Source organism: Mustela lutreola, chromosome 6, assembly GCF_030435805.1.
Source record: "Mustela lutreola isolate mMusLut2 chromosome 6, mMusLut2.pri, whole genome shotgun sequence".
NCBI lineage: Eukaryota > Metazoa > Chordata > Mammalia > Carnivora > Mustelidae > Mustela > Mustela lutreola.
The window spans coordinates 135,786,496-135,858,584 of NC_081295.1; the positions used below are offsets into that span (position 1 = coordinate 135,786,496).

The 72,089-nt window shown below is 42.9% G+C and overlaps 2 protein-coding genes and 1 long non-coding RNA gene across 4 annotated transcripts; all 3 read left to right on the forward strand.

Moving 5' to 3' along the window:
- The first annotated feature begins 18,533 nt into the window (after nucleotides 1-18,533).
- Nucleotides 18,534-25,398, forward strand: LOC131834471 (uncharacterized). Its single transcript, XR_009354893.1, has 2 exons — nucleotides 18,534-18,608; nucleotides 22,213-25,398. It is a non-coding gene; the product is annotated as an uncharacterized LOC131834471 (long non-coding RNA).
- Nucleotides 25,399-32,951: 7,553 nt separating this feature from the next.
- FAM50B (family with sequence similarity 50 member B) lies at nucleotides 32,952-51,842 on the forward strand. Of its 2 annotated transcripts, XM_059179146.1 has the most exons (3): nucleotides 32,966-33,036; nucleotides 41,491-41,548; nucleotides 50,531-51,842. In XM_059179146.1, the coding sequence occupies exon 3, from the start codon at nucleotides 50,614-50,616 to the stop codon at nucleotides 51,619-51,621; it is 1,008 nt and encodes a 335-aa protein (XP_059035129.1). In that variant the 5' UTR covers nucleotides 32,966-33,036; nucleotides 41,491-41,548; nucleotides 50,531-50,613; the 3' UTR covers nucleotides 51,622-51,842. The 2 variants fall into 2 exon arrangements, with proteins under 2 accessions (XP_059035128.1, XP_059035129.1); XM_059179145.1 differs by lacking the exon at nucleotides 41,491-41,548 and having other exon boundaries at nucleotides 32,952-33,036.
- On the forward strand, nucleotides 32,959-37,629 carry LOC131834472 (elongation factor 1-alpha 1-like). Its single transcript, XM_059179144.1, has 2 exons — nucleotides 32,959-33,036; nucleotides 35,909-37,629. Exon 2 carries the CDS (start codon nucleotides 35,962-35,964, stop codon nucleotides 37,333-37,335), a length of 1,374 nt encoding a protein of 457 aa, XP_059035127.1. The 5' UTR covers nucleotides 32,959-33,036; nucleotides 35,909-35,961; the 3' UTR covers nucleotides 37,336-37,629.
- Nucleotides 51,843-72,089: the final 20,247 nt, after the last annotated feature.

Consider the following 72,089-nt stretch of genomic DNA (forward strand, 5'->3'; position numbering starts at 1 on the left):
TAGCCCTTGCAAAAAAATTCTAAGAAAAAGTGACCCAGGAAGCTGAGGAAGAGTGGTTGATTCTAGCTGGGGTACCAGAGAGGAGAGCCTCCCTCCGAGACCGGGAGACTGAGTCAGATTTCTACAGACAAAGGAGAGGGAACAGCAGGACAGGCAGTAGGTACTGAGCATGCAAAAATACAGCGGGCTATGGATGTATGGGAAGCGGGGGCTGTCCGGGGCTGGGGGTGTTTCCTGCAGGCGTGGGACCTGGAGAGAAGATGAGGAGAAGGAGAAACAACTCAAGGGCAGGGTGAGGCCAGTGTATCCGTGATGGGCTTTGAAGGCTCAAATGAGATGAGTTCCTAAAATCCAGGGTAAGGAGTGTCATGCTTTTAGCCTGTCCTTAGGTAGAAATGAACTCTCAAGCACGTGGCAATCTGTAGGCCAGTATTAGAGAGCTGGGTGCCACGTTTGGCTGGTTTATTCCCTCATTACAGACCTCCCGTTTCTTGGCCCCTCTGTAATCAGGGCTTTCTTACCTGTCTGTGCCTGATTGCCAGCGTCAATGACAAGCTGCTTGGGAGAAATAAGGCATTTAGCATGCACTCTACTCTGAAATATGGTATTTTGGTTGGGCTTGAATTTGCCTGTGGTGCTGTTAACGATTAAAAAGAAATATATAGCAGGGGTCTGGTTTTAGGAATCTAGAAGTTAACTTGCAAAGTACAGTTGTGTGCTGCTCACAAATGAACGTAGTCCGTCGCTAAATGTGAAGAGTTGCCGGCTTTTCGCAGGAGTTGGTTGTCTTTGTTGAAGCAGGAGATCTTAAGTAAAAAGTAGTGCATAATTCTTGAAGGTGCCAGCCAAGTCTCAGAGTCCTACAAACGACTGCAACAAAAAAAATGAAAATAGGGAGCAAATGCAGGACCTCTTTGTACTATGTTTGCAACCTCCTGGGAGACTATGATCATTTCAAAAATAAATGTTTGTTTGTTTATTTTATTTTTAATTTAAATTCAATTAGCCAACATATAGTACATAATTAGTTTCAGACGTAGAGTTCAAGAATTCATCAGTTGGGTCTAATAGCCAGTGCTCGTCCCATTCCAATACCCCCTCCCCTCACCCTCCACTCCAGCAACCTTCAGTTTGTTTCCTAGAGTTAAGAGTCTTAGGGTTTTTCTCCCTCTCTGATGACTTCATAAGAAATAGCACAGAAGATCATAAGGCAAGAGAGGGAAAACTGAATGGGAAGTCATCAAAATAAATGTTTTTTAAATGCAGCAGGACCTGTGGCTAAATACATTGGGGAAATGCTAAGCCTTGTATCTGTCTGTTGATTTTTAAAAAGCACATGGTTTTCCAAAGGTTCTGAGAAGTCCTGCGAAATAACAATATTTGCTTGGGGACTGACCTAAGACCTGATTTCACATATAAAAGATACACACACGTGACATGGTTTGAATTGTCTGATCTCTTAAGGGTGTCCAGACCAAAAACAAAGTTCGGAGAGGCCAGGGGTAGACATTAGAATTCACAAGGGCTCTGAGCCACCTCTGCTGAGAAGCATTTTTGAGCCAGCCTCTCCTGCCAGGTAAAGACCATGCACAGACTCAGACACCTAGCATCTTACTCATTACCAGCCCACTGCCTGGCCTGGAAACCCGGGGGGCTGCTCTAGCCTGTGAGACATGAGTGGAGTGGGCATGGCACATGTATAGGACAGGGAGGGGACCAGAATGGCTAGAGCAGAGAGGGCAACACTCTGGAAAAGCAATGGGAACACAAGGAAGACTGGCAAATAATTATGTGCATACAGTGAGGTGTTGTAGGGGAAGATGACAGTGCTCGGCTTCAAGAAGCCTCATATCTCGTTGACTGGGTGTATTAGGGTGGATTAGACCAGGATGCAATTGATTATACTACAAAGAAGAATCTGAATGCCTTATTGGAGCCATAATATACCACAAGGATTCAAAAAATCATGATTGTGTGGGAGCAGAGCTATTGTGAAAGGCACCTTGGAGGAAAATATTTTGAGGATCTCGAACAATGAGCAGAGTTTCAAAAGTGATGTCCCTTATTATATCAGTTAAGAGTGCTACCAAATTGCAAGGAATGGAAAAATCTAGCTGATAGCAGCTTAAGGGTTAAAGATGTTTCATTATCTTATGTGGAATATGGAGACTAATGCATGAATCTTAAAAACATGCTAAGAGAGAGAAAAAAAACACATTCCAAAGACCACATTCTATATAATTCAATTTATGTGACATTCTAGAAAAGGCAAAATTACAACAGAAAATGGAGCAGTGGTTGCCAGGGGCTGGGTAGGGGTAAGAGGTTGACTACAAAGAAGCATAAGGGAAATTCTGGGGTGACAGAAACATTCTAGATCTTGATGGTTACACTACTGTCTACATCCATCAAAACTCATAAAACTGCACACTTACAATGGGTTAATTTTTTGTGTGTATACCTCAGTAAACCTTATTTTAATTACAACAGAATATATATTCACTGCAGAAAACTTGGAAAATACAAAACACCATAGAAAAACAGAGTCACTCAGAGTACTGAGGCATATCCTTTTGATATTTGTTATAATAGAACTGGGATTACACTCTTAGTGTTTTATAGTGTTTTTCTAAAATTTAAATTTTGATACCTGAGGAGTGTTTCATCATATAGATGCATCAGAAGTCTCAATCAACAGTTTGCATTCATTTTTTTTTTTTTTTTAAAGTAGGCTCCATGCCCCATTTGGAGCCCAAAGTCGGGTCAGAACTCACAACCCTGAGCTCAAGACCTGAGCTGAGATCAAGAGTCAGAATTCCAACAAACTGAATCATCCCGGTGCCCTTCATTCTCTCTGATCATAAATAATCCTCTGTGATTAATCCTGATACAAACCCATAATTTTCCCTTTGGTATAGCTGGTGAAAAGGTATGAAGTTTTAGCACTCTTTTTTTTTTAAGGTTTTTTAAAGATTTTCATTTTGAGAGAGAGAGAGCATGAGCAGGGAGAGATAGAGAAAGAATCCTTTGGTTTTTCTGGTGAAAAGGTATGAACAGTTTTAGTACTCTCTCTCTCTCTTTTTTAAAGATTTTCATTTTGAGAGAGAGAGAGAAAGTAAGCATGAGCAGGGAGAGGGAGAGAGAATCTGAAGCAGACTCTGCACCAAGCCTGGAGCCCGATGCTAGGCTCGATCTCACGTCCAGGAGATCACGACCTGAGCTGAAACCAAGAGTCAGATGCTTAACGACTGAGCCTCCCAGGCACCCCCATTTTTAGCACTCCAGACATGCACATAGTGGCATATTCTTTTGATTATCCTCAAGGATGACAGATCATCAGTAGATGTTATTTTTAAATAATTGAAACCCACATGGCGCTATGTCTTAGGAATGGGGAGACAGGGAAGCTAAAGAATATCATGTATTATGACCAAACTTTCTGAAAGCTCCATAAATTGCTTCTAAAAACATTTTCAGAAGGAGGGGGCTGCAGCGATCAACAGCCTACATGCACAGCCTCACTAGACAACCTTTTAAAGGACACTTCTCCCATAGATAGAGAAATTCCACACATTTTCTCCTTTGCTAATATATCGGTATTATGGCTTCATACTTACATTTTGGATATGTGTCTCTATATCCTATATAGGCTGATTTCTTGGTATGTATAGGGAATGCTTATTGACATAACTCCTACAACTACTTGGCATGGTGGGGAAGGAAGTGCGGAGTTTTCTGGATTCACTACCACACCGTCACTACAACTCAGTGCCGGGGCGTAGAACCCAGGCCTGCAGGAACTGTTCGTCTCGGCCATGAATCATTGAGCCTCTCAGGCTTTGTGCTGTCACTACCTGGGATGAGTCACCTGGGAGTTTTACACTGCTGAGTGTCAGCCCTCAGGTGAGCTGTTGCAGCGCAGGGCTGTCTCCTCCCAGGTGTGCGTATTCATTTGGAAGGGCAGCAGTCATATTCGACGAGAGGCTCTTCTCTACTTCAGGATGACTTCATCTTAATGATACCTGCCAAGATCCTATTTCCAAAAGAGTTCACACTCATAGGTACCCAGATTAGGACTTATTTTTGAGGGGGGACACAATTGAACCCATGATGACTTTGCTTTCTTTGTCCTAGTTAAGCCGACTTTTCACAATTTCTGCGAAAATTTTATTATAAGCACACATCAAGTATCAATCTCCTGACTGATTATCTCATCATTAGTTCTCAACTGGAGGCAATATTTCTCCTTAGGGGCAGTTAGCACATCTGGAGACATTTTGGGTTGTCATGAGTGGGGAAGGATCTAGTGGGTGGCATCTAGGGGGTGGGGGTCAGGAAGGTTGCCAAATGTCCTAGCAAGCATAGGACAGCCTCCAACAACCATGCGTGTAGGCCAGAAGGCCTAGTGACAAAGCCAAAAAGCCCTGGTCTAAAACATCTTCCCATATTGGTTAGGACTTCAACATACCTTATAGGGACACACGATTCAGTGCATAACATCTCCCACATATCATTTTGGCTTTAACCCCAAGGCTGACATCTGAGTCATTACCACGATGATGGATGGTTGTTCAAACACAAGTCAGGTTTTCCTTTGGAAACAGGTAAGAACCAGATGTAACAGGAAATGAGAAAGATGTATTTTAACTCGTGGCTGTTAATCACAGATATATGTCAACACCTGCGCCAAACAATAGCCAACAACACTGAGGGCAGATGCAAGAGAAATGTACCGTATCAGGTCATATAATATTAGAAATGCCACTTCGTTTGGAATAATGCCACATTCTGTGAAATTGGAGACAATGTCTATCTGTCCACCACAGTTTCACCAGCACTCTGAATGGTGACTGGTACATAGTAGGTGTTCAGTAAGTACTTGTGTGGTGACATGTAATGTCTCAGGGAGGAGTTTTGAGGAAAATCCTTATCTAAGGAGCCTCACACTTTTTTATTCAAAACACCTTGAAATGACTCCAACTCCACTTCCTGAATATCCGAGGAATCATGTTGTAAGTATGAATTGCTGTGTGTGCAGATTTATAGAGCAGAAGTGTGTGTGTGTGTGCGCGCGCGCGTGTGTGTGAAAAGTATAAAGTTAGTCAGAACCCATCTAAATACATACACATAGTCACGTTGTCATCAAGTTTGTAAACCTCCAAGGTAACAGTGAAGAGAGAATTAACTACCAATGTGAAGTCTACACTGACACCTAAGGTAGTGCCCAGAGGAAAACTGTGAAGTAAGAAAGAACAAGCTGTAAAGACAGGACCTGGGTGCAGAGACGGTGGTTGAAGAGGCCCTATAATTGTATGAGGGGATCCCACCTGACTGACCGGGAGTTGGGCCAAACAGACAGAGTCAGGGGGCCATGCTCCCGGCCAACACCTTCTGCCTTCCAAGCACCCTGCTGGCGTGGGGCCCCTCCTCACCCACACCCCCTCTGGGTTCTGGTTCTGGGGGCCATTCCCTCTGCTGGCTGGGAGCTCCACAGAGGGTCCTCTGCCCCCCTGAGGAAGCTAGCTGGCAATCTGTCTCTTTCCTTGCCTGTCTTCTTAATGCTCTTTAACTCAAAAGGCAACACAGGGAGAAGGCAAGGGCAATACCAGAGACTCAGAGAACCCAAGAGCCTTTGCCTTTGTTTCCGGTAGTTCTGAACTGGCCTTGGGGAAATCGGTCTGTAGCAAAGTCCACTCATAGAGAGAACTTTGCCACTGATGTGTGGCACAAGAGCTCTAACCTAAAATCAATATTTTAACAGTGCAGTTTTATAAAGCAGGGATTGGACTCCCCTTGGCAAAATGTGTGGGAAACAGTCCTTGCCCATCACGTCCCATTTCGGGGGCCCCTGCTTACCCTCACTTAGCCCAGAATCACCCTTTGCTCACACCAAGCCAACAGCAGTTCTCACACTGCCCCGTTCCCTTCTGCCATGGAGTGCCTTGCTCAGGAGTTTATCCCAATCCCCTGAGGTGCTGGTGGGGTCCTCCCTGGGGACGAGGCTGACCAATGGCTGTGTGTGGGGTCTCCTTCCGTCCGTCCTGCTACAGCCTCTTCCCCAACCATGAGTTCCAGCCCTCAGCCCTCAACCCTCCAGGGAAATTCCACGGCACTGTGGCTTCCGAGCCCTTCCTTAGACTCAGGAGGGCTCCAGGGACAGAGGAACTGAGGCAAAGAGTTTTGCTACAAATAATAGTAACAATAAATGTAATTCTAATTATGCGCCAGTCACTGTTCTAAGTATGTTACCTATAGAAGTCCATAGAAGTCCATAATCCTCTCAATTACCCTATGAGACAGAGGTCCCCATTTCATAGGTGATGAAACTGAGGCAGATAGTAACTAATACCCCATGTAGCACAGCCGGTAAGGTTCAGATAGATTACGAGTGCATTTGTGGACTTGCTTGAAAGGGTTAATCCCTCACGAGTGAGACCACTCTCTCCAAACAATTACTTCCTCACAAACCTTTAAGCATGATCGAGCTCAGGACATCCTACCCACATTTTACTATTGAGGTTTTGGGCTCTGTAGGGCCTTGTAGGGAAGACCCTTTCCACCCTCCAAATCCCACCCCACAGGTGCTGCTTCCTCCCTTACCTCCTCTGTTCTCTCCCCCACACCAGGACACACTTTCATAAGAAAGAAAATATTTGAGGGACGCCTTGGTGGCTCAGTCAGTTAAGCGTCCATCTTCAGCTCAGTTCATGATCCCAGGGTCCTGGGATCGAGTCCTACATCAGGCTCCCTGCTCCTCGGGAAGCCTGCTTCTCCCTCTGCCTGCTGCTCCCCCCCTGCTTGTGTGCACTCTCTTTTTCTCTCGGACAAATAAATAAATAAAATCGTAAAATTTTTTTAAGAAGAAAATGCTTGAATGTCTTTCCCATGCAGATTCATTTTTGTGAGAGCAGATCTTTCTTAAAGGAAGAAATTACCATAAAGAATACCCTTAGTCTGCCAAAATTCTGATGAAGTTGGAGTTACTCAATGGTTTGACAACAAAAGGAGTCTGGAAATGGCAGCCCTGATGAGGTCGTGATCAGTAAAAGAGCAGCAGGCAGAATCCTATGTGGGCACGGGGGGGAGAGATGGAAGAAAATAGATTGTGGACCGTAGCAAGAGGGGCCGAGAGGAGGGTGTCCAGAGTCTAGGAATTCCGGAAACAGAGAGGTGTTTCACACAGGTGAGTGTAGATTGGCTCAATCAGGTTTTATTAACATGGTCTTTCTGTGTCAAAAAGTAGGATCCCCTGTTTTGAAGGAATGAATAAAATGGCACTTGGCAACTAGGGGACCTAGTTTTCTTTATGGTAAAAGGAGTATCCTGGGGCCTTTCAGTCCTAAATTCTGTGGGTCAGAGGACTTTATCAGTGAGCAGAAACATCAGGATCGAGCCACATGCTTAATGCATTTTAACAGTCTTTCGAGAAGGTGCTGATTGCGTATCACACCTGCAAAGTCAAAACACTGTTCCCAAGGAGAGAGAATTTCATACAGTCACGAGAAGGAAGCAGAACCCTTTGCAGGATTGGCGGTGCATATGAGGCGACCTGTCCAGGACGCTCTGGCCAGAAAGTGTATATGAAATGTTGGGGTGTGTGTGTGTGTGTGTGTGTGTGTGTGTGTACGTGTGCTCATGCTTGCCCCAGGTGCTCACTATAGCGCTTGTTTGTTTTTACCAAATCTGTGGCCCATGGGTTACTTTCCTGAGGAGACCGAGTGTTCTGCAGATGATTTTCCGCATCAGGTCCTGGGGGCTCCAGACATGCCAAGCGGCGGCGCAGGCACTGGTGACTAAGCAGGGAAGCATGTGTGGAGCTGGGCGTGCCTTCCTGGGCAGGGGGCGCTAGAAGGAGTCCAGTGCTCTGTCTGCAACACGAGACTGTTCCAGCCTCCAGAAAAGTGGCTTCCCCTCAGGTCTGCTGAGCTGGGAACCTCTGGCATGGGGGAGAGCTGGGGAGGAATGTTCTGGAGCATCATAGAGAGTGCCTTCAGGCTCTCCAAGTTGCACAGCATGGCCACGGGGACACAGGTGTCACCATCACCCAGACCATCTAGCTGGCTTCTGTCACTGCTGAGTAGCTGTTACGAACCAGATTCCAGAGCACTGCACTGAACCATGTAGACCTCCCTAAGGCTGAGCATCCCGCCTGCATGTAGCCACAGAGAAGGGGAAAGCGGGGCCTCCTTTGCCTGATTCTGCAGCCCCTCATGTCTCTCAGCACCCCCACACTCACAGTTCCTAGGTCCTGTTGGTTCTGAGGCTGAGCTCCTGACCTCAGGCTGCGGATTTCAGGAGTCATAGGGTGGGAGCTCAGGGACTCAGGCCCAGGGTTGTCTGCTTCTGCTTTTATTCAGAACCCAGGCCCTGAGTTGAGTGGCCTGATCTTGCCTTGTCTCTTATACCAAAGTTCCCAGTTATACGAACTGAGCCCCGATGAAATTTGCCCCTCCCTAAGATCCCAGCCTGGGAATTTGTTGTCCTGCTTTCTGGGACCAGCTCTGCCACTGCCAGGGTTTCCTATGTCACTTGCCATCCCCCTGGTGCCTCCATCTATTCCCTGGGTCCTGCCCGGCCCAGTGCGGACATTACCCACTCACCGTCCCTGGCTGTTCTCTTGAATCCTGCCCCAGCTCCCTTCATCATCTGCCCTTCTGGCTTCTGCCATGCTCCTGGGGGGGGGGGGGCAGACTTGTCACGGACCTTGCTGGTCTGCCAACCCCACCCCCCTCATGGCCCTGGACAGGGCTGTCTACACTGCAGCCTTCACAGCAGATCATGCTGTCTACACCATGTGTGCAAGTCCTCAACTCAAATCCTTTCTGGGTTCCCCATCAAGCCAAGCAGGGACCTGAGGATATCTTGCATCTGACACAAGAGATGAAGGGGACAGATGGGCCACTAACCATCCAGGACACGGGGTCCTCTTGTGAAATGGATCATAGGTGGGGCAGGCTCCTCTGGACCACAGGCTGGGGATAGTTGAGCTGAAGGCCCCCTGCCCAGTCCTGCCCTCAACCAGTACATCTGCCCCACTAACAGAAGGTCTGCCCGCTCTCCTGCTTCTGCCCCCGTCCCTCCCCACAGGTGCAGACAGGGCTCTGCCTCACATGGCACTGTGCACATGACAGGCTAAGCTAAGGGCACAGGCTCTGCAGCCCAATGTCCTAGGGCCACAATCCCACATCTGCTACGTACCTGCAGCCTGAGCTAGCCCTCTGCTTAACTCCTCTCTTCCGCGGGTGGTGGTTGGTTTGGTTTCTTTGTCTTCAAAATAAGGGTAAGAGCAGCACTTACTTCACAGGGTTATAATGGGAATTAAATGTGTTAATACTTGTTCATCCCTGAGATTCATATGGGTACAAAGTCACCAACAGGATAATCCCCCTTCCAAAAATGCTTTATGAAAACACTTTGTTGCAAGGAAGCTTAGTTTTCAAGACTTTGCCTTGCTGGTCACAATATCCTACTATGCCCGCAGCACACAGAGGGTAACATGTCCTTTCACGTCATTCCCTTGCCTTACCAGCCTGACACCCACCCCCTGGACCCCTCAACAGCTCCACATACCCCGGCAATCCCCACTTTGGGGACTGCAGCTATCTGGAAAACAAAATTCTATTCAAGTATTTCAGAAATACTTGCCCCATTGGATGCAAACTTCCACAGCATGGCTTTAGGCCATTATGAAGACAGAGCAGCAGTTCCCTTTTGAACAGTACTGCCAACCTTCGGGCTTTGGGTTCTTGATGGAAATCCTCCTTGGTGTTTCCATATGGCTTTTGCTCTTCACTTTTCTTCCTTGCCCAGTGAATGCCTCTCCTTAAATCCATCTGCAGAGTGGTTATTGAAGCCACAGAGTTTCATTTCTGTTTCCAGAGTTTGGAATCTAAATGGCAGTTTTTCCTGTCTCTTAATCAGGACATCTTAGGCAGAAAGCAAGACACAATTCCAGGGAAGGAATTTCAGAAGACCCGAAAGAGAGAAGGAGCACAGAAGGGCCGGGGTTGTGCTTTGTCCTTGACTGTGGCTGCTACCTGCAAGGTTGGAGAACCCTGAGATGTCTCCTACCGCAGGAGATTTGGGATTTCAAAACGAGCATCAGAGTGGAGTTCAGAGCATGCAGGAATCTCCCCTCACCACCACTTCTTGATTTCTCTCATTACTGTCATAGATCTTTTACTTGGCTTCGCAGAGGAATGGTCCAGAATTTAAGGTGGCCACAAGGCAGATTTCCCACAATGGCCAGAGGATCTCTGGGGTGATGCAGATCTCATGGGTTAGGAGACAGACCAGGATGGAGAACCAGGCTTTACTCTGCCCAGCTGTATCGTGTTAGTCAACTTACTAAGCCCCCAGGAGCCTCCATTTCCCCATCCGGAAAATGGAGGAAATGATGTTGCATTAGTCTTCTCAGACTGAGTGTTTAAACAACAGAAATTTATTGTCTTACAATTCCCAAGGCTGGAAGTGTAAGGTCAAGGTGTGAGCATGGTTGGATTCTGAAGTGAGCTCTTTTCTTGGCTTGCAGACTGCCACCTTCTCACCATGTCCTCGTATCGCTTTCTTCAAGAGAAAGCGAGAAAGAAAATGCTCTCGCTTTCCTCAAGAGAAAGAGAGAGAAAATTCTTCCTCTTCTTATAAGAACAGTAATCTCATCATGAGTAGTCCACTACTCATCTGTGCTTTGGATTTCCATGACTTCCATGGCTTCACTTACCCACCATTCACCACAGTCCAGAAGCAGATAATCCTTTTTCTGACTTGTCATCTGAAGGTCAGTAGTAGCCTAATGCTATGTCACAACACCTGTGTCATTCCCCTCATTTCATCTCCTCATGGAGCTACTTTATCATCTCACGTCACCACAAGAAGGGTGAGTACAGAAGGTATTGTGAGAGAGAGGCCACATTCACATAACTTTTATCACAGTATATTGTTATAATTATTCTATTTTTTTAAAGATTTTATTTATTTATTTGACAGAGAGAGATCACAAGAAGGCAGAGAGGCAGGCAGAGAGAGAGAGAAGAAAGCAGGCTCCCTGCTGAGCAGAGAGCCTGATGGGGGGCTCGATCCCAGGACCCTGGAATCATGACCTGAGCCGAAGGCAGAGGCTTTAACCCACTGAGCCACCCAGGCACCCATATAATTATTCTATTTTTTAAACATATTTATTTCAGAGAGAGAGAGAAAGAGAGAACATGAGTAGGGGGAGGGGCAGAGGAAAAGGGAGAAAGAGAATCCCCAAGCAGACTCCGCACTGAACGCTGAGGCTGATGCAGGACTCAATCCCAGGACCCTGAGATCATGACCCAAGCCAAAATCAAGAATCGGATGATTAACTGACTGAGCCACCCAGGCACCCCAAATTGTTCTATGTTTTATTAGTTATTGCTGTTAATCTCTTATTGTGCTTACTTTGTAAGTTAAACTTTTTCATAAGTATGTACATATAGAAAAAAACATGGTATATATAGGGTATGGTAGAATCTGCAGTTTCAGGCATCTACTGGAGGTCTTGGTATGGATCCCCTGCAGATAGGGGGAACTACTGTCCCTCCCAAAGTCCCCATCTCCAAATACTGTCACACTGGGGCTTAGGACCTCAACATATGCCATTAAGTTTAAAGAGAGAATTCCTGGCCAACAGGAGACATTCCAGTGCTAGCTCCCTTGTTCCATTCATCAGTAAGTGAATAGTGAACATTCAAACTGGGACTACTGGGTGGCTCAGTCAGTTAAGCATCTGCCTTCAGTTCAGGTCATGATCCCAGGGTCTTGGGATGGAGTCCCACATAGGGTTCCTTGCTCAGCTGGGAACCTGCTTCTCCCTCTCCCTCTCCCTCTGCATGCCACTCTCCTTGCTTGCGCTCTCTATCTCTGGCAAATCCATACATAGAATCTCTAAAAACATTAAAACTTAGCTCTGTTAGAAACAACACAAGTGTCCCTCAGGAGGGGACCAGTTAAATAAATAAGCATAAACGCAGTGGATACCACGCAACCATAAAAAGGAATATACACTTCTGGTGTGCACTGACCATGAGCAGTCTTCAGCAGACATCAAGTCAGCAGGCAAAGGTATAGAATGGCGCACATGGCGTGTGTGAGACAAGACAAAGAAGGACCTACTTGTGTTTAGATGGAAGGATAGATCAGTGTCCATCTTACATCTCGTGACAACTTCCAGAACCCAGATGTGTAGGATCGGGAAGACTTGTTGAGCAGATCAGACCCCAGGGTTGTGTGACAGCCCTCCCCCTGTGCAGAGTGGGTGAGACCAGTGCTCTCCGTCTGTCTTTCCCACTTCCCCAGGAGTTACCTGCCCTCCACTGCCTTACAGGACCCCACAGGACGCAGGAGCTTCTGCCCCTGGCTTATTTCTTCTGGCAACACCGCAGCAGGGAAAGCTCCTGAAATGGCAGCCCCTGGAGTGAAGAAGCCCTGGGGCGCCCCTGGCTGTCAGAGAAATCACCCTCTGTTGGCGCCTCATAGAGAGAGCTCCCAAAATGCGTTTTCAGCTTCCCACTAGTTGGGCACGCTAAAAATTTCCATTGGAAAATGCCTGAGAAGCCCTTGAGATCAGGGTTTCTCAATTTCAAAGAGCACTCGAATGCCCTGGGGACCCTTCTAAAATGCAGATTCCGCTAAGGTAGGTGAGGGATGGGGCCTGAGTGTCAGCAGGCTCCCAGTGACGCCCATGCTGCTGGCCTGTCCTTCCCAGCTTAGGGGTGGAGGCAAGAAGCCCCATGGGACATAGGCTTCACCACATATTTCACATCCCATCTCTGGTCTCTCTGCTGAGGGGGCACTTTTCCTACTGAGTCAGCATGTCCTGAATTATAACAGACCCCTTTTAAAGGAAAAAAACCCTGCACTTATGGTCTCAAAAATATGCCTTATTCTCTATTCTTTATAGACTATACACTTTTAGCCTATTCTAAAGTCTTCTTCTGAAAAAATGCCTTTCAACTGGTAATTATTATCCTAAGGGAAATTTCTCTTTTTAAAACTGGTAAGAAGTTTTTTATTGTCAGTGAAACAAAGCACAACATTAAAAATTCTCATAGAAGAGTAATGTCAATTTCTATACAAACACAGAAAACTCTCCAAGATATCTTTTTAAGAGATTAAGTCAATACAGAAAAAATACAGCATACACCATTTATGTTTTTAAAAACTCAAACTTGGGATGCCTGGGTGGCTCAGTAGGTCAAGTACCTACCTTTGGCTCAGGTCATAATTCTAGGTTCTTGGGATCAAGCCCCACGTCAGGCTCTTTGCTCAGAGGAGAGTCTGTTTCTCCCTCTCCCTTTGCCTCTCCCCCTACTTATGCTCTCTTTCTCTCTCTTCCTGATAAATAAATAAATAAATAAATGAATGAATAAATAAATAAATAAAATCTTTCCAAAAAACCCCAAAACTCAAACTCATCTGTATATATCTGGGAGTATACAGGAAGACATGTGTGCGTGTGTGTGTGTGTGTGTGTGTGTGTGTGTACCATAAAGAAAAAACCTAGGACAAGGCACACAAGTTCTTAAAAGTGGTTACCTTTTTGGGAGCAAAATGGGATTAACCAACAATTAAAAGAGACTTTGGCTTTATCTGTAATATTTTTATTTTTTTTACAATGAGAATGTATTTGCTAATTATTTATATAATTAAAATAAATGAAAATACTTAAAACAGCAAAAAAAAAAAAAAATCTCATAGAACTTGTATTCCCCTTGTATAAATTTGCAGACTCCAGTTCAAGAGAACACAACTTTCCCCCACTGTGATTTCACACTGGCTCAGCTCTCTTCTCTCCCTCCCCATCACCCCATTACACAGTGTGGTATAAGAGAAAAAACAGGGGCTCTGGAGCCACACGAATCTGGCTTTAATTCAATGGAAGTCAATTTACCACCTACAGTCTAGGTGACCATGGATAAGGTACTTAACCTCTCTGAGTTTAAAGTCTTCACTGATCAAATGATGATGATAGCTCAAGTGTCACTCCCTTTCTGACCATCCATCTTCTCTCATCCCACTCTAGTCTGGGACAGGATTATCTACTGTGGATTCTCCTGAAAGTATTTCTTCCCTTTAGAGCAATCTCTTAGATTATAATTTCACATGCATTGATTGAACAAAGTCCTCTTCCTCAACAGGACTAGAAGCTCCTTGCAGCAGGTTCTACGTAGCTCCTTGCTAACCAATGCTTTCCCCACAGCTAGCATAATGATGGGCACATAGTAGAGGTTCAATAGACAGTTAATACATGGATGAATAAATAACCTACTTTGCCAGGTTATTAGGAAAGGTAATTGTGGTAGATTAAAGATAGCTGCAAATTTCTTGCCATTCTACTCCCCTTGAATCTGGACCAGTCCCATTATTCACACTGGCCAGTGTGATGAATAGGACATGACACTGTAATTTCTGAGTTTGGATCTCAATAGATTTGCAGTATCCACTTTTGTATACTTGTATTCTTCTTGTAAACCAACACACCTGCTGTGAAAACCCTGCATGTGTAAAAAGGCCATGTGGAGGAGCGCTGAGAACCCAGGGGCTACAACTCTGACTGAGCTCCCAACCAATAGCCATTGTCAACTCTGGTCACGTGAGTGAGCCATCATGGACCCCCAGCACCAAGGGAGCCTCCAGATGTCTGTAGTCACCACCAGCAACACATACAGCAGGAGATTCAGTCATCTGAGCCCAGGCAACCCACAAAATAGTGAGAGATAATAAATAAGATTGTTCTAAGTCATTAAGTTACATAACAACAGACAACTAAAACAGATGTAAAGAAATTGGCTCAGAGTGGAAGATCCACCAATTAATAGCAGTCTTCTTTCCTCTCTGGCTACATATTTTAATCTGAAAAACCTCTTCCATGGTCTCACTTTCTGCTACCTCTTCTCCCCATCGTTCTCTTATCTGGCACCCTCAATTAAGTCTTTTCCATCACTCATGGCCCAGTTGTAATCCCACCAATGACACCATGAAGCTTTCTCACCATCTCTCTGTACATCTGGCTTTCTTTGGAGGAGCTACCCTTATAATGGTAAAGACTCATTACCCCAAGGAGCATTGCCTACAGATCCCTTTTCTTGTTAAGTATTATATTATATTAAATTATATGCACTTAACATGGGAACACCCAAATACATAAAATAGTTAATAACAAAACCAATAATAATACAGTAATAATAAAAGACTTTAACACACCACTTAAAATCACTAGTCAGATCATCCAAAGAGAAGATCAAGAAGGAAAGAATGGCTTTGAATGACACATTGGGCCAAATGGATTTAACAGATATATTCAGAACATTCCATCCTAAAAGATCAGAATACTCATTTTTTTAAAGTGCACATGAAATATTCCCTAGAATTCCCTAGAATAGATCACATATTAGGCCACAAAACAAGTCTTGACAAATTCAAAAAGATTGAAGTTATACCATGAATCCTTTCTGACCACAATGCTATGAAACTAGAAATCAAACACAAGAAAAAAGTCTGTGAAGAGAACAAATACGTGGAGATTAAAAAGCATGCTATTAAACAATATTAAACAATGAATGGGTCATCCAAGAAGTTGAAGAGGAAATCAAAAAATACATGGAGACAAGTGAAAATGAAAACACGATTGTCCAAAATCTTGGGGATGTGGTAAAATTGTTCTAAGAGGTAAGTTTATAGTAAAACAGATCTATCTCAAGAAACAAGAAAAATCTCAAATAAACAACCTAACTATACACCTAAGGGAGCTAGAAAATGAACAAACAAAATTCCAAAACAGCAGAAGGAAAGAAATAATAATGATTAGAACAGAAATAAATGACATAGAAAATAAAAAAGACAAACTAAACAAAAAACAACAGAACATATCAATGAAACAAGGAGCTGTTTTTTTTTTTAAAGATAAACAAAATTGAATAACTTTTAGCCAGACTCATCAAAAACAGCAACAAAACAAAACAAAACAACAAAACAACAAAAACAACAACCACAAAAGAAAACACACACACACACACAGACGGGGAGAGAGAGAGAGAAATGATTCAAACAAAATCAGAAATGAAAGAGGAGAACTGACAACCAACACCACAGAAATACAAAGTATTGTATATGAATATTATGAAAGATTATATGCCAAGAAATTGGACAACCTAGAAAAAAATGTATCAATTTCTAGAATCATACAACTTCCCAAGATGAACTGGGAAGAAATAGAAAATGTGAACAGACTGATTACCAGGAATGAAATTGAATCAGTAATCGAAAAAATCCCAACAAAGAAAAGCGCAGGGCCAGATGGCTTCACAGGTGAATTCTACCGAATAAAAGCCGAATAGATTTTTCTCCAAAGAAGAAATATAGATGGTCACCAGACACATGAAAAGATGCTCAGCATTACTCATCATCAGAGAAATACAAATTAAAACCACAATGAGATATCACCTCACAACTGTCAGAATGGCTAAAATCAAAAACACAAGAAACAAGTGTTGCCAAGGATGTGGAGAAAAGGGAACACTTGTGCACCATTGGTAGGAATGCAAACTGGTGCAGACGCTCTGAAAAGCAGTGTGAAGGTTCCTTAAAAAATTAAGAATAGAACTACTCTGTGATCCAGTAATTGCACTACTGGGTTATTGTTTACCCAAACAATATGAAAACTAATTTGAAAGCATACATGAATCTCTATGTTTATTGCAGCATTATTTATAATACCCAAATTATGGAAGTAACCCCAGCATCCATCAACAGATGGATGGATTAAGAAGTGGTGTGTGTGTGTTAAGGTACAATGGAATATTATTCACCCATAGCAAAGAATGAAATCTTGCCTTTACAATAATATGGATGGATCTAGAGGGTATAATGTTAAGCAAAAGAAGTTAGAGACAGGCAAGTACCATATGATTTCACTCACATGTGGAATCTAAGAAATAAATCAACAAAGAAAGAGACAGCCAAAAAATCAGACCTAACTCTAGAGAACAAACAGAAGTCTATCAGACAGGACTTGGGGGGATGGGTGAAATAGGTGAAGAGGATTAAGAGCACAGTTATCGTGATGAGCACTGAGTTATCTACAAATAGTTGGATCACGATATCATACACCTGAAGCTCATGTAACCACTGTATATCAACCACGCTGGAATTAAATTTTTTTAAAAATGTGATAAACGTGACTGCTTATTCCCAAATGTACATACATCCTTGAGGGAAGTGACCAGAGCACTCAACATCTTCAATTGCCCACAAGTACTTGCACTTGGCAGCCTTTACCAGCAAAGGGTTATCTGGCAACCTGAGGATGGTGGATAGTAGCACTGAACTAAGTGGGCTTCGTTTCCCATCAGAAACCTGAGGTCAGTGAGTCACTGACTAGTTTGCTTCTTGGACCTTAATCTCTCACACTTCCCACATTTATGCCATGTGGGGAAGGATGAAGGAAGCCTGAGCTCACATATCAGAAACACTCAAGGTCTGGATAAATCCATAAACGGATTAAACTAGAGTAACCAGAATGGTCTGCATCATCCAGCGTTCTCCTCACGCTCCTCTGGAACAGTAAGGAAGGTCATGCTCACTCCTGCCCTGTGTCTAGAGCTGAAGGTTGACGTCAACAGCCACAATTTTTTCTGAATAGGTGACATACACCTTTATTAGAATTTCCTGGTATTCTCTTTTGAACTTTGTGTAAATTTGACATCAATGAATATCTTCATGAAAGTTCCTGTTGGACAGTGGCCATGGTTGATGATGTCTCAGGGAATCCAGGACTCTGCCTTGTCTTGACAGGGCTGTGACCTCTGTCCCTTCTTCCAGAGGGCTCCAGGCCAGGCTGGAGGGCTCGGGTGGGTTCTAACATGCCCACAGATTTCCCTGGTAGTCCTTTCTATCTCAAACTAATTGTTCTTTTGCCATATGTCAGACGTGCTGGATATTGTGGATACAGAGGTGAAAGAACATAGTTCCCATCACTGAGGAGCTTTAGTCTGGTGGGAAGCCACACATGTTCCCAAACAGTATGAAACAGGAGCAGTTGTCACCTCACACTGCCAGGGCTGTATGTCCAAGTGGAGCTCATAGGATCATGGGGTCCAGACGGAGTCTCCCTTCTTTTACTCCTAACTCAGTCCAAGCTAGCCTGGTGTCCTCTTAGGCAGATACTGAGAAGGCTATGGCCAGGGTAGGGGTCGGTGGGGGGTGGGTGGGTCATGAGGCAAGAAGCATCAGAGCTGGGGAGCAGAGGGATTGCAGTGACCGTCAGGAGTCTTCCTGTAAACAGGGCCCCTCACAGGAGCTGGTGGGATGCAGAGTGTGGCAGCTCACCTGTATGCAGTCACAGTGCAGAGCACGGGGTAGTGAGGATGGGCTGAAGGACTCAGCCTCTCCCACGCCTGCAGGAGTGGGGCAGGCCAGCATCCTGATTCCCAGCAGCGAGCGCTCTCTCCTCCTCTCTGGTCCCACACTTGGGTGTGGCAAGGATTCGACAAAGCCCCGCCCACCAGGGGGCGGGACCTCATTTCCTGTCCTAATGGAAAGCTCCGCGCCTGGCACTGAAAATTAAGAATCTTTGATTTTCTACTTTTGTGAGTTTCAGTTTCCTCTCTTATGGTTTCTGACTCCTTTACTTTTTGCCGTTATTTTATTATACATTTTTATGGTTATTTGTCTCAGGCAGGAAATAAACAGGTAAACAGAGAGGAAGGGAGGGAGCTACAACAGATACATAGGCAGGTATTGATGTGAATGGATGGATGCTTAGATGATAGCTGCTAGCTGCCACGCGAGGTAAGGGAAGAGCAGACAAAAACAAGAGTCTCAGCGTGACAACTCTATGACCTTGTGTTCACCCCCAGCTCTGCCCACCCGGGAACTTTCCTGAGCATTGAGCTCTTGGAGGCAGCTTGAAGCCGCCCACGGCTGCATGCCAGGGCTCAGCCTTCCCATGGCCTGGCGTGCAGGCAGCCCAAAGCTACGCTTACAATGAAAGCAAACAAGGAACCAGCCAAGGATCAGCTCCGGGGAGTCAGACAAATCCTGGCCTCGGGACCAGCTCCTGACTGGTGGAGTTGGAGAGCTGGCAGATGTTATCACTAAATCACCAAAGCTGAAACCAAAACCTGAAGGTCCGTTCTCCAAAATCACAGAATCTCACAGCTGCATAGTGACCAGTCCCAGGGAGGTGGTGTGATTTTGCCTGGGTCACGATATATGTTGTTATTTCACTATGCTGGTCACCGCACACATACACAAATCTGGGTAGTTTCCTGATGATGTCCTGAATTCCCAAGTACATTGTACAAGCTTGAGCCCTGGTTTGGGGTCTTGAGCTAATGTTTTATTTTGTGTTTAACAAATGCCTGTTGGGTTAAAGAGTACCTGCATAAACCAATAATATACACACCTCTGTATTCCCAAATTCTGAACAAATCAGACTTTTGATCTTATAAAGTCACAATAGAGTTAGTTTTAGTATTTCAAAATCTGGGTTTTGATATTTTAGGACTTTCTGTATTGTTGTCCTGGCCTCTCTCCCACCGCACCCCTTCCTCTCCTGAGGGGTCTCCCATCCCCACTCCTAAGTAGTCTGTAGTCGTAAGATTTATTACCAAACACTTGCTTAAAGTTATTAACTCTTGTGAACTTCATGATTTGAAAGTTTGTCTTGGGTGGCAAATTATGTGTATTAAGAAATAATTTCTTTTCCAAGATGTGTCAGTTAAAAATGGTGTTCAAATTCTTTCTCCATTCCTTGGATTGATACATTGATTGGACGAACAGGATAGAGTGAAGGTGACTTGTGAAATTTCCAGATAAGACCTCAAAATCCTTGTAGCTTCCTTTTGTACTGTCTTGGAATATTGTTGTCCCTATAAGCCCAGACTCTTCTGCTGGAGAACCCATGAGTAGCCCCAGCTAACTAACAGACAAGGGAGTGAGGCCATCTTTGACCAGCCTGAGTAAACCCTCCAGATGGCTACAGCCACACGAGTGACCCCAGATAAGACTAGTAGAAACCCCCAACTAAGTCTGGTCCAAATGGCAAAATCTTGAGCCAAGATGCACTGGTTGCTTTATGATACTAGATGTTGGGATGGTGTGTTATGCTGCCATACTAGATAACAGGTAAAGAAATTGTCACCGGAAGTGAGGTACCATGGTCATTAAAATTGCAAGAATATTGTCTTTGGGACCAGGCAGGCTGAGTCTGGAAAAGCAACCAGGAGGCTGTCAGCAAGTTTTGGGGAAAAGGCAGAGGCTGGGAAACCACTGAGGAGATTCTTCTTTGAGGTCAGAAAACAGGTGACCACCTGTTACATCGCAGAGGAACAACAGGGGATGATGTCACACATGGCAACTAGGAAAATAGAGACTGATTTAATACAGTTGTGGCTCTGGGCAACAACATTCCATGTGGAATGCTGAGGGTCAGTGGAATGTTTTTGCTCAATAGAAAAAGATGAGGGAGAGAGGTGAGCCAGAAGAAACCATGGGTTTGCAAGCAGAATTCAGGGTGAATATAGAAAGCCTGGGACTTATGAGGTTAGAAAATAAAATCCAGCCAAAGAAGAGGGTACTGACCCAGAGCAACCTGACAAGGCCAAGAGCAGGAAAGGCCAAGAGCAAGAGGTCAGCCTCAGAACGAGTGTATAGGTGCTATTTGGGAATGTGGGATTCCTGGGAAGCCCACAGAGTCTATAAGAGAGTTGTCTTGGCAAAAGCACCACCAGCTTCGACTAGCAGTGTCTGAGTTGGGTCGAGAGATCCTTACATCCCCAAATTTCTATGGGCAGGAAGCAGACTGGGAGAGGGGCTGAACTACCACCATGGTCCCTTTTTATGGAAAAAGAAGGACTTTTCGGCATGTTATGAGTCCTCAAATCTGAGCCAAGAGCCTGGAGAACAGTGAGAGCCAGTCCTGGGGTGCAGAACCAGGCCCTAGTCATGGAACCTCCCTGGCTTCCAAGCCCAGCTGGACCCCAGAATTGCTATGTGCACCTGACACCCAGGGGCCCCAACACTCCCCCTTTTAAGGTGAGGGCCCTGTTTACACCATTACATGCTGGGAAATAAGGAGCAGCCTGTTAGCTTTTTTTTTTTTTTTTTTTTAATAAAGATTTTTATTTTATTTATTTGACAGAGATCACAAGTAGACAGAGAGGCAGGCAGAGAAAGAGGGGGAAGCAGGCTCCCCGCTGAGCAGAGAGCCCAATGTGGGGCTCAATCCCATGACCCTGAGGTCATGACCTGATCCGGAGGCAGAGGCTTTAACCCACTGAGCCACCCAGGTGCCCCAGCCTGTTCGCTTTTGAGCTCCTCAGTCTGCAGATCAAGAGAACTACATCTGAGGAGGGGCTTCCTAGGAGGCTCACAGGTATCTGGCCCTGCTCCAGGGCACGAGTCCGGTGCCCTGTTGGGGGAGCCTTCCGGGATCCTCCGACTGGGTGAGGGCTGTTCAAGTGTGTGGACGATGTAAGTAATTATGACCAAAGAGCCACAAGGGGTGGATTAAAAATAGCCACAAATTCCTTGCAGTTCCTCCCATGGAGAGAAGCTTGTGTCCCCACCCCTCGAATCTGGCCCAGCCACGCGGCCTGCTGTAATTAGCAGAAAGTGCTAGAGATGACACTGCACAAAACTTCTAGGAGAGGCTGTAAAAGACTTTGCACCTTGCACTCCTGCTCCCGTGGAAGCTGCTGCTGGTGCTGCCACATAGGAATCCCAGGCTCACCGGGCCACGTGGGGCAGAGTCAAGGCTGACTGCCAGACCCAAGGCCCCTGGAGACCACCTGGCAGATGGCCACAGCTGCGTGAGCGACCCCGGGCGAAAGCATCAGAAGAACCTCACAGCTGATCTCTGCCCAGATTGCTGAACGATGGGGCTCCAATAAATGTGGAATTTGAGCAAATACTTTGTTGTGCTTTAAAAATAGTTGTTATTTGAAAAATCAAATAGTTATTATTTGAAGCTGCTAAATTATAGACTGGTTTGTTAAACAACAAAAGATCATGAAGACACAAGAAAACAACCCTTGTTGTCACAATGGAAATCATAGAACGCAAAGAGTGAGGATGCTGCTGTCAGCACTTATAGGATTTTTCTCCTTGGTCCCTGGTTCCTCTCCCTGTGGATGCCGGAGACTCCGCAGAGCCCGGGAGGGAATCACCACCCTCATTCTCTTCCCTCAGATCCCAAGGTGCTGCTGATGGGGGCTGAAGGCACCACTGGTCTCCGGGTCTGGAAGCCTGGGTGAGCTGGGAGTTTCAAACTGAGAAGAAGTTGCCGTTTGAAGCTGTGCTTCTGGAACCTGATCATCCGAGTGAGTCACCCAGTGACCTCATTAAAATGCAGATTCCCCGGGAAAGTCTGTTTTTCTAAGAGGCCCCGGCGGGGGGGGGGGGGGGGGGGGATGCCAGGGTCGCGGGTCCACAGCAAAGAGCAACAATCTCAGCCCCATGGTGTTTTAGAGTTGCCCGCAGAACTTCGCAAAATGCTGATGTCTTGATCTCCTTCCCCGGCAATTCCGACTTAATTGGTCTGGGGTGTGGACTGGGACAGGATTTCTGAAACTTTCTTGGTCATTCTAACGGGCAGCCTGGGTGGAGGACCCATCCGTGTGAACGGAGTGGTCCTGGCACTTCGGAAAGGGGGTGCCAGGCTTGCAGCCAGCTGTGGCCACATCTGTAAGGACTGCGCCTGACCCCTCCCCTGCAAAAGAGCTGCATTCACCCTTTCAGGGCAGTTGGAACCAGCCAGAAGCATGCCGGAAGCGGCTGGCTGTGTGGCCAAACCACTTGTCCTGAGGGAGGTGGAACTTGGGGCCCAGAGCACAGATGCACGTTGCATAGCTGTGTGACAGCAGCCCCGGCTCTGAGCTTCTCTGTCTCACCTGGAAGCATCTTCAGGCCACCTTGTGGGGCTGCAGGCTGCTGAGAGGCAATGTCTGCCACATACGGGGCTCCATGACGGACTCGGTAAAAGGGAGCTCTTGCTCATAAACACAGAAGCAAGAAGCCTGGACAACCAGCGACAGAGCAATGGAGAGGGGCTGAGAGCTGGGGTCAGTGTTTGCCAACGTGAAATAGCCAGATGGGAAGAGATCCCTTTTGGTAAATTCCCGGTCCTTCCATCCTCTGTGATCACTTCAGTATTATTATCCAGTTCTGCTCTGCAAGAGACCCAGGACCTGCACGGCTGACTTCCTCTGAGAGGCTCCAAATGTGAAAAATGAAATAATTCAGAATGTGAAACCCCCTTTGGAATGTCCTTATTCTCTGTTTTGGGGTGAAAGAAAGTCGTTTAAAAAAGAAAAAAAACAACCTTCATTATATCAAGGAGAAGAAGAAATAAACCACATCAACAGGAAGCTCAGAGAAGAGATTTATTTGTTCATGTTAAAAAGGCAACTTAGTTAGCAATTCTTGTGAGGTTTGGCTTCGCTCCACTGCTCGCAACATATTAAGGTCTGTCTCTTGAGGAAGACAAACAATTCCAGCACCGGGGGCCTTCCAAACACTGGGCTGTTTTCAGTTTTGCAGGGAGTGTCTCATAGGGATGTTTGCTTGGTGGTGGTGACCATACTGGGGGTAGGGGTGGGGAGAGAGAGAGAGAGAGAGAGAATGGCAAGGGAAAGTAAATTAAAGAAGACAAGGAGATGACTTTTAATGGGCCTATCCAGAGTCTGGGAGGTGGGGTTCCTGTACCTCAGCACCCTCTTCCTCACCATAATGTCCTTTTCCTGCTCTTCCTCCGTTCCTGTCTTCCTCCATACCTCTATGTTCTGAATTATAAAAGTCTCTAATATTGCGTATGTCTAAGAGTAGAAGGTGAACACCCCTCTTCCTATCTCAGTATGCATAAGGACCACCTAGGTTAAAAACAGGGTAAAAAGCACATATTCCTGGGACCCACCCCCAGAGGGTCTGATTTACCAGATCTGGAGCAGGTCCGAGAAGCTTCACTTACAGCAAGCCCCATCCCCACCCCCCGCCCCCGCCACCGTCCACCCTAGTGATTCTGATGTGAGTGGCCATTGAACCAGGCTTAAAGATGAGCTGCTTCGCGCTGACGGCTTGGCATGTGTCTTTCACACAAGTGTGCAGAAATGTACACATGCTGCATGACACGGAAAATACGCACACAACACAGACTCGTAGACACAGGGCTACGGTACATAGGGTATACACTTCTCCCTACCAGCCCACACAGCCATGAGCCCAGGGCTCCCATGAGTCAGAACAACAGCATTTTACTAGACAAAAATGAAGAGAAGTTTTAGAATATGCTTATAGACTCCTTTCTGCACTTTCAGACTTCGTGTCCTTTCTGTCTTGCAAAACCTGCCCACACAGAGTCAAATAAAGCCACACCTCATTGCCAGTGACATTCTAGACGTTCTGTCTGGTCTTTGTCTGCAGCTGGTGATAGATAAGGCTTTCTGATCCCCTACAAATAGCCTTTAACCTATTCCCCGGGGTCATGACTATTTTGTGGTGAGCAAATACCCTAATGCGTGTTCTCTGTGCCATGCCGGTCAGAGTACCATGACTGGTTCTCTGACAGAACAGACTCCCTTGGCACTCCTCCCCCTCACTGAGCACTCTGGAAAGAGCAAAGGTCTTGATGTCAAACAGGCTTAAGTTCAACTTGATTCTCTCTTTCACCAGATGTGTATGTTTGGGCAAGTTGATTAACCTCTGAACCTCAATTTTCTCACCTGTTAAATGGGCATAACATTATTCATAGTAACGCCATGAGGGTTAAATGTCACAGAGAGAATTTTTACCACAATAATCTTTCAGCAAATCCATCCATTCAGCAAGTATTTAACTGTGTGCCTGTTAATTGCACCATGATGCATTGCTTAACCAGATGCCACTTTCCTCTGCCTCAAGCAGTGCTGGACGTGACCCTAAGGGCTGGGACAGAGGCAGTGAGTGAGCAGAGCTGACATACATCCCCATCTTGATGGAGCTCACATTCTGGTGGTGGCTGCCATGGTCATCATTATTTCATGGTCATCTACCACAACAGCGCTGTAAATTAATTTTATCTTTGTGATAGAAGTAAGGGATGAGTCAGATGACTGGGAGAGATATCCAGGCCACTTCTCTCGGCACCAGGCTATAGCCGTGTCTCCACCTTATTGGGATCCATCACATACAATTCAGGTTTACGTGTATGAACCTTTATTTACATATTTACCTTTATTTTTAAGTAGGCTCGCACTGGGGCTTGAACTCACAACCCTGAGATCAAGACCTGAGCCGAGATCAAGAGTCGGAGGGCTTAATGGACTGCACCACCCTCGGGCCCCCACTTGTATGACCCTTTAGATAAATGGCTATAAATAAATTGGTCCTACACCCATCAAAGTGGTCGGTTCCTTCAAGGGGAAAGTGAGACATGCTTGTCTTCCTTAGTTAAGTGACTGCTAACCGTGTTCCCAATGCTCTCTCGGCACCAGATTTCAGACCAGCCAGCTGAAATTGCCCACATGGTGGACTGAAGTCCTGAAGCCAAACCATGCCCACTAGGGGGAATATTTCCTGGGATGGAGTGGTTTGTTTTCCTGCATAAATTCAGACTCTTGAGTGTGCATTCAGGAAGTTGTTGGGTCCCGAAATTTTCAGAAGAAAACCCAAGAGATACTCTGGACTCCAGCAAAATGGGGAATATTTTTGGGGGGTAATGAAAGCCAAGAAAAAGAATTTTTAAAACTGTTTTGAAGACTCTGTTATTTCAATTCTTTGTGTGTGGGAATGACTAATTGTAATCTACTCACAAGTGACAGAGAAACTCAGATAATTCCAAACACAATAAGTTTAGAAGCTATGTTATATGCAATGCATCTAAGAAACCCCTTGATGGAAAGAAAGATATATGCAATTTTTACCCAAAGGAAATCAGTTCCTTACCACTAAATAAATGTAGGATAAATACTAAGAGAATATTGGCTTGAAGGGGGGTATTTTTATAGCTGCCCAGAAACCTTCATGCCTGGGTCCAGTCCTACTGGACTGCACTGGAAAGGATTAGGTCCTCACTCATATATTAATTTAAAAAGTTTAACCCAGTGCATTTGTGCTCTTCTTTATTAATTAAAACCAAATTTTTGAGCACTTATGTGATAGGAGGTACTAGGAATACAAAAAGTGCGAGCCTCCCTGAGTCCAGGAAAGCGACAGGTATAGAACAGTGTGTGTAGGACTCCGTTAAAACCCAGCAAAGGCTGCTGGGAAACAGAACAGAGGCAGCCCAGACGATGCATTATTTAGCCAGACATCCCTTCCCGCCGCCATCCCTCGGGTGTCACGTTCTCTGCCAAGGAGGAGAGCCAGCAGGGCGGCCACAGTGGCAGAGAGTAGAAGGCGCTCGGGGTCCGTAAAGGATGGGCACTGAGACGAGGGGAGACCTTCTTCTCCTGGCAGCGCACTTGTTCTAGACCAGGGGTTGGTACACGTTTTCTGTAAAAAGTGAGTAAATGTGTGTACCTGTGTGGGCCGCGTGTTCTCTGTGGCAACCACTCACCTCTGCCCCATGGTGACAAGAAAGCAGCCTTAGACACAGGTCACCGAACGGCCACAGGGGAGTCCTGGTGCAACAGCATTTACAGAAGCAGGCGTCGGGCGGAGGCACCGAGGGGCTTGGCTCTGCTCTGTCCTGGGCCTGGTTATCGGCTGCTGCGGGGGCCCTTGGTCAGCAGACGCTCTTGAAGGAGGAGAGCAGAACTCCTTCCTTCCCTCTCTCCCAGGTTTATGCGCTGAGCCCAGATCTCAAGAGTCCCCTTGTGTCTGGGCTTGCTTTCTGCCATCAGCGTTCACTAGCCGTCTAACTTTGGGCAAAGCAGGAGCCCTGCTCTGTGAATGCAGATAAAAATACCATCTGCTGCTAGTCAGAGGGCGAAGGCTCGCATTGGCTTTCCTCCCCGCTCCCTCGCCAGCACCCCACAGCCTCGCCTTCCCTCCTCCTCTGTAAGAAATGGGTCCAGAAGATGCTAGTTGTCAGGCGGTGAGGCCGAATTACCATTTGCCCCGGAGTACCCCTTTATTCAGGAGGAACTTTGCAAACATCAAGAGACTATTTTTCTAAAAACCGTTAAAAAAAAAAAAATCCCAGCCACAAGAAAAGCACATTGTGCTCTTTGGTGTTTGCTTTTAAGAAGTGTTTTTCCACTGGTGTTTTAACTGAAGGGTTTTGTTTCTTCCTTCATTTCTCCTAGTGGTTCTTGGCCCCAGAACCCACATACCGACATTTCACCCTTTCCTCACTCACATGGATAAGACTTCGCGGCCCTTGGGAGTTGGCCAAGTGACCAAATAGCTTCTGTCTCCTGTGTCTCAAAATCCTCAAGGCGGTGCAAGCTGCATTTTTCCAGGACCGGGGTGGGATGCCAAAGTGATGATGTCACAGCCCGGGCAGCCGGCCGGCCCCCTCTGTTTCCTGTTTCTTTCCTCCTGACAGACTCATGAATCATATCGCGGCTTTATCATTGGACTCCAAGCTCCTTTCCCTGTTCCACAAGCATTTGGAGTTCTAGGAGGCAGGAGCCAAGTGCAATCAAAACATGAAGTCCTGAGTTGCTTTTTCCTTGCGAAACTAGAACACATGTTCTCCTGTCTTGAAAGAAAGCACGGCATTTGGCTTAATTTGGAGTTCTCTGGCCTCGAGCTCCACTCCTGGGTCAGACAGTGGTGATCTCATCTGAAAAGCTGGGCGCTCCCTGCGCCAGAGGCAGTCGGGGTCCTGGGCGAGGTGGCAGCCGGGCACTCGCGTGTCCAGCATTGGCTCTTGGGGGGCTGTGGGACGAGGGGGACGGTTTTCACAAAAGCCAATCCAACAGCCTATATGCCCTTGACCAATGCAGAGGCAAACTGTGATCATGTTCAGCCGTTCTCTCTTGCTAGGTGTCTCCTCGGGGTCTCCACCGCAGCATCTCCATATACGGGCCCTCCGGAAAAAGTGTTGGTAGGAAGGGGGACGTCTAACCAAGTTATTTAGCCCCATGAGTTTGAAACTAACACACCGTTGCCTGGTAAATACAAGGATGGACCAGGGAGGGTCAGAGGCAGGAGTTACTCCCATACTCGGCCACCTGGAGGGTGCTCAGCTGCTTGCAATGCCATATTGCTACGTTTGCTCAGCACTCCTGTGACGGGCTCCGTTTGAAGGGTTTATTTCATTTCATCTTCATAACAACCCCATGAGGTAGATTCAATGGCTCTTGCCATAGCACAGATAAGGAAACTGAGGAACTAAGAGGTAACTTGACTAAGGTTGTGTGGTTAGCAAGTGCCAGAGCCCATCTTGATGCTGGGGGTTCGAACACCTGTGAGTGTCTGTGTGCCATGTGATATGAGTATAATGTTACAAATATTATATTTAAAATTAAAATTAGTCTTTTAACAATAAATTTTAGTCAATAATTTAATAATTATATAATTTAATAAATAGAATCCATTAATTTTATTTATGTATTTATATATTTCATTGAATTATATCCATTATTCTTTATATTATATATTAAATAATACATTAAATTCATTAATTTATATTTACATAAACATATAAATATAACATATATTTATTAGAATTATTTAACAAATAATAATTTAATGAATAAAATGTATTAAAAATTAAAAATATTTAAAATGCATGTACATATTTCAGAAGTTTCATGTATATTTTAATACAATAATAGTTGGTGTGATGAGATCTGACATTTATGTTTACTGGAGTCACACTGGTGTGGTGTGCAAATACACAACTTCGTGCATACACAGTGCAAATCTGCTTTATGCACATAGTATTACACTTTAGCACCCAGGAATCTCTGCGTCCCAGGCTGGGGCCGTGAGATCTTTAATCCTTAGTTCTGATTCCAGGCTCTGGTCCCCCTGGGCTGCAATGTGTGCCCAGATCATGCTGACTATTTTCTACAAATGTGAGTTAGGTCAGGCTTGTTGCACATTGAACTGACATTCTTACATCTTCTTTGGGTAGTAGCCATTTTGAGAAAGGTTGTGACGGTTGAATTCTGACTCCCAGCCCCCGTTTAGGTGGAGGAGGCATTTATTGGCCAGGAGTTCTATGGAAGTCAGACAGTAGCTTACTTGAGTTAAGGGACTATGAGTCCCCCTCAAGTGGCCAGTTGGCCCCATGAACCCTGCCCTTCATCCTCCCATTTCCCCCACGTCTCTGAGATCTGCCCCACATCCTCCAAGGGGAAGCAAACTAAATTTAATGTTGATGTTAAATGAGAAGCTGCAGATCACAAGTGTATCTTCTGTGTCTATTTTTTATGTTTAAATACGTATAACATTAAAGTCATGTTCTTCCTCACTTTTAAATTTATCGTTCTGGGCATTCAGTACATTCACGATGTCTGCAACCGTCACCACCACTCCAGAACCTTCACTTGTCCCAAACCGAAACTCTTTCCCTATTAGACATGGACCCCTCCCCTTCCCTCCCCCCCAGGCCCCTGTCAACCCCCATGCTGCTCCTGTCTCTATGAAGTTGATTCCCCTGGGGACCTCATAGAAGTGGGATTCTCCAGTATTTGTCCTTTGTGACTGGCTTGTGTCACTGAGCTTCATGTCCTTGAGGTCCACCTGGATCCTGGCATGGGTCAGAATCCATAATGTTCCATTGTTTGCATATTTCACATTTTTGTGTATCTGCTTATCTGCTGGTGGCCACTGGGCTTGTTGTCATATTTTGGTGACTGCATAATGCTGCCATGGCAGAGAGGCAGAAATATCTCTTTAAGACTTTATTTTTAATCCTTCTGAGTATATACTCAGACATGGAATTGCTGGATCGTGTGGTAATTCTGTTTAATTTTTTGAGGAGCACTGTTGTGTTAATTTTTTAAAGGGTTACAAAAGACTGATATGTGACTTCTTAAGCTCCTGTGTTAAATTTTAAAAAACCATAATAAAGTTCAACATCATTAATTTCGTCAAATCTGAAGTAATTCACTGAGGAGGCTACAGGTTTGCCTTTTCTTTCTCATTTACCCACAACTTTGAGACATTTTCTAAGCTTCCTTCTTCTCTTTAGGGAGCCAGTTAAATTGGGGTCTATTACTACATTCCCATAGAGTCTACATTAGCAGATATACAGTGTTCTAATTTAAAATAAATGACAGAAGAAAGCACTGCTAGACTTACTCCTCAAAGATTCCAAGCAGTTGATTTTTATGTTGCTCTCTGTCCCCACAGCACTAAGACTGGATGCACTAATGGCCTTTCATTTTCCTGGTCATTCACTCACTCAACAAAAGTTAGGCTCTTTGCCATCTGTGTAGGCACCATTAATCAGCATTCATTGTCTTATTCTGTAGGGACCTACGTCTAAGCATTATTGCTCTAAACCACACGTTGTGTATGCAAATGGCCCAGAAATTGGACTGTGATGAAGATGGGTCTACAGCTGGGGAGGCCATGGAGACTTAGAGAGGCTGTGTCTCACGGAAGAGGCAGCCTACTCTGTCGGATGGCAGGCCCAGTTTTCCAGATCTTTCTAACTTCCAGGAATGGCAGGAAATCAAGACGTTAAATGTGGATTCTCTCAGTTGTAAAATGCTAACACTTATCAGAAAAAAATATGAGAACACATTGTATAGGCAAATAAATGTGTTTTACGAATAAAAACACATTTGCAGGTCAAATGCAGCTCATGGGTCACTAACTTCGACCTATCCTCCACCTGAAACTCATTCCTGGATCACAAAAGCCATTTGCAAGGAATATCTTGTTTTCCCAGGGTGTCTCTCAAGAGGGGATGAGTGAACCAGGAAAGACATTAGAGCTGGATTTCCATGAAGCTGATGCAACTTTACTTCTCAGCCCTGTATCTGCCTGGCCTTCTTCTCTGGGGCTAATATTTAGTATTTTCCAAAGTAAACAATTTCAGCCACAGTGGACTAGGACTGCTGTCTCTTTCCATTCTGACTTCTCCTCTGTCACATTTCCCCTTGTCTCAGGTGGCACTGAACCAACCAAGGATATTCTTGGGAAACTACAAAGGGGAAGTGAATTGAAGATACATTAAGTTTCAGTTGAGAGGGATGATTTTGTGTGGTTTGGACAAGTAATGCCCGTGGGCTACAGCGACTTCCCCAGTCTGACCGTTGACTGGTATAGGGTGAGAAGTGTGCACGACCAACTTATTGGACCTGCCCCTGGGCCCAAGCCCTAGATTCCACACCATACCTAGGATCCTGCAATTTCCTGTCAACACCTGGGGACTCCTTAGGCCTCTCCTCTGAATTTATCTTCTTATGGATTAAAAACCACTGCTGGGTGTGCTCCCTCGGGGCCCAAGAAGGGCTATGGGGTGGCTGTTTCCAGGGAGCGTGGCTGGAATGTTAGCTGTGTATGTGTGAGGCCCTGACAGGTGTTGGATGGAGCCTAGGATGAGTAAGAAAAGGGAGCGGCCAGCCTTCAATGGGAATTCTAAATCCAAACCTAGTCTTCCCAGTCTCTTTTAAGGCATGTTTTTCAGAGAAGGAGAATAAAACATAGCTCTTCAATAGTTTATTAGTGTGATTTCTAATATTTAATTTATAAAATCTTTAAATCTTTAGACCTCCATTTGTACCAAGGACCCACACAGTATTGGGATTGTACCTGGACCATAGTAACTTTGGCTTGTTTGGGCCACTCCTGCTGTGTAACTATTGCTCTAAAACTTAGTGGCATGAAACAACCATCTCATTATGCTCATGGATTCTGAGGGGCAGAAATTCAGACAGGACACAGCTTGTCTCCGCTCCAAAATGCCTGCAGCCTCCGCTGAGAAGACCCCATGGTAGAGGTGACTCTGCAGTGGGGGCAGGAATCGTGTCAGGGGCTTGGTGCTGGCTGTCGGCGGGATCTCAGCTGTGCCGTGCACCGCGGCGGCACCTAATGTGACCTGGGCTTCCTGAAAGGATGTCTGCCACAGGGGAATTGAACTTCTTACAGGTTGGATCTGGGCTCAGAAGGCGAGAACCCCTGAGAATCCCTAAGTAGAGCAGTAGTATTCTGTTGGTTACAACCAAGCCACAAGCCTACCCAGATCCAAGGGGGCTGGACCTAAGCAAGAAGATGTGGACTCCATCTCTCAGGGGGAGGATCGTTAAAGAATCTGGGGGCTATATTTTAAAACTACCACTCAGCAGGCTCCTTGCTCAGCAAAGAGCCTACTTCTCCCTCTGCCTGCAGCTTCCTCTGTTTGTGCTCTCTCTCCTTCTCTCTCTGACAAATAAGTAAATAAAATCTTTAAAAAAATTAAACTACCCCCCAGGTTAAAATATTGTTAACCATCCTGACTTCCAAGAATATACCTAATGGCAATTCAAAGAACATTCCAAAAAAACTTGACATCTCTTTTGAAATTTTAGCTCATACATAAAAGAAACATAATACAGTTTTCCTCATATCTGACAGAAATCCTAAAAATTTATGTATCAGTGATGGTTAAGAATTTTTAAAGCAAAAAAGATATTTTTCTAAAGTATCAATAACAAAAAGATACTTTTGATAAATCTTGTTATAGGAAAGACTGAATTATATCTTTCTATTCTATCAAAAATATCATAAAATCGTTACCATATGAAGTGACAAGAATGTGCTGCCCTCAAAAGTGTGGGTGTTTTTACAGACCGTTGGATCATCATATGTGCATTTTTAAGAATATTCAGAATGAAAAATGGTAATTAAATCCCAAAGAAGGAAAGACCAGCACAAGCAAGTGTAGTTTAGAAACACTTCATGGAGGATGAAGGAAAGATGGAATTTCAACAGAGAGAAGAAAAATGGAAGCTGAGAGCAGAGCTGAGTAACTGGTCAACCCGTAGTGTCAGTTATATGTGACATCACTTCTGATTGTCTCAGTCTCCATTCTGATTGGTCGGTGCCTTCCATGGCAGTTGGTAAAGGTTTCCCACACCATCCCTGTCAGTTAGACGGGGCAATATTAACAAAGACACAGAGAAGGAATAATCTTGGCCTGTTGATCAAACGGTAAGGAAATTAGACTGGCTTGAGTCCAGCTGGGACCGTTATGGGGAGGACAGCTGTTTAATTATGGTAAAACAAATTGTGAAGAATATTGAATGTTAAGCAAAGGAATTTGTACATAATCCTGCAACCGGTGGGGGGTAATGAATCATTTTGTGAAGTAAAGACAAAATGGAGGTGTTTATTGTATTTTAGGAAGATTACAGCAGTAGTCGAATGAGGGCAAACCTAGAGAAATCTTTTCAGGAGGTGGGTATAATAATCCAGACATGAACTTACCAGATGTTAACTAGTAATTTCGGCTAATTTGTATATCACTTTTTAAACTCATGTTATTTAACACAACTTTAACTCAAGTTTCTTAGTAGCTTATAATGGATTGAAGACCTCTACTTAAAATATTCTACTTAAATTTTCTGGTCCCATCTCCGTCCAGCCCCTGCAGCAGTGGGTAGTTCTACCCAACCAGCTCTATGGTGGAGCACCCATTGACGGCCTCTTCTCCTTTCCCATCCCTGGCTTGTCTGGTGCAGAGGCTAGCTGGGCTGTCCAACCCACTGGGCACCCACTTATGTACAACTAAGAAATGCAGGGTTATTAACATCCTGTGCAGCAATCCTTGGCCATTGGCGATATGTGCTATAGGGTAAATGCTTTCTCTTTTCTCCCCATCCCACAGTGACACATTTTCATGGAGCTTCCCAAAGTCCCTGTGGGCTTAAATTGTTGCTATAGAGATGGCTGCCTGGATTGTACTGGCTTTCCTCTTCACCCTCCCACCTCAGCCTGACAGTCCCCCTGCTCCTGGTGACCACATCCCCAGATAAACAACCCATGCACAAACTTTTGTATCATGCTCATCTTTGGGGAAACCTAGGCTAAACTAGAACAGGATCTTCATGTCCAGTCCTTTGAAACCCCCAAGAGAGAACCTCACATAATGTTCTGCTCCCATTAGGAACATCAATATAGCCAAGAGCGAATATCCCCTTTTGACCTTTTAATTTAAAAAAAATGAGATTGTAGAGCTGAGGCTGTCCTGTATTGTAGCAGCGTGTTTTAGGCATGTGGGGAGATAGTTTAGAATCCTGGGAAGAGCAGAGAATTTCAAGTCATGAGATCTAGATTTGAGCTTTGCTACCTACAAAGTGAGTGAGAGGGCAAATTATAGAACTCTAGTCTTCCATATCTCCATCTATAAAATGGGGAAGTTAGTAACTACCTACCTTCATAGGGTAACTACAAATTTGTTTTGAGATTTGGGAAAGAAACTCCCTCACCCCTCTGAGAGGATTATCAAAGAAACAATTTCTCTTTATCCTGAATATGAATGAGACAGCACGTAACGCCTAGAAATCACTAGACATCATCTCCTGGCCCTAAAGATTGGTCAGCCTACAGATAAAGTGGAAAGGAACCATGGTGAGATTAGTGAACTTCTGAACCAAGCCACATCCATAGCCCACATGACCTCTGGTCATTTCAGATAAGTGAGTCAGTAAATATGTCATTTAAGCCAGTTTTAGTCAGACTTTCTCTTACTTGGAATAGAAGAATTTCCAACTGATAAAATATGTAAGTAAGCTTTGTAACTTGAGATCACTATAAAAACATTAGTTTTTACTATTTTTATTCCTACTAGTTAACAAGAATACCCATAGTCCATTGAGCAAGTTGAGAAAAATTCCTAAGTTTTCATGTCAATTTAGTACCAACTTTTGGAAAAAAATTTAAGTCACTGCCTTATGGTATGTAGATTACCTGTATTAGACAGATTATTAGCTATATTATTTGTATATGTAGAAAGAAACAAATGTAAATAAAACCTATTAAACTGACTGAACGTTAAAACATACTAAACTTATAAGTCATAAAAGAAATGACTGTTCAGATATGGCTACATAAAAATAATACAAAACTGCTGTAATTTGGGAAAATTACTTTAAATAAAGTTAAAACACAAAGACAAACTGGGGATAGTGTTTGAAGCTTATATGGTAGATAAGCTTATAAAGAGTTCTTATAAATCAATAATAGGAAACCTCCTCAATAAAAAAATAGGTAAAAGATTTCATGATGAAATCTGAGAACTATAAGAAAAGATGCTGAACTTAAGATTAAGGAACATCAAGGGCTATCATTAAAAGAGATAACTAATATTTGTAATAACTAGCACATACACTAACATGTAATAACTATCACCAGACACTATAAGAATTCTCTCACAGAGATATAGGTATAAGAATTATTATTACAGCATTCAAATAAATGAAAACAACTTAAATGTCAAGTCGTAGAAAGCTGGCAAAATAAGTTATATATTCCTATACTTAGATACATTGTTGCCATTAAAAAGGATCCAATAAGGGAGTGCCTGAGTGGCTCAGTCAGTTAAGCATCTGACTCTTGGTTTTGGCTCAGGTCAGGACTTCAGGAACCTGGGATGGAACCCTGTGTTGGGCTCTGCACTCAGTGGGGAGTCTGCTGGAGGATTTCGCTCTCTCTGTCCCTCCCCACTTTCTAAATAAAGGAATAAGTCTTCAAAAAAGATGGTTAAGATTGTAAGTTGTTTTTTTTTTTAAAGGAACCAGTAGGCCCTTAAATGTTAACATGGAAAGAAGTATGATATATAGTTTGAGTTTATCAAACGAGGTATAGAATGACCCCATTATATTAAAATATATATTTATGTATACACTTACAGTCTAAAAATAAATGCCAGCTATTAATACTAGTTAGCTCTCAAGTGTAGGGTTACAATGAGATCATTTTATGTAAAGTTTTACAAAATGTATATAATATAAAAATATTTGTTTATAAAACAAATAATTCAATGAGCACCAATCAGAAAGAAATCAGGGGTTTTTCACAACAGGTTTGCTGCCAGAACACAGGTGTCATGAAAGCCACCACTCAACCTAAACCAGAATGGGGAAGGAAAAGACTCATATTAACATTGTTGTCATCGGACACGTAGATTCGGGCAAGTCTACCACTCCTGGTCATCTGATCTACAACTGTGGTGGGATTAACAAAAGAACTATCGAAAAATTCGAGAAGGAGGCTGCTGAGATGGGAAAAGGCTCCTTCAAGTATGCCTGGGTCTTGGATAAACTAAAAGCTGAATGTGAATGTGGTATCACCATTGATATCTCCTTGTGGAAATTCAAGACCAGCAAGTATTACGTGACCATCATTGATGCTCCAGGAAACAGACTTTATCAAAAACACAATGACAGGCACATCCCTGTCCTGATTGTTGCTGCTGGTGTTGGTGAATTTGAAGCTGGTATCTCCAAGAACGGGCAGACCTGTGAGCATGCCCTTCTGGCTTACACACTGGGTGTAAAACCACGAATTGTTGGTGTTAACAAAATGGATTCCACTGAGCCACCCTACAGCCAGAAGAGATACGAGGAAATCGTTAAGGAAGGCAGCACCTACATTAAGAAAATTGGCTACAACCCCAACACAGTAGCATTTGTGCCAATTTCTGGTTGGAATGGTGACAACATGCTGGAGCCAAGTGCTAACATGCCTTGGTTCAAGAGATGGAAAGTCACCTGTAAAGATGGTAATGCCAGTGGAACCACACTGCTTGAAGCTCTGGATTGCATTCTGCCACCAACTCGTCCAACTGACAAGCCCTTGTGTCTGCCTCTCCAGGACATCTACAAAATTGGTGGTATTGGTACTGTCCCTATGGGCCGAGTGGAGACTGGTGTTCTTAAGCCTGGCATGGTGGTCACCTTTGCTCCAGTCAATGTTACAACCGAAGTCAAGTCTGTTGAAATGCACCATGAAGCTTTGAGTGAGGCTCTTCCTGGGGACAATGTGGGCTTCAATGTCAAGAACGTATCTGTCAAAGATGTTCGTCGTGGCAATGTGGCTGGTGACAGCAAAAATGATTCACCCATGGAAGCAGCTGGCTTCACAGCTCAGGTGATTATCCTGAACCATCCAGGCCAAATTAGTGCTGGATATGCACCTGTGCTGGATTGTCACACAGCTCACACTGCTTGCAAGTTTGCTGAGCTGAAGGAGAAGATAGATCGTCGTTCTGGGAAAAAGCTGGAAGATGGTCCCAAGTGCTTGAAATCTGGTGACTCTGCCATTGTTGATATGGTTCCTGGCAAGCCTATGTGTGTTGAGAGCTTCTCTGACTCTCCTCCTCTGGGCCGTTTTGCTGTTCGTGACTTGAGACAGACGGTTGCTGTGGGTGTCATCAAAGCAGTGGACAAGAAGGCAGCTGGGGCTGGCAAGGTCACCAAGTCTACCCAGAAAGCTCAGAAGGCTAAATGAATATTATCCCCAATACCTGCCACCCCAGTCTTAATCAGTGGTGGAAGAACGGTCTCAGAACTGTTTGTGTCAATTGGCCATTTAAGTTTAATAGTAAAAGTCTGGTTAATAACAATGCATCGTAAAACCTTCAGAAGGAAAGGAGAATATTTTGTGGACCATTTGTTTTTGTGTGTGTGTGTGTGTGTGTGGCAGTTTTAAGTTATTAGTTTTTAAAATCAGTACTTTTTAATGGAAACAACTTGACCAAAAATCTGTCACAGAATTTTGAGACCCATTAAAACAAAAGTTTAATGAGAAAAAAAAAAAAAAAGAAAAGAAATCAGAGTTGGATAATATGTGGCCTCCTTGATGGTTGAATGCATTCCTCTTGTCCTTAGCTCCAAATGTGATGTAGCAGCTGGCAGATGATAGTAACTATCATGTGTAGGAAGAAGGAAGGCAAGAGGAGGGGTGACATTAAGATCTACACTCCATTGTCCCAAAGCAGTGCACACAGTGAGGGGTGGAGGATTAGAGAGAGCATAGGGAAGGGTTTCCCAGGGAAGGAGGAGAGAAGTAAACAGAACTTCCCCAACCAGGAACCCAGGAATGGAAAAATTTCACAGCCAGCTCCAGGTGAAGGAAAAGATTTCGTTTCTCATGTTCACTCACCCAAACTCCTACCTATGGTGTTTAGAATTGGCTCCTTGAAAAGTGTGCGAAGTAGTCATTTGCCAGATTCTGGCTATGAAGGCCAGGGGCTGCCCCAGCTCCTCTGCCACCAAACCAAGAATTTCTTGTGCCTGACCTCATCCCTTCCTGGTCCTTTGGAGTTGCCTTTGGACTAATCTGATAACAGGTCAGCACTGTTATGAAAAGCCAAAGCCTGATACAATCCTATGAGCTAAGGCTCTTGGCGGAGTTGACTTCTCCCTGCTCCCACCCTCAGAAGCTGGAGTTTGGAGTTCTAGATGAAAAGAACAAGGAGGCATTACACAAACAAACAAACTTCAGGCTCCCTTAATCTAAGCCTTAGCATCAACTTTGATGAGTTATGAGAAAGTTCTTTGGTTGAATCCTAGGCCATACAACTCAAAAGGATCAGACAATTTCAACTTGTAAATTTTCAGATGAGAAAACTAAACCTTAGATAAGTTATGTGAATTCCCCCCGAGGCCATGACCAATTTTAGAGATGACATGAGAATCCAGTACTCCTTAAGTAGCATAATCTCCCTGCTGCCATGCCACATCTTTGGCTGCCACACTTCCAGTGGCAGGGTTTCAGAGTTTCAGGGGTTTGTAAATATTTGGGTAAATATAATCAACTGACTGATTTTCTTGGGTTCTTTAAACTGTGGGTGATAGTTGAAAGCAGCAACTGTAACATTATCTAATGGGATTTTCAATGCATGAAATAAAAATGTATTTCCTTGAATATATCAATGAAATTCAATAATCTTCTAGACAGACATAAAGAAAAAACAGAGAGGACACAATATAAAGAATAAAGGAGGAAATCACTACAGGCAGTAAAAGGATAATGAATAAGACAAAAACTATATACATAAGTTTGACTGCTTAGATGAAATGAGCCAGGGCCTCAAAGGCCACATACTATCAAGACTCACCCAAGAAAAAATAAGCACACTTGAATAGTTCTATCTATACCTGCTAAATAAATTGTAGTATAAAATCTGGCAAAAAAGAAAACTCTAGGCCCAGACAGTTGTACTGAAAAATTCTACCCAATGTTTAACGAAAAACACCCAATTCTACACAATCAACATCATACAGGAGGTTCTAGTTAATGCAACAAGGAAAGAAAAAGAAATAAGTGACATATATATTGAAAAGGAATAAATTAAATTGTCCCTGTTCTGAGATAATAGCTGTTGTCTCAGGAAACACGATGTCTATACAGAAATCCCAAGGAATCTATCAAAAAGTTTGTAGAATTAATACTAATGGATGTAGCAAGACAAAAATGCAAGGTCAACAGAAAAAAAATTTATTTTTATATATTGGCAATGAATAAATAAATTACAATTAAATTTAAAATAGTTCTAAAAAAAGATAAGTAGTTGGGTATAAAGCTAACATGCGGAATCTGTATACTAAAAATTAAAAAGTGCCAATGAGAAAAATCAAAGGAGACCTAAGTAAATGCAGAGCCATACAATGATCTTAGATTGGAAGGCTCAGTATAGTTAAACTGGCAAATCTCCCTAAATTAATCTATAAATTTAATGCAATTCTAATCAAAATCCAAACATTGTTTATATAGAGTAGGTGATTTTCCAATTTATATGGGAAAGCAAAAGGACTAGAATACCAGGAAGTTCTTTTTTTTTTTTTTTTATAATAAAAAATCTTATTTATTTATTTTGGAGAGAGAGCACGTGTATGGGCCTGAGCAGAGGGTTGGGAGGAGGGAGAGGGAGAGAGAATCTCAAGCACACTCTGTGCTGAGCAGGGAGCCCAACACAGGGCTTGAGCTCATGACCCTACCAGGAGGTTCTTGAAAAACAAATAACATTGGAGGATACATATTAACCAATTTTAAGACTTACTATAAAGCTCTGTAGTGTAGTATTAGCAAAGGAATAGATGCATAGTTCAACAGAACACAACAGAGTCATGAAATAGACTCATAAAATATAGTCAATTGATTTTTGACAAAGCTACAAAAAATATTCAGTGAAATAAGACTAGTCTTAACAAACAGTGTTGGAACAATTAGATACCAATATGCATACAAATTAACTTTGACCTAACCCTCATATCTCAAACAAAAAAATTAACTAAAAAATAGACCATATGGGCTCTTTCCATAATTTGGCTATTGTTGATAATGCTGCTATGAAACCAAGAAACAGACTCTTAACTAAAGAGAACAAACTGATGGTCACCAGAAGTGAGGTGGGCGGGTGATGGGTGAAACAGGTGATGGGGATTAAGGAGCACACTTGCTGTGATGAGCACCAGGTGTTGTATGGAAGTGTTAAATCACTAATTCCATACCTGAAACTGGTATTACACTGTATGTTAACTAACTGGAATTTAAAGAAAAATTTGGAAGAAAAAAATATAAAGTGGCTCTTCACAAGTAGGTAAAGAAATAAAGTGGGTTTCCTGTAAAAAATATAATAAAATAATAGAAATAATAATAATAAATTTAAAATAGACTATAAATCTAAATGAAAAATGTAAAACTATGAAATTCGGAGAAGAAGGCTTAGGAGAAAATCTTTGTGACTTTAGATTAGGCAAAAAATTCCAAATAAGACATTAAAAGCATGAGATGTCTGGGTGGCTCAGTGGATTAAGCCTCTATCTTCGGCTCAGGTCATGATCTCAGGGTCCTGCTCAGCAGGGAGCCTCCTTCTCCCTTTCTCTCTACCTGCCTCTCTGCCTACTTGTGATCTCTGTCTGTCAAATAAATAAAACCTTACAAAAATAAAGACATCAAAACCATGATTCATAAGTGAACAATTGACAAATTGGACTTCATCAAAACTAAAAAATTTGCTGGGTGAAAGCCCCTTAAAGAAATGAAAAAAAAAAAAATCTATGCAGCTAGAAGTTATTGCAAATCATATATGTAATAAAAGGCTTGTATTCAGAACCTCCAAAGTACCTCTCAAACTCAATAGTAAGAAAACAACTCAATTAAAAAATGCTCAGAGCATACACATGGCCAACGAACACATAAGAAATGCTCAACATCACTCAGCACAATGAGATACCACCTCACCTCACTGTTCAGAATGGCTAAAATTAACAACTCTGGCAACAAGAGACAGCGAGGATGCAGAGAAAGGGGAACCCTCTTACACTGTGGGTGGGAATGCAAGCTGGTGCAGCCACTAGAGAAAGCATTTTGTAATGTGTATAATTGTTAAAACAGTATGTTGTACACCTGAAACTTATATAATGTTATATGTCAATGTATATGTAAAAAACTTCAATGAAAAATTTAAAAATAAATAAAACAACTCAGACACCTGTATAAGCAAAACAAAGGAGTCAAGTTTACAGTTTTTAGATTTTAAAAAATTGTAAAAAGACTTTGCAAAGAGTATTTTATAGCAGGGCTTCAGTGTCTCACGTGTTTTCCCATGTGAGCACAATGGTCCTTAATAAAGCCTCCTTCTTCTCTCCTTTCCCCCAGAAGCTTCAGCAATTAACCAAGACACTGGGACAGTGTTTGGGCCAAGAGTTTCTTCTAAGTAAGTGGCAACTCAGTAAAAAAATGTAGCATCATGGCCCCGGCTATGGGGGTCAGCACATAAAGGCCAAAAGAGTCCAGGAACTAACCAGTTCCTGAGAGCACCTACCTCAGTCCCAAAGAACAGAGTCAAGAACCACCAAAAAGCTGAACCCTGTTCTGTGGACCTTAGCAGGCTGTGTTTCTCACATTTCATTATCAGGAAATCAGTCCAGTGGGGGCTTCTGAAGTTGGTGTCCACTGGAATTAATAGCAGAGATTTTTTAAAAAAGATTTATTTATTTATTTTAGAGAGAGATAGTGTGCAGGGGTGGGGGCTGTGGAGACAGGGCAGAGGGAGAGGGAGAGAGCGAATCTCAAGCACACTCCCTGCTAAGCACAGAGCCTGATGTGGAGCTCGATCTTAGGACCCCACGATCATAACCAGAGCCTAAATCAAAAGTCAAACACATAACTGACTGAGCCACCAAGGCGCCCCAATAACAGATTTTTTCTTACCACATGTGCCTTGACCAGTGCCTCTGGAAGAAAAGAATGCTATTTAGAATCTGTCAAAATTTGTAGCCATTAGCTGTTTGTCAAAACTGTTTGTCATAACTGCACACCAAAAAGAATAAATTGTATTTTGAGTAAGCAAAATAAATAAATAAATAAACTCTGGGAAAAGTTGGTCTTCAAATTATCCTCAAACTGTAACTAAAGACAAATTTTAAGCAACTAGCTCATGTCTTTTTATTATTGGGGCTCAATTCAAAGCAATGGATGGCAAAAATGTGTACCATTAGGTTGTTTCTACTTTTGTGCTTTAGTTTATTACCGAAACAAAATATACAAGGTAGCAGAGGGATCAAAAATAGAGGACAGGGAGAGTCTGATCTGTTAGGAGCCTGTGCACCAAACACTCTGTTCATATATTCCATACCACCCCATTGACTGCGTAGGATCCTCCACATTTACGAGCTGTTTAAGGACTAAATCCTAATAGTGATGTACCAAGTAAAATATGTAATGGTGACCACAGGTAGTACCAGAACTCCTCTGCAGCTGCTGGAACCCTGGGGGATGAGAATGGTTTTAGGGAAATTATTAACCAGCTCGGCTTCCCATGAGATATGAGCCCACCAAGTGGTCTGCCAGGCTTGGAGTGTGAGTGCATTTTGCAGAAAGCTCCAGAATGCTCCAGGGCAGCGGTTCCCTGGGCAAGCAGAGAGGACACCCAGGAGCTCTGGCTGATGTGAAGGGGTTCTCTAGAAAGTGGCTGATGAAGTAAACAAGTTCATGAGAAGTTAAATAGTACATTCTGTCTGCTGTTTGTGATGATGATGTCAGGGACACTACAAACGTTCTGATAAGTGTATGAACACCATAAAAGAGACTTCTTAGTTTCTGGTTTGCTTTTCCTTCAGGGTTCCTCAAGAGAGCGTGGTCCTTCCCTATTCACCCAAAGTCAATGCTAGGTTCAGATAATTTCTTATCTCAGAATTTAATTTCTGAATTTACTGGGCAATCATTCCCTGCCTACCTCTAGTGCCAAGAAGTTGGGATCTCAGAACAATTTCTCCTCAATTGACCTCATTATCCATCAATCCCCTAGGGACCGTCTTAGAAGCCACCCCAGGGACAGATTTTCCTGCCATAAACTTAGTGTCTCCCAGGATGCTGGGCCCCACAGCACAACCAGGTCTGTGTTGGCTGTGACCAGTGTCCATTATGGCTGTCCCTGGGCTCCTGCCAAAGGTTCTGCCAAGTAGCAGGTGCTGCTCTGACTGATGAATTCTTCAATCCACGATCACTCCTAGTTGGCAGAAAATATAGGTTTTGAGATAATCGATCCCACTAACCATCTCTTTGCTATGATTTGAATATTCCACTTCTTGTTTTTGTTTTCATTTTTTTGGTGTGTGTGTAGGTAGCAAAGCAAGGTTTATTGAGTGAGAGCAAAGCTCCCAAAGAGGGAGGGGACCGGAGAGGATTGCCCCCGAACCCACCACTTCCAACAAAGCAAGAAGAACGGGGTGGTGTTTAGTTATCAATAATCTTCATTGACAGCAGGATGAAAAACAAGAGGAGACACCGACCAAGGGCCAGAGTTGGCTTTGGCACCTACCAGGCCGGTGACTGAACTAGGCCTCCCTCTGACTTGGAGATCTTCTGAGATCAATGTAAAATGCCACAGTCACTGTGCTTTCCAAAAAGAAAAAAGAAAAAAAAAAAAAAACCATCCCCAGAAAACCAATGACTGTGTGGTATTGTAACGCTTTCCATACGTTTCTGCATAAAATAACACTTCTCTTTACTACTTTTCATGTTCCGTGGGAGGAGAGACAATCTTGATTTGTTTAGAATATGTTCCCTTCTGGGCAGACATCTGATTTTTTATTTCTCACTGACTTTTCTGTATAGGTGCGAGCCCCTTACTGCCTCTCCCTCAACCCTGCTTTCCATCAGCCCCTTCACTTCCCTGGCAATTCTTCTAAATGTTGTGTTTGAAGAGACACTGCAATCTAAAACAATGTGTACTTTTTTGTTCTTTTTTAAAAAATATATATTTATTTATTTGAGAGAGAAAGATCACAATTGGGCAGAGAGGCAGGCAGAGAGAGAAAGGGAAGCGGGATCCCCACTGAACAAAAGGGCCCGATGTGGGGCCCAATCCCAGGACCCTGAGATCATGACCTGAGCTGAAGGCAGAGATTCAACCCACTGAGCCACCCAGGCGCCCTACATTTTTGTTCTTAAAAAGATCTATTTCTTTGAGGGAGAGTGTGAGCGAGCAGGGATGGGGGTGGTGGAGGGAGAGGGAGAGAATCTCAAGCAGGCTCCATGCTGCATGCAGAGTCGAATGTGGGGCTTGATCCCACGACCGTGAGATCATGATCTGAGCCCAAAGCCAGGTGTTCAACCAACTGAGCCACCCAGGCATTCCCATGATATGCACCTTTTGAAAGATCAAAGGTAATTGGAGCTTCCTCTCCTCTTTGCCTTCACTTCCCAAGTGCCCATGTAACCCTGTTTGCTTCCACCTAGCACACAGTCACGTAGGTACAGGCCAAAACTCACCTCAATTCTATTTCTGATTAAGCTGCAAAGAACATAAAAGTATATTATTACATGTGACATTTGCCGTAGGTTTCTCGAAAACAGTTTTTATCAAATTAAAGAAATTTCTTTCTAGGTCTAGTTCACTAATTTTTTTTTTTTAGTGTTATTTGCAGGTATCTGAGATATTATTAATGTGGTGAATTACACATGTAGATATTTTAGTATTGAACTATATGAATAAATCCTACTTTCTAATGTATATGTTCATAAACTGCTGAATTCAGTTTGTTAATATTTTGTTTGAGGTTTTAGCCACTACCTTTATAATTCCTCACATTGTAAAAAATCCAGTTTAAAAAAAAATGTGGTTTAAATACTAAGAAGTTCTGTAATGCCTTCCTCCTCACGTGACTGGGCCAGATATTTTGATTTAGTCCAGGAAAAAATTAAATCTTCATCCACCATAAGAAGAAATCAATAATAGATGAAGTAAAATTGGTTAGCCACAAAATATCAACGTAAGAGTTACTGAAGAATAAGAAAGTAAATATGAGAAGGAACTTCCCGCAGGATTGAAAGGAGTTGCCTCTAGAGAAAAGAGTGACAAAACTGGGAGCTGCTTGGTCTGCTGCCATTTTATTTTGTTTTGTTTGTCAAAATAACCCTTTCACTATTACTTTTCTTTTTAAACCATGAATATGCATTACTTTGATAAAAACGAAGGAACACATTTAGGTCTCCCAAAACTCAGAGACGTTTCTGGCGCAGAATCTATTTTGAAATCTGTGACATCTTCTTTCTTTTCTCTAGTGAACATATATTGCAGTCATGGCTTGTTTATCTAAGCTTTTTCCATCCCGTACATTTTGCTCTTCTCTGTCTCTGAACATGTGAAGCTTCTTCCTTCTACCTTTTAACATCCCCAAATACTGGACTTCTCCCAAGCAAATGTTAAAAGACATTTTTAACTACACACTGCACCCCCCCACACACACATTAGAAAGCTCCAATAGAATTATCTTTATAATCATTTTAAAACATCCATGAAAGACTTCTGGTCGGGTGACAGAATTCTGCAGAGGTCATGCACTGGTTCATTGCGGCGGGGGTTGGCATCTGGTTGAGTGAGAGGCTCTGTACTTTGCTTGGACAACTAATTCAGGATACATGATGGTGGCTGGATGGATCTGTGGGTGGTGATGTCAGGAGGCATATCCTAGACCCAGTGTGGGCTGATTAGGAAGGGTTGCCCTTTATAGACACAGGTTCCACCATCATCAGTTCAGGGCAAAGCTGACTCCAGAGAAGGGGTATGCTTGCCCCTTGTAAGATTATCAGTTTAAACCAGGAGGGAGACTGATAGAAGGTAAACTGCAAACCAGCCATGACACAAAGTATTCTTTTTTGATTTGTTTCTTATTTGCAATGGAAACGAGAGTCTTTTTTTTTTCCTGTTAAAATAGTTAAGGCAATAGCTTTTGAGTTTTGTGGAATTTTAAAAAAATGCTACTGTTTGCTTGCATATTTGTTTTACCTTGTGGCTAAGTTGGAAGGAAGTAACATTTTTGTTAAATTAAATTTGCATTTCAGATTCCTTGGAGCAGGCTGTTGCTCCCTTCCATCTACTGTTGCTACTGTTATTGTTGATACAGTTTAAAAGAGTTGGAAAAGTAACTTGTAGCTTGGTGCAGTCCTTTTCATTGAGAATTGAGGCCACAAGCAGCTATCATCTTGGAGCCTGTGGGGGGGAATTCTTAAAACCAGGATTTTAGACTCTAAGGATAAATCTGCTTCCTTCTGTTATTTGTGTTTCTTGTCAAGCTTTTGGAAGAATTTCAGACTAACCTTTTTAATTCTGGAGGCTGGCTGGCTATGGTATTTGAAGCCTGTGATTGAGTTAAGAGGAGGGATGGTAGATAATAGGAATAGGAATGATGAGGTTTGGGGACTATATTGACATTTGGCTTCTGATTAGATTGGAAAAAGGGCAAGTACAGTTGATGTGGCCATATTCCATTTGATTGGATTAAAGTGTGCTGGTTGGATTATCTAATTGAAAAAAAAAAAAAAAAAAGGAGGTGGCCGAGCAATCTGATTTCTGTTATATCTAATAAAGGTCATCATACAGGGAGCCTGGAGAGAAGAAGGTATTGGTAACTTTGTGTATCTGTGGATGGTAGTGGCATTGGAAGTTGCTGGAGGTTTTCTGTAGGATGAACTTGAAGCTGATTTTGAAGCCTGGCACCAGGAGAGCAGGGTTCTAAGAAGAGTATGTCCAAAAGAAACAGTTTATGAAAAGGCATCGTGTAGTCAGGAGCACTGAACTATTCTGGGTGGCTACTGCATGGTGTGGAGTATTGGGAAATGGGTGGATGGGTCTGGTGATTAGGACCTAGTAGGAAAAATTTAACATTCCAGTTTTATCTTAAAAGAGTTAGAGGAGATTTTGAAGAAAGGGAGAGACATTATCAGGTTTATTTTTATTTCTTATCAGGATCACTGGATAGTGTATAAAAGATAGACAAGAATGAGAATATACTGATAATGGGGCTTTACACTGACTTTATACTTCTACCAATGAGGAAATTTTAGGTGGGGGGTGGGGATAAGCACAATTCCTGCATTAAGACCAGATGTAGGAAAGGAAAGAAAAGGAAAATACACGGAAGATTTTTTTTTTTTAATTTTATGTGTGAAGCACAGTAGTCAAGAAAAACACCTCGATTGCTTTTTTAGCCAGTTGGTGAGTGGCAACACCACAATATTTTCTTCTTGGCCTGTAGGTGCCATATTTGATTATCAGAACATAAAAGGTTTCTTCTTGAGGTTGTGCCCACAAGCATCATTGCTTTTAGGAGGGGCTAGCTGAAAACTGGCATATAGTTCACAGCCTGTTTTTCTAAATGTGGTCCCATGAAGCACTGGTTTTGAGAAATGTCAACAGATATTTTGTAGGGGAAGAAATGTTGAATAATCCAAAACTTTTGGGAAACATGAAATGCTATACCCCTCTTGGAGGGTGTCAGTGGAAACATGTCAGACACTCACAGTAAAGAGTTTTTTCAACTTTCTTTAACTCAGAATTTTCATAGTTACTTGAGTTTAGAGAGCGTTTTTTCAAGGAACACATATTTAGGGAGATCTAACTAGACTGCAGTTTTTATGCTATGAAATTTGGGAGGGGGCGGATACGATTATTCAAGAATCACTGTGTTTGAATCAGAAGAGAGAACTGTATCCAGTGGTGTGCTAATACATGTCTACCTACCAGCCTGGGGGATGTGGGGGAGGTAAGACAGACTAGAGGTGTTAGAAATACAGGAAGAAGCATGAAATAATTATCTTGGGGAGCAAGACAGCAGACTCACCGTGGCAGCATGATAGAATTACCAGACAGTTTTGAGTACCCTTTGGAGGTTTGAGGTAATGAACCTAAAGTGAGACTAGCCAACACAGCAGTGCTATTTTCTCCAGCTGCCAGGGTTTAGGAGTTGAGAAGATGGGGGCTAGGTTTAATCAGGATGAGAGCTTTTCCAGGCAAGAATAACATGAAAGAAAGGAGCATGAGAGATTGAGAATCTGGGACTCTCTGGTGGGTTATGAAGGAGTAAGCACTGATGTGTGTGTGTGTGTGTGTGATGATGACGGAGAGGTTCTGGGTCTTTGGATTGGAGGTTTCAAGCCATCAGAGAACAGATGGAGTTGGGGTAGTGGAGTAAGTCATTTGAAAATAAAGAAGGTGATAGAATTCCCATTTGGGAGATGGGGCACTTGCTGGCAGTGATAAGAAAAGGTCTTCAGAAGTGAGGAGGTCTAGGTGTCAAGTACGTTCTGCTGATGACACCCAGGATTCAGATGGGCGGAGGATGGAGGGGAAGGCAGTTGAGCCAGGTGCTAGTCCGCAAGGGTTCAGAAGGACAGGGAATTCCAGAGATGACAGCAGCAGCTGGATAGTATCACTGGGTTGCATGAGCTTCAAGGGAAGAAAGAAATAGAAAGAAACAAGAGAAAGAAAGAAAGAAAGGAAGGAAGGAAAAGAAAAGAAATGTTTTCGAAAGAGCAAAGACACTCGTCGCACTTTTAGACTTTGAGATGATGTGGATGCCAGAAGAAAACAACCTGCACTTTAAGGAGCTTCAGGGAGAAATGGTCATCTCAGGGAACAGCAGGCTTCTAGCGTGAGACAAAGAGGTAAAAGGGAAGGTTCCCAGAGGTGGCTGAGGATTTAGAAGAGTTTTCTGACGAGGTGCTGCCTTCTAGAGGACAGGGTGGAAGAGTTTAAGAAGGTGGGGATGGTTAGATGAGACCTTGTCTGGAGTTTATGGGCATGAGGGTCCAGCAGATAATGGAGCTGTGGTTTCCTAGACATCCTGTTTCCATGGAAAATGGGGTTGTACCTGCGCTGCTTCTGAATGTTTTCACATGGGGCATAAGGCAGATTCAACAAATACCTCAAAAATTATTCTTAAGGGACAGCAAGCAACTAATATGGTCCTGCCTTACTCCTAACATATTAATGGGAACTTAGCTAACATTACCAACCTCTAGAAGAGTACTAGGAGAGTACTTGCTCCCTTGCATCCTCAAGAAGAAATCTATATCTGACTGAGGGGGAAGGTGCCTACACCCCCTGGGCCAGCATAGATGTTAGGCTCTGTTATCAAAGGAAAGAGATTGAGACAAAGTGAAAGTTATTTAAAGCTTTATTTTATGCCAAGTATTAGAAGTCAGACTGATTAGCCAGGGGAACGAGACTGAAAGTTAAAATTATGCAAAGCTTTATTCTATGCCAAGCATTAGAAGTCAGACTGACCAGCCAGGGCTGCCTCCAAAGAGAGGGACCCCTCTCAGCCTCACAGACTTTTTTTTTTTTTTAAGATTTTTATTTATTTATTTGATAGAGAGAGATCACAAGTAGGCAGAGAGGCAGGCAGAGAGAGAGGGGGGAAGCAGGCTCCCTGCTGAGCAGAGAGCCCGATGTGGGGCTCAATCCCAGGACCCTGAGATCATGACCTGAGCTGAAGGCAGAGGCTTAAACCACTGATCCACCCAGGCGCCCCCTCACAAAAGCCTGGCCACACATAGGTGGCCAATGAGATTGTAACATTGCATATTCATGTTGGGTCACACGCAGGTGGCCAATTGAATTACAATTTACCCGATAGTAGCTGTTTGAACTAACCTATTACTCTGGTCAGAATTGGAGCTCAAGTTTGGTGCCCAAAAGACAGGGTTTACATTCTTTGGTGGTTAGGGAGACAGTATGTGTGCCTTTTACTGATAGGATGTCTCCACCTGGCCTGACTTGTCCTTGGGTTCTGGGCTCTGTTATTAGGAACTGGCCAACCATATTTTACTAGTTTTCCAGACTTGTTTCTTAAGTAAGTTCCCAGGGGGCGGGGTGGCGAGGGCAGGGTCAGTTTAAGTTTTACTGCACAAACAACAAAATGGCTTTTTAACCAAGATGGAACCGCTCTGGCTAAATAGGCCCTGACAATAGACACTTTCCTTCCCAGCACTGCTCTCCACTGGTTGCCACACCAGAATCCAAGCCACTGCAGGCCAGCTTTCTTGGTGCCCAGACTCTTGCATTCCCATGTCTGATGGGGTTTCTGGACAAATGAAGAGACTGGAAGACTGGGAAGAGTTTGCTCTGTAAACCCACCTTCTCCAGGAGCAGCTCTCAAAGCCCAGGGTTGCACTGTCCAGATAGGGCTACTGGGATTTAAACTAATTAAAATAAAATTAGAAGGCAGTGCCTCCATAGCACCAGCCCCATTTCAAGGGCTTGATAGCCTCATACGGATACACTCATCGGTCAGCACAGCTGCAATAACATTTCCACCCTCTCCGGAAGTTCTATTAGAGTGCGCCCCCGTGAAGTATTCATTAAGCTGTTCTTTTGGTCCCTTTCTAACTCAGGTGTTTTTCCTTGGTGCAGCACCTGTGAGCTAGCCCCGAACCCCGCGGGCGTTGGGAAGGACTAGGAAGCCGGCGTGTCTGCGCCCGTGTCAAGCTGCGAGCATGGCTCAGTACAAGGGCACGATGCGCGAGGCCGGCCGGGCCATGCACCTGATCAAGAAGCGGGAAAAGCAGAAGGAGCAGATGGAGGTGCTGAAGCAGCGGATCGCCGAGGAGACCATCATCAAGTCGAAGGTGGACAAGAAATTCTCGGCTCATTACGACGCCGTGGAGGCCGAGCTCAAGTCGAGCACGGTGGGCCTGGTGACCCTGAACGACATGAAGGCCAAGCAGGAGGCCCTGCTGAAGGAGCGGGAGATGCAGCTGGCCAAGAGGGAGCAGCTGGAGGCGCGGCGGCTGCAGCTGGAGGCGCTGCGGGAGAAGGAGCGCAAGCAGGAGCAGAAGCGCAAGGTCTGCAGCCTGTCCTTCACGCCGGACGAGGGCGACGAGGGCGACGAGGACGCGACGGCTGGGGAGCAGCCCGGGTCCGCGGCGGGGAGCAAGCGGCGGAAGAACCTGGGGAAGAATCCCGACGTGGACACGAGCTTCCTGCCGGACCGCGACCGCGAGGAGGAGGAGAACCGGCTGCGCGAGCAGCTGCGGCAGGAGTGGGAGGCGCGGCGCGAGAAGGTGAAGCGCGAGGAGATGGAGGTCACGTTCAGCTACTGGGACGGCTCGGGGCACCGGCGCACGGTGCGGATCCACAAGGGCGGCACGGTGCAGCAGTTCCTGAAGAAGGCGCTGCAGGGGCTGCGCAAGGACTTCCGCGAGCTGCGCTCGGCCGGCGTGGAGCAGCTCATGTACATCAAGGAGGACCTGATCCTGCCCCACTACCACACCTTCTACGACTTCATCGTCACCAAGGCCCGGGGCAAGAGCGGGCCGCTCTTCAGCTTCGACGTGCACGACGACGTGCGGCTGCTGAGCGACGCCACCATGGAGAAGGACGAGTCGCACGCGGGCAAGGTGGTGCTGCGCAGCTGGTACGAGAAGAACAAGCACATCTTCCCTGCCAGCCGCTGGGAGCCCTACGACCCCGAGAAGAAGTGGGACAAGTACACGATCCGATGACCCCCTTTCCGCTCCCCGCTAGGCTCCCTGTCCTACCCCTCCCTGGTCCTGCAGAGCCCTGGCACGCATGGCCTTCGCAGCCTCTGATGGCCTCCTGTCCACGCCCAGGCAGCAGCACCCAGCATAGGAAACAGATCTCTGTACCCTGTCACTTCCAACTTAATTTGGTGACCTTAATTTCTTGCCCCAATTTGAATAAAGAGCCGAGGGTTCTCACTTTATCCAAGTGTGGTCCTTCTAGTGCTGATGTTTTTGGGGGGGGGTGCTTGGTTATTTGAGGGTGGGTTGGGATTAATGTTACTGTGTAGACCCACTATATGGCTCTTTTGAGCTTTATTGAAACCATCACTGGGCTCTGCGGGACAGAATGAAAGTATGGGGTGCATTTTTTACCTGAGTCAAAAAGGGTTAAAACAAATAGTCATGAGCATGGACTTTGGAGCCAAACTGCCTGAGTTTGATTCCCAAGTCAGCTTCTTCACTTGCTGTGTAATTTGGGACAGACTAACTGAACCTCTGTGCCTCAGTTTCCTGGGATAAGAATAGCACTTACCTCATAAGATCCATGTGGAGATTAAATGAGTTAATATTTGCAAAGCACTTAGAACTCAATAAACGTCTGCTGTTACTCTTCATATGGTCTTAATTTATTTAAAGAACTGCTGTGACCCATTTCAGAACGATGTGAGGGCAAAGGTTGACCTCCCCCATAACTTTTCCCAAGATCAGGAGAGTTGAGGGGGGGGTGGCTCACAAACTGGGGGAGCAGCCCCCTCTGGAGCCGTCCTTAGCTGTGTTGTTTAGCCCCAGGGGTTAGGAGTTGGTTAGTATAGCCTAGAGATGAGGATTAGGGCCATGCCTTGTGCCTCCAGCTCTGACATGGCTCTGCACAGTGCTGTTAAAGATTCTGTCATTTAAAATTTTGATATTTTACTCATTATGAATTTCCTTGTATTAATGTTGATTTTTAAAAATATTGCGTTAAAATGTTATCTTAAAATTAAAAATTTTTTGAGAGATTGGGGAAGGGGCAGAGGGAGAGGGAGAGAGAATCCCAAGCAGGCTCTACTCTCAGAGCAGAGCCCAACATGGGGCCCAATCCCATGACCCCATGATCATGACCTGAGCTAAAATCAAGAGTTGGAAGCTCAATTTACTGAGCCACCCAGGCACCCCTAAAATATTAATTACTGAATTCTGGGGTGTTTTCACCCCCTTCCCACCCTCCATTTACCTTAATGCCCAAGGCAGATGCCTCACTCATCTTACCCCAGTCCCAGCTTCTTAGAGTTCTTGCTTCAACCCATAAACAAGAACTTCCACCAAAATGTTGGCCCTCGTGGGTCCCAGCCTGTGCTGTCCATTAGGATCATCAGGGAAGCTTTTACAGCTGCCAAATTCTCAGTGATGCTCAGAGTCAGGATCTCAGTGGGAAGCAGACAGTACATGTTTTGAAGCTCTGCAGAGTTCAATGGGCAGTCAGGTTGGAGAATGAATGTGTTAAGGTTGCCTTCTCTCTACCACTTACTAATTCCTCTGCTGAGATTTCAGGCCATAAGCTCACCTGGGTCATGCCCAGGATGGGTTGAAGACCACCTGAGTGGACTCTTGGTTTATTTCAGTGGAATGTGAAATGGTACCCAAAGCGTGATGCTTGCTTGCAGCAGCAGTGTCACACCTGACATCTTGTTAGAAAGCACACACCTATTGAATTGGAATGTGTGACCCAACAAGATTACCTGGTGATTCACATGCACACTAAGATTTAGTGACCTGTGACTGGCTACATGTCTGCTCTATAGTCTGAAACTCTAATATATTAATTCAAAACTTATACTTAGAGGGTATTAATAGTAGAGCTCTGTATTTTTGGTCCAAGCCACATTTTCTAATCCAGCTTTAATAATGTTGATATGCTAACCACAGTTCAACTCCTACATCTATTTCTTAATTGGTTTGGAGTTACTTAGATTTACCTTACTTTGTTCTGCCATGCATGACAAAACCCCAAAGTCACAGTGGCCTAAGCAAGCCTATTTTTTTTCCTATGCAAGCCTGGGGATAAATTTGCATAGCACCAGTCAAAGACCTGGGCTACTTCCATCTCTTCCGTTATCCAAGTGGCCTCCATACCCACAGGTACATTATAAGCCAAGATGGAAGTTCCAACTCCAGCCACCACATCCACATCCCAGGAAACAGAAAGATGGTAAAGGGAGAAAGGGAAATCCCAAAGTCATAAAATGTCAGTCTCTTAAGGATACCTATAAATTGACAATAATTTGGCTATATCCCTTTTGCTAGAATTTGGCTACTTGGCCACACCTTGCTACAAGGAAAGCTGGGAAATGTAGTCTTTTTTTTGGTCAATTTAATTTTTTTTTCATTTTTAAAACTTTTCAATGTCAGTACAGTTAAGATGCGGTGTTATACTAGTTTCAGGTATGCAATATAGTGATTCAACAATTCTAACATTACTCAGTGCTCATTATGGTAAAGTGCACTCATAATCGCCTTCACCTATTTCACCCATTGCCCCCACCCACCTCCCCTCTGATAACCATCTGCTGTTCTCCATAGTTAAGAGTCTGTTTTTGTCTTTTTTGTTTATTTAATAAACTCCACATACAAGTGCAATCATACAGTATTTTTCTTTCTCAGACTGACCTCACTTAGCATTTCATCCCCTAGATCCACCTATGTTGTTGCAAATGGCAAGATTGCATTCTATTTTCATCACTGGGTAATATTCCAGTGTGTGTGTGTGTGTGTGTGTGTATGTAATGTATGTCTATATATATGTATGTGGTATATATACACATACCACATCCTCTTTATCCATCCATCTATTGGATGTGGGTTGCTTCCATACTTGGCTAACGTAAATAATGCTACAGTAAACATAGGGATGCATATATCTTTTTGAACTAGTATTTTCATATTCTTTAGATAAATTCCCAGTAGTACAATTATTGGATCATATAGTAATTCTATTTTTAATTTTTTGAGGAACCTTCATATTGTTTTCCACAATGGCTGCACCAGTTTGCATTCCCACCAACAGTGCACAAGGGTTCTTTTTTCTCCACATCCTCACCAACACCTATTGTTTCCTGTGTTGTTGATTTTAGCCATTCTCACAGGTGGGAGGTCATATCTCATTGTGGTTTTGGTTTATATTTCCCTGATGATGATTGCTGTTGATATCTTTTTATGTGTCTCTTAGCCATCTGCATAACTTCTTTGGAGAAATGTCTGTTCATGTCTTCTGCCCATTTTTAAATTGGATCATTTGATTTTGTGTTGAGTTGGATGGGAGATGTAGTCTTGAGTTGAACTACATCCTTACTGAATTTCTGCCTTCTGATCTGTCCATTTCTCATAGAGGGTTATAAAAGTCTCCAGCTATGATAGTGTGTTAAGCATGATGACCACTACACTCTGGAAATGCAAATAGGTAAATACTTTACCTATTAGAGCCCTTAACCTATTTAAATTCCCAGTTCTGATAATTCTAGCAGTCCTGCCATATCTGGTTCTGATGATTTCTCTATCTCTTCAAATTGTGGTTTTGGCCTTTTGGTATATCTTATAATTCTTTCTTGATAGATAGACATGATATGCCAGGTAAAATCTTTTACTGAGATCATGCCCCTAGACTGTGAACTTCAGAAGTATTTCCCAGTTTTTTTCTCTACCCCCTTAAGTGAAATGGGATATCAAAAGTGGGCAGAAATTTGGTATTTCCTTTCTCCCAAGTCAGTTGAGCTTTGGTAATACCCCAGCAGATTAGGCTGCAGTTAACTAGTTTCTTCTGAGGGCAGACCTTGTTAAGAATAGAGTGCTCCATTGCATTTAAAATTGTTCCCTTTGCAAGAAGCAGGAAGGAATTTTTCTCTAATATTTACTGTGAGAACCTATTGACCACCTGAAGGTAAAACAAAAATATGGGTCCCTGGAGTTCTCAAGAGTTGACCACACTGAGCCTGAAGTAATTGTCATTACAGTTCAGGTTTCTGTACACCAGCAAGGTTTCCGCATCCTGGCACTGGTTCCTGGAGAGGTTTCTGCTCATGGGCTACTGCTCTGGTAAGTTTGAATTCTTTTTATCTGTCCGTTTCTCTAGTTCCAGGGCAAAAGTCTGTTCTGTGACCTTACTTCTTGGATGGTTTCTATGAGAGTTGTTGATTTTTCAGTTTTGTTTGGCAACTTCAGAGCTCTTTATATGCCTAAACCAGAAACCAGGAGTACTCTTACTCCTTCAATATTAGGAAGCATTGAGCATTCTAACAACTTTAGCCTTTTGAAAAAGAGGCAGTCCTCCTCTGTAGTCCTGATGTGTTCCAGTCTGGGTTGGTTTCTCTCTGCAGTCCGTGGCTGACATTTTGGAACCTCCTTTTACCATTATCCTGGAAATATCCTCTACCTGCCTTCTATGTTAAATTCCATGTTTCCTTTAGCTTGGGTCTTCTTGTGATCTTTCTTGATTTACTTCCTCTTTTTAATGAAGTACATTCTCCCACTGTTTGATGATGAAGAATATTTGAGAAGTATTGTTTTTAGAGCTTGAATATTTAAAATTTTTCTTCATTTTACCCTACTACATGATTGAAAGTTTGGCAGATGGAACTCACTTTCTGGCAAAAGTAATTGTTTCATAGTTTCATAGCTTGCTTTATTAATTATTCCAATTAATATATTTAGCTGGAGGTCAAGTGTAGGAGTGGTTACATAAAATCCATGGCAAGCATCCCAGACCCTCCTTGGAGGAATGGCTGAGAGGAATGGCTTCTTCCATTTTTTTGCCCCTCATTTCCTCTTATATTTTAAGATGCTCTGCTTCTGCCTGTCCAAAGAGGACTTCTCAGAGGAAGAAACCCCTCCTTTGTTGGATCATTTGATTTCCCAGTCCTCTCCGTGGCAATCTTCACTCAGGTGTAAGTCCTCTCCCTTTATTGTCCATATCGTTTTGTGCTTGTCATATATTCTGTATTGTGCTATGCTTTCTCTCATCTCTATGTATTTGTAAACTCCGTAAGCCCAGGAGTCAAGGTTTTATTATTCTTTTCTCCCCAGAGTGACTAGACAACAAAAACTGTTTGTTTACTTGACTTGGATGGAGATGGAGTTTATTCCAGGATGCAAGTGTACATGCACAGACATCAGTTGGCCCAAATCTTTCTGGATGGAATTCAAGACTGGAGTAGACAGAGGCATTACTTTGGAGGCTCCCATCCAAACGAATTTAGGAGAAAATTATTACCGCCTTGAGTGACACTAATGGCTCCATAGAACACAAGACACGATAACACCGTGGGGGCACACTTGTCATTGCACCACCTCTAGGATGAAATCTGAGTTCTGACTAAAGTGTTGCATTTCAACATCCTCTATTATTGTCCTAAGTATTATTAGCCAACTGCCTATTCTTCAGCCTGAAAAACCTTGTAGAAGACTATTTATAATGAGAACTAAGATTTAGTATATGCTATTATGCTGGAAATCGTTCTAAACACTTCAGTTATTTTAACTAATTTAAATCTTACGAGGATCAGATGAGACAGGCTGTTGTTCCCATTTTACAAATGAGGAAAAGAGAGGCTTAAGTAATTTCTTCCAAGTTAAATACCAGTGAGAGGAGAGTTGGGCACTGCTGTGTTTCTTCCCTTTGCCAACTAGACAGCACTTGATTTATTTTCGCTTGCTCTTGAGGATAGACAAGACAATCCTCATGCCATGAGGGCAAAAATGCTTTTGTGCCGGGTCAGTGTGAAGACTGCTCAACCTTGAACATTTCCCTATAAAATCACACGGGAGAAAAGCATGTATTCAGATAAGCTCTAGGGGATCATCACACGATCTCTTATCTTCTTCTAACATCTTAATTAATCAATATGATGAATTAATCAATAGGAAAGTATTAATAGATAAACAGAAAAGAGCTTCAACTAGCCTGACAGAGGAAGGGGCCAAACAGGTGCATTGATTTGAGAGCCAGGACAGGGATCTCAGAATCAGGGTCTCATTTGTGTTTTTCAGTATTTCTCAGAATGAAGGACCAGAGTTTCTGCATTCCTTACTGAAGGATTGCATCAAGGAAAGGCATTTCTCATGGATTCATATATTTTTGCCAGAAAAATATAATAATAAATAATATTAAGATGAAAAATAAAACCAGATGAAGAAAAAAGCAATCCATGCTGGAAATCCATAAAATTTTTGAAAAGTAACATATATATATATATATATATATATATATATTTACATTTGTGTATATATATGTATCTGTGCATATACATGGTGTGTGTGTGTGTGTGTGTGTGTGTGTGTTTGCATGCATGTGTGTTTTTATTTGGCTCTCCAGCAGAAAAGGAATGCTCCTGCACAGGCCTCAGGGTTCACAAGATACTGAGCATATTTCATTAGGGCAGTGTTGAATAGTAGTTAGGGCTAATGAGCTAGAGAAGCTGAGGTCTCTAGGAAGGCAATGGGATATTAGTTCCCACACATGAGAGCTAGTTTCCAAGAGGCCCCCAATGGTTTTTTTCTTCTTGGTTTCATGCCCTTGTATAACCAGTAAGATTTTGATAAAATGACAGTATGTAACATTGAAGACTCGGTCATAAGAGGCACTGTACATTTTTTCCACCTTTCTCGTTTGAATAACTCACTCTGGGGAGGCCAGCTATCACTCTGTGACATTTAGGCAGCTGTGGGGACAGAAGCACCTGGCAAGAAATAAATAACCAAGGCCCTCTGCTAGCAACCAACAAAAACAGAGCATCCAACTTGGAGTCAGATCCTCCAGCCCCAGTCAAGCTCTTTCAGATGACTACAGCCCAGGCCAAAACATGACTAATCTCATGAGATCCTGAGCCATATATAACTAATATAGATGTATTAACTGAGACATATTTTATGTACCATAAAATATAATCATTTAAAGTTCAGTGATTTTTAGTATATTCATGGAGCTGTGTAAACAGTACCATAATATAATTTTGGAACATTTTCATCACTCCAAAAACAAACCCTGTACTCCCCAGCCCTAAGAATTTACCAATTATCTTCTGTTTCTATAGATTTGCCTATTCTGGACATATCATATATCAGTGGAATTATAGACTATGCAGCCTTTTGTGCCTGACTTCTGTCACTTATTATAATATTTTCAAGATTTATCCATGTGGTAGCATGTATCAATACTTCATTCCCTTTTATAGCCAAATAATATTTCAGTGCATGGGTAAACTACATTTATCTACATATTAGCTGATGGAATTTGAGTTGTTTTCATTTTCTGGCTTTTATGAATAATGTTACTGTGAATATTTGTGTACAAGCTTTTGCGTGAACATGATTTCACTTTCTCTAGGGTATATACATAGGAGCAGAATTACTGAATCTTATAGTGACTATATGAGCAAACTGTTGAGGAACTTCCAGGCTGTTTTCCAAAACAGTCACACCATTTTATGTTCCCATTAGTAATGTCTGAGGGTTTCAAATTCCCCACATTCTCACAAAGACTTATTATCATCCATCTTTTTTATTAAAGCCATCCTTTTAGTGTGTCGTGGTATCTCACTGTGGTGGCTATGATTTGCATTTTCTAGATGGCTTTAGGCGTTGAACATATTTTTCTTTACTTATTGGCCACTTGTGTATTTTCCATGGAACATTATCTGTTCAGATCCTTGGCCCATTTTTAATGGGAGTACTTATCTTTTTCTTATTGAATCTTGAGAGTTATTTACATATAAGAATCCAAGTGTTATGTCAGGTATATGATTTGAAAGTATATTTTCCATTCTGTGAATTGTCTTTGCACTTTCTTGGTAGTATTGTTTGAGCAAAAAATTTTAACTTTAATGTAGTTCAATTTATCTACTTTTTTATTTTGGTGTTAGTTCTTTTGATATCATATCTAAGAAACTATTGTGGAATCCAGACTTATAAAAATTATTCCTGTTTTCCTTTAAGAGTTTTAGAGTTCTACCTCATAGATCCATTTTAAGTTAATTTTTATATGGTGTGAGGTAAGGGCCCAAATTAATTCTTTTATATGTCGCTATCTAGTCCCAGGACCATCTGTTGAAAAGGCTATTCTTTCCCCATTAAATAGTCTTGCCCCCAAATGACAGAAATCAGTTTATATCTGGACTCTCAAATCTATTCCATTCATCTATGTGTCTATTGTTATGCCAATTCTACATTGTCTTGGTTACTGTTGCTTTTAGATAGTTTTGAAATAGGGAAATATGTGTCCTCCAACTTTTTTTTTCCTTTTTCAAAGCAATGAATTTTCTGTTTTTAGTTTATCTGGGAATGTCTTTATTTCACCTTCATTTTTAGAAGATAGTTTTGCTTATTGTAAACTTCTGATTCACAGGTTGGTTAGTTGGTTTTTCCATCATATTGAATATGGCCTTTGGCTTTCAAGATTTTTGATAAGAAGTCAGCTTATTGAGGATTCAGTAAGTGTTCCTTTGTGATGAGTCATTTTTCTCTTGTGACCTTTAAGATGGTCTCTTTATTGTTGGCTTTCAACACTTTGACTATGATGTGTCTGGGTGTGGCTCTATGCTCTAATCCTACTGAGAATTAATTGAGCTCCATGTATGTGGAGATTAATTCTTTTCAGCAGATTTTGAAGTTTCCAGCTATTATATCTCTTAATATATTTTTCAGTTGCTTTCTCCTTCTGGCACACCCAGTATGCATATATTGATGTGCTTAAGGATGTCCCACATTTCTCTGAGGCTCAATTTTTTTCTTTCTTTTTTTTTTTTAATCATTTTGTTTCTACTACATAATTTCCATCTATCAGCCATTTTGCCTATTCTTTCTTCTACCAGCTCAAATTTATATTTAAGTTTCTCTGCTGAAATTTTAATTTTAGCTATCATATTTTCAACACTAGAATTTTCATTTAGTTCTATTTTGTAATTTATATCTCTTTTTTTATATGTTCTATTTGGTGAGTCATCATCATCACACCTTCCTTTAGTTCCTTAGACATGGACTCCTTTAGTTCTTTGAACATATTTATAATAGCTGTTTTGAAGTTTTTGTCTGCTATGTCCAACATCTGGACCCCTTAAAGGTAATTTCTATTGTCTGCCTTAATTCCTGTGCATTGGTCACACTTTTTTGTTTCCTTGCATGTCCTTATATTTTCTGTTGAAAGCTGGACATTTTAGATAACGTACTGTAGCAACTGGGGTTACTGATCTCCTCCCTTCTGAGAACAGCTGTCATTATTGTTTGCTTAGTAAGTTGGCTTGAACAGGTCAGTAAAATCTTTTTCCTGCACTGTGCAGCCTCTGATATCTTTGCTCAAACTTTTTGGGCTCATTTTTACCTTTAAGACTTGTTTTCTACCAGTCATCCCTGGATCAGTCTAGGTTATCAGTGATCCTCTGGTTGGTCAGAGGTTGTAGTTAAGCCCCCTGAACCAGTGATTTTTCACTTGTTACCATTGGATCTGGGTGTGGTTTGGAGACTGCTTTCACTGTTCAGGGAGTTTATAGGTTGCCCCACTTTCAGTCAAGGACTAATAGCTCAGAATTTCTGTCTCCATTTACCCCTTGATGGGTAGGTTTAGCTGAACTCTCTTTGACTCTCTTTTTCCATGACCTCCTCATTAAACATCTGGCTAATCTGCTTCTATATGCATCATACCCACTTGTTAGCTGCCACTAACTTCTGGTCAATTGCTCCATTGTTTTCACTAATGACTTGGGGCACAAATTGCTCCACAGTCTGATCCAGTGAAAGTAGAGCCCCTTAACAATGTTAGGGTATTGCCAGTCTTAAGGTTTGCTCCAGCTTTTTCCTGGACAGAATCTCTGTGCTTTGGATGAAGAGTCAGGGAGATGGGGAGATAGGGACCTTGCTCTTTACCAGCTGCACCATCTTTACCAAGCAGGAGCTGTGTGGGGGGAAGGTAGGAACTGGTGCCATCAGCTAGCTATCTACTGCCCGGTTTAGATCTTACACTGCCCAGAGGTGAAGTTTGGGGGTTGGGGTAGAAGATGGGATTTGCTAGTATTCATCACCTTCCAAATCTGTCTGCAGTAGCTCTTCCACTGCAGGAAGCTGCAGGAGAAGCGAGCTGACCCTCAGTTTTTAGCCTTGACTAACTAGTGGGAAGATCTCTTTAGTTAGATACAAATAGTCTGGTTCAAGTTCAAAGTCACAATAATGTCTTATTTTATACACTCTTCTGTAATGTGATCTTTTACCTCCTCCACCAAAAGGTGAGGTTCATTTCCCCACCTCTTTGGCCCTGTGTCTACCTTGATGACTGCAATATAGGAAAATTAATGCTATTTCCATAGATGTAGTTCAACTGGCCTCACCTCTTCTCATCCTCCCTCTCACAATACTTGCTCTAAAGATACACTCTCCCAAGATTCAGCTATCAAGCCATGAGAAGCCAATCCATGTGAGAGCCCATGTCAGGGTGCTTCAATTGGTTCTCTAAACTGAGCTTCCAACCTATAGCCAGCATCAGCTGCCAGCCATGTGAGTGACCTATCTTGGATGTTCAAGCTCAGATGAGGCCCCAAATGACTTCATCCCCCACAGGTAACATGCACAGCAGAACTACCCAGGAAAATCCCAGGGGATCCACAGAATCATTAGAGGTAATAAAATAGCTGTTGAATATTGTTGTTTTAAACCCTGAAGTTTGGCTCACCAACTTGGAAGTTCTCCATACCCCATTGTTTAAGGTTTTTATGGATGTTTCATTGCATAGGCATGACTGATGAAATCACTGGCCATTGGTTATTGAAAGTTTGTAGTCCTTCTCTCCCCAAAGGTCAGAGGGTAAAGATGAAAGTTTCAAGCTTTTAATCACATGGTTGGTTCCTCTGGTTATCAGCCTCCCTCCTAAAGCTGTCTAGAGGACCACCAAGAGTCACCTCATTAACATAAAATTAAGTGTAGTCTAAGGGACTTATTATGAATAACATACACTCTTATCACTCAGGAAGTTCCAAGGGTCTCAGGAGCTCTGTGCTCCAGGGACAAAGACCAAATATATATATTTTTTCTTATACCACAATCCTATATAGGTAACATATACCTAAATCAGCTACTTCCAAACTTGTTTGGCCATGACCCTTAAATACGTCTTACATCCTAACCAAGTATGCAAACACTACACACATACATATGTAGGTGTGTATATAACACTGAAACCAAAGTTTTATTCAGTTTCTAGGAAATCATGTTCACCTTTGCTATATGCCTTACCCTCATTCTATTTTCAATTTGGGTCAATTCATTCCTGTTCCCTTCTGTTTCTCCTTCCTCTTTTTTCTTTCAAATGCTGACCTTAATGCATGAAATGGCTTTTTTGTCCCACTACAGTGTCTCAAGCCATACTCCAAAATACTGTGGTCTCAATAGCCTACTCTCTGTCTCTAGATCTCTGAGACTTTATAGGGAAGAGGGAGAAACAAAGACACCCTTTTCTGAGGAGAGTCACATCCCAGACCAGCAGGAAAAGATATGAACATGTAGAGAAAGAGAACAGAACTCAGTTTGAGTGTCAACTGTCTAGCTATAAAGAGGAATGAGAACAGGTGATGGATGGCAGAGGAAAGACTTATATCCCTTAAAGACACTCACCCTCACATAAATACTGGACACATGTTTTTCAGTCAGTCACTTGTTTCAGAAACCCAAATATGTGCCCCAGGACCCTCTTAGCCCCATACCTGCCCTCAAGCTTGCACTTGAGTCCTTCATCGCCCTCTGCCAGTCGTACCTCGGCCCTGAGCCTTTGGACTAGTCTTGAGAAGGCTAACTTCACAGAGTCTGGGTGACCTCACCACCAGACTCCAATAGCCAGCAGGTTGACTGCTACAGAAATCTCTTCCAGAGCTGTGGGCATAGGCAGAAAAGGAGTCCCTTCCCAGCACTGGAGAAAGGATTCTGGCTAGAGGATCCAAGTATATCCCAGAAAGGAAGGCAAAGGGCTTTGTTCTCAGAGATGTCCTACCCAGACTCATGAGTTTAAAGACAGATGTTCTTTGTGATTCTAGAGAAGCATATGGCTTTTTACGCTTTCTTTATTCTTCCCTGGGTTAAATTGCTCTGGCATTGTCTCACTTCTTCTAATGGACCATGTCTAACATCTGTGCAGTTACAAATGGGGCATGCTCATTTGTGGGTTTATGGAGCTTGAATGACCTCAAGTCTGCCAGGGACCAGCTGCCTCACTCAGACAGAGGGAAACAGGGGGCACTGCTGGAGTGTGAAGTAGGTCAGTTCGCAGGGCAGGGGAAAGTAACGAAGCGATGGGTATTAAGGAAAAAAAAAATCCTAACCTAACTATCCTGTAATATTGTTTAACCTGGATTCTTTGCCTTCTACCTTTGTAGAGCTTGTATATGATATTTAAAGGGCATGTATTGGTTTTTTTTATATTATAAATGTAACATGCGTATTACAGAGAACTTCTAAAATATAAAAAAGGAAACCAATCACTCATAATTGTGCCACTCAGAGAAGACCGCAGTTATTGTTTTGACATTTTTCTTTCATTCATTTTATCCCAGGCATGTGTCTACTTGAGATACATTTGAATCATTAAACCCTATATGCAACTTTGTAATCTACTTTTTAAATTTCCCATTATATTCCTCATGTGGTCTTCAAAAGCATCCCACAAAATATCTTTATCTTAATTTCTCTTTCATTCTTATAAAAAATAGATGTGTGCTCCATTGATATCTTCAAAGATAAAGAGATCTGGAACATGCAGGGTTTCAGTGTTCTAGATTTTAAAAATTACTGTCCTCAGTAATGACAGGCCAAAGTAACAGGCCTCTCTTAATTTTCTGCAACTGCTCTGAAATTAGGCTTTTTCTCTGTGAAGGCAGTACCTCCCGTGCATTCATCCTTGGTAATGTGTATATCTTGGGAAAGAGACCTAGAACCCATTCTTAAGGATTAAAATCCCACTTTTTAAAAAATTGAAGGTCTACTAATCTAAACCCTGAATTTTTTAGAAGTGGGAGAGTAACAAAGTCTCTTTTCAAACCACATACTTGTGAAATTAAGTTTAACTTAACTTAACTGGGACTGTTTAAATACTGCTTGTAGTCCCCTAACCCTGAGGCACAGCCTTTTCAAACTTGCTGACAGAGAGCTCTAAAACCCTCCATCATTTCCATGAAATGGAAATTCTTCTGAACTCAATGGATTTTATTGGGGGGAAGGAATACTTGATTTTAATTTAGGCCTAGAAAGTGGAAAAGGGTGAGGAAACTTTTTAAAAATTCTAAAACTCGGGGCACCTAGGTGGCTCAGTGGGTTAAGGCCTCTGCCTTCCGCTCAGGTCATGAGCCCAGGGTCCTGGGATCGAGCCCCACGTAGGGCTCTCTGCTCAGTGGGGAGCCTGCTTCCTCCTCTCCCTCTCTGTCTGTCTCTCTGTCTACTTGTGGTCTGTCAAATAAATAAATAAATAAATTCTAAAACTCTTCCCTTGTCCCCACCCAGGTCCCTTTATGCATTTACAATATTGTTCTGATTTTTTAAGAGGATTTAAACCAGCTCCCATGAAACCACACCTGTTTTCCCAAGAGCCCTTTAGAAGCCTAGTGTGCGAAGCCTAGTGTGCGACCCATACTTGATCCCGTTGACCTGCAGAGGACAGAGGGCTCCTGCTCAGAAATGGCACCCCTTTCCATCCTGTTAATGACGGGATAAACTGCACATTTCTCATTTATACTTTATAATCTCTACAACCTCCCTATCAGTCCAGCCACCTTCCCCAGCTACCCTCACATGTAAAAGCAGCTTAACTCGTGTCTCTCTGACATGAAGTAGACTTCAAATAAGAAAAAATAAGGACACTAAGTCCTCTGGTCCATTTTATGGCAGCCATCAGAAAGCTGACAGGGGAGAATAATATGCCATTCATGTGGGTCCTTTGTGTGGCTTTGAATGAGTGTGTTGAACCAGGCGGTACTTGGGCGGCTCTGGATTTTTCACCTGGGTCAGAAAAGGTGCCCTAAGATAAACTCCTTCCATGTTTCTATGGATGCCAAGGAACCAAGGGCCTAGGACGGCTTTTGAGAGCTGGTGCAAGATAATATCCTTCTCTACAAAGAATCTGCTATCTGATTGCGGCTGCAAGATAGCAAGTCTTCCTCCTTCTCCTGGCCCCAAGGACCAGGGTGTGGGGAGGAGAGGCAGCACAGAACCACCGATGCTCTGCACCCAGGACCCTACCTGCTTGGAGTCACAGGGGACTCAGACGAGGACATAGTGGCCTGTCCTGGCAGAGTTCCCAAGCATTGCTTCCTAGTGAATGGTGACCCCAGGAATCTGTGTTTTCCCACTGATGCTGACCTTGGGCTCAGTCAGCCTCTGAGTCTCCACCACAACGGCATCCCTGGGCTCTATCAGCCACCAAACCAGCCACCAATCTACAACTTACAGATTTAAGAAATATTTAACTAGAAGATAAGGGCATTGGTTTGGTTTGACACGATAGTTTAGTTTTGTCTTTTCAAGGAAGCTGTGACTATCAAGACACCAGATTTGTAACTGTATTAACCATTTAATGTCACTGACAAAAATCTAATGCTGTAGGGTATGAGATGAGACAAGGGTTAAACATCTTGATCTTCCAAACCTACTTCCTTCCGTCTTTGCACCATTGTTTCCTTCCTGTGCTATATAGTCCCTTGTGCCAAATATTAGGTGGGTCATTGTGGTCTGTGTTATTTGGTAGAGTTTCAAATGTCCTCCACAGTGACTCCTTCAAACTGAAAGTCTAAAGAAGCCAAGATGAATCTCAATTTCAATTTAAGTAACTAGCAAAAAAAAAAAAAAAAGAAGAAGAAGAAAGAAAGAAAGAAAGAAAGAAAGAAAGAAAGAAAGAAGAAAGAAGAAAGAAGAAAAGAAGATGAGAGAAAAGGAAAGGAGATCAAACTTTAAAAATTTTTCTCCAGAAAAAAAAAGTATGTGTTTTTAGTCTCTCTTTTTCCTGTCCCATTGTATAGGATTTCACATCACAAGAATTTGTTACAAGTCAGACCCAGTTCCACCTTTGAAAGAGGCACCAATGTAGTTATGGAAGGGAAGGGTATTTTGTCTAGGAGGTCAATGTTGAAGGATGAGCCATGGCTCTTAAACTTTGGTGAACATGAGTCACAAGAGCTTCTTAAACCTGTAAAGTCCTGCTAGCTCTCCACTCCAAAAGATTCAGCTCAGTACACCTCCAGGAGAGTCTAAGACAAATGAGTGCAGGTAGGGGAGAGGGGCAGTCTTTGAGAAACACTGCAAATTAGAGCAATATCCGCTCTGAACTTAGCAGCCTGTTGACCTTGGGGAGAACCAAAAGGTTGGGGGTGAAGAAGTGTAATCCATGAGTATAAACATCCTTTTAAAGATGTTCAGAAAGGGAAAGGAAGAAATTGAACAGTAGCTAGTGGTAGATGTGGGGAAGAGGGAGATATTGTGTGCCTTTAAAAATAAATAAATAAATAAAAGAATGGAAGGATTTAAATCTATTTAAGTGCTGAAATGAAAGGACCAAGTAAGAGAGGTTGGCAGTAACAGGAGAATGGAAGATGACAGAATCTAGTCCCCGGAAGAGGTAAGAAGCCTTAAGATCCAAGACGCTACCAGCGCTATGACCAGCCAGCTTTGCAGAGGAGGAAGGGAGTTTATCTCTGAGTCAGGAAGCGATCCAAATAATAACCTGAGATAAGAGAAAATGGATGGACTCCTAAAGTTTCTATATAGCAGTGTTGTTGAGTAGTTCGAACTTACTTGAAGTGCTGAAATAAGGAACTAGGACATAGAGAAAAAAGGGCATACCCCAGAGATCTCTAGTTGTCAAACCTTAAATGGTACTCCCTTCTAAGAAGCAGTGGCCCCTAGATGTTTGGGAGAAATGGCTCTATCTTTTCACCAAAAAGGGAATGATTGGAATCCTAATTTCTCATGGCTGCTGTCTGACCCTCTTAGTAAAAACACCCTGCAATGTTCGACAGTAACTTATTTGAGGCCAGTGACCTGGTAAATCTCAGTGGACAATATCTCACAAAGCACTAGGTGGTGGTAAAGGGATCTGATACATTGTTTCTGATGTTTATTCTGCATTATATGCAAGTTATGGGTATCTATTATTACAGAAATGTATATTTTTATTCTAGCAAATAGAGACATGGAGGAAAGGGGGGGATAGTCACTCACAGTCACACGAAGATGTGACTTTTAAGACTTGGGTGCTGTATTATAACTAACATCCAGGAGGCTGCCAATAATCCTTGCCTCCCAGTAGTCACACCCTTACCCTGTCCCCTCCTACACGGAATCAGAACCACCCTCTTTCCCCAGCTAATAGCAGGTACCAAGTGGCCATCACTGTAAGAAACCCACCTAGAGAGTTGATCAAGTCACCAGATGTCTGTGGACCTGGGCAAAACTGATGGCAAATTTCACAGGATGCAGAAAGACCCAGAAGGACCACCCCCAAATTCTTAACCCATGGAAACCAGGAGAGATAATAATGATTATGTTTTAAAAACCACTCAGTTTGGGGGTCACTTGCTTGGTTGATTCCTTTGTTTAGCAGTTATCCTTGATGTTTGAATACTGAGTACATACAGACTAGATGGGCACTATTCTTAAATCTTTTTCTTTCCCTCAGGTCTAGGTGGAAAAGAAAGATCAGCATGATTGTTTACTTGCTACATAAAATTATCTCCTAAACTTGAATCATTCATAAAATTTCAGTTAGTGGGTTAGAAAATACGTTACAAACAGGAGCCCTAAGGTGTGTGGTGCAATGAGATGCTGGCTCCAGAGAAAGCCACTCTTGCATCCGAATTTTTGTGAACTGAGCTCCTGTCTCCAAAGCAATGACATCATAATTTGTGGGAACCCCTGCTCCCTGCCTGGGCAGATCTGTAGGAGAATTAATAATGTATCTTAGGGGTTCTCAGTTCCTTGCTCAGGCATATGCCATAAAACAAACTCAGGAGTAACAGTACTCTGTGAATTATGCTAATTCAGACTGATTATAGATGGGTCTACCTACTTCCGCAGGCTTAAAGAGAATGTGAATATTATTTACTATTTAAAAAAACCAAACTACGTGTCCTTCCTAAACAGGCTGACTACACTGTTCCCGCAAGTGGGAAATCAAATTTGTCAGTCCTAGGAACAAAAAATCTGAGGCCCATGCTCTGTTATTCCCATTATTTTGGTATTAAGCTCTGGGACCAGTGTGTTTGCCCTGAGATTTTAATAATGTAGCTTGGGGTTTTTGTTTTTTGTCATTGTATCTTTCCCATACGATTTTTTTGACAATGTATTTGACATATTTGACAATGTATTTAATTCCCTGTATCTCCTTTTTCTTTTTTTTCTTTCTTTTTGTTTTTGTTGTTGTTGTTGCTCTTTATTGCTGTCATTGGTTTTGTTTATCTTTTGTTTTTGTTTGTTTGTTTGTCTTTTAGCTGCCACAGGCTTGAAATTGTTCAACTTTGATTTTCAATAGAGTTAACAAAAATGTATTACTTCACTTTTTTACTGTGGTCAATAAATACATATATTAATCCATTAGTGAATTGTCTGCTGATTTTAGATTACTGAATCCAGTAACCCCGTTCTAGAATTATAAATGACATAATCAGTGATTATATCAGTGATAATCAGTGATTATCCTGAAAATTTATTAGGGGAAAGAAAACTGGTAACTAGGGAGCAAAGAACTATTAAATTTTGATTTCCTTGGTTTGATTTTAAAGTTCTACCAGCGGACGTCTGGGTGGCTCAGTGAGTTAAAGCCTCTGCCTTCGGCTCAGGTCACGATTTCAGGGTCCTGGGATAGAGCCCTCATCAGGCTCTCTGCTTCCTCCTCTCTCTCTGCCTGCCTCTCTGCCTACTTGTGATCTCTATCTGTCAAATAAATAAATAAATAAATCTTAAAAAAATAAATAAATACAGTTCTACCAGCCGACAGATCATCAAGTATTTATTGTAGGGGAAAGGACAGAAAGGAAGGAAAGAACAAGAAAACCTTTTCAGACCTTAAAATGAGGCAGATAACTTTGTGAGACTGCATTTTCTCATTCAGCCTTCCTTAGGAAAGTAGGTACCATTCTCCCCCGATATCAGATGTGGAAACTGAGGTATTCAGAGCATTAGCAACTTGTCCTGATTTTTAAGTGGTTGAAGCAGGATTTGACCCTAGCTCTGTCTTCTCCCTACCACTATGCTAAACCAAATAGATGACATTTCTTTTTGTGTTGGAGTTCCCAACTGCAAACAATGGAAAACAATTCTGATAAGCAAAGAGGAATTTACTGGAGGGAAAAGGGGTTGGTGGGAAGCGGGGGAGGATATGAGTATGGCTCACAGAATCAATAGGAGAGCGAAGGACCAAACTTGGGAATCAGTACAAATAAAGCATCTCTGAAATCCTAGGACACAGCACTAGTCTCCTAGGCCTACTGGCTCTGTTTCTGAGAATGACCCAACCTTTTCTCCAAGCCTTCCCTCAAGAGTCAGAGTCCCAGATAACATGTCTAATTGGCCAAACTTACATGCATCCCAACAGGAAGGAGTCTCTGAGCTCACCCTCCACCAAGACCTCATATAGTAGGGGAGAAGTCGAGTCATGGACCGCAGACAGTAAGGCATGTCAGATGTCCACCAAGCTCTTGAAAACTAAATGTCTTTTCTTATAAAACAAACAAACAAACAAAACCACCAAACCTGTAAAGCTGCAATGTAAATGTGACAGATCTATCTGGGATGAATGGGTCTTCCTGGTTAGATCATATACTCCATGAGGGGTGGGACTCTGTCTGTCCTGGTGTCACCCAGAGTCTGGGACATGATGAGTATCCTGATATTCCTTGAATGAATGAATTTTGTGAATAAGTTTTGCCTACTGTTTCTCCCATCCTTTATCCAGGGACATTACATAGAGTTCTGGGCAGATTAGGCATACTTTACTCTATTTGCAGACAAAATATGACAAACCAGGAGAAAACTCCCCAGCATTCTTGCACAAGCTTATGACCAAATGACATTCAGTGCCTATGCAGTAAAGCTCAGGATCAACCTTACAGGTTACACTTCCCTGAAGAAATTTCACAAATCGTGTTTCTTTTTTTAATTTAAAGATAACGTATTATCAAAATTAGTTTTAAGAGTCAATCATAATTCAAAGCATATCCCTGCCATTTTTGCATATCATCTTTATCTCCTTCTCCAATACATAAATATTTAGTGTAGTTATAATCGGAGTATATGTACCTTTTATTATGTATTATTTTTTCCACTGTTCTAGGTTTCAAAATTGACTACATAAATTATGTTAGTGATGGCATAATATTCCATGATCTTGATGTACTATAATTCAATAAGCCATTTCCTTATTGTTGGACATCTGGTTCAGATGAATCAGACTTTTAACAAGATATGTCTTCAGAGGAGATCTAGAGTATGGTCAACAGAGGGCTTGTGGAAGTGATGTCGATATGAGAGTATATTTATTGATGACTGCAGACAATAGAATGTAACTAAAGATTGCTCACAAATTGGTAGGCGATGTGGGCATGACATACACAAATAAAATTTAAGGCAAATTATAGGGATTTATGAAGTTCAACAGGATGACAAACATTAGATGTAGATGAGAAGGACAGAGCCAGATATGCAGATAAAGAGGTTTTCACCCCAGTCCTCATTGATATACTAGAACTTTCAGGCTCCAGAACTTTCTCTACTTGAATCCATGATTCTATCTAATGAAACATTCATGTTTGAGTGTGTTCTCCAGACCTAATATCCCTGGTACTGATAAATCTTTTTTCAGTTTCTCCTTAAGATTATTTTAAATCCATATTCCTAGATTAAAGCAACAGTTTTTGGAGTCACAGGCAGGATTGGACAGTGATGGGAAAAGAAACCGAGGAATCCCAGGGTGAACTTTGACTTATGGGCTGGTGGAAGTTTATGAAGATACCTTGATGAGAAATAGAAAAAAAAAATGAACTATTTCTGTAGAGTGTATTTTTATTAGGGAAAAAAATTAAAAAGCTACATAATGCCATTTATGCCTTGCATCAGAAACACTTTTAAGCATTCAGACTATGTCTTAGGTCTTAGGGGCTGAAGTTGTCCATTTATAAAAACCAGATCTTTATCCCTGCCCACACTGTTCCCAGTGAAGCAAAGGGTCAGATTCCGTCTTCCTGGAATAGCACTTGGAGTGACAAACTGGAAAATTATTCACATTGATTTGGCTCTGATGGGAACAAATGTTCCTTCATTTTCCTTCCTTCCTTCCTTCACTGGTCCTGCTGTGACTGCACCAGCCTTGAAAATTCACCCGAACTCTGAGACAATGAGATGATTCTATCCGATGGAAAACAGTCTTCGGAGACAGCAGCAGCTCCTGTGACTGTACCAAACCCAAG

What these genes read in the sequence shown, in the direction of transcription:
- FAM50B (XM_059179145.1), top strand. Translation starts at nt 50,614, where the DNA reads ATGGCTCAGTACAAGGGCACGATGCGCGAGGCCGGCCGGGCCATGCAC.
- LOC131834472 (XM_059179144.1), top strand. Translation starts at nt 35,962, where the DNA reads ATGGGGAAGGAAAAGACTCATATTAACATTGTTGTCATCGGACACGTA.